A 72089-nucleotide genomic window follows, 5' to 3' on the forward strand; every position below is an offset into this window, starting at 1 on the left:
GATCCTCCGAATCTTCTACCAACATAATGATCTCTTACTGCTGTAAGCAATGAACTTGGCTTTGCTTGCTTAGCAGGTTATTTGGGTGGTCCTTGCTGGAAGTCAGGAGCTGACACTACGTTTTAAACTCCACCAGGGATGACACAGTGCTTGTTATTTATTTTCCTCCCCTCTTCCTCCTGGTGATCCAACATTGATGGATGGGGAGAAAAGGTGTCTTAGGAATCTGAGGGGAGACTAGAGTTGGATCAGTAAGGGATGTATAGTGGTTGCAGGTAAGGAACTCTTGTTGTAGAGGCTGCATCCACAAATTAGAAATCCTGGGGTTGGAACAAACCTCTCCTTTCTCTTGGTTTTATCTACTCACAATCTCCTCTTCACACCTGGTACTCAGATGGTATTGTTTTAAATATAAAACATTCAAGCTCCCTCCAAATCACTTAACTTGAAGCCACTATGTGATCTTTGAAGTGGTCTTTGCCTCACGCTTGAAGATGAGCACAATAATGGGTAAGGGCTGCCAAACGTTTGGTTCTCATCAAGAATCGAATTAAGTCATTGAAAAAATATGCTGACCAGCGTCTCTCATTTCATAAATACCTACATAAATTTCACATCAACACTGGAAAGGCTCCTTGGACTTAATAAGCCATGAAAAATAAGTTTGCTTTTCATCTAAATAGGCACCAATCCACGTTTCCCACTACATGTCCCAGTGTAGCTCTTCCCAAATTCTACGCTTCTGTAAAACTGGCCTGGTCCCAGCGCCTGCAACCAGCCAGGTGCTTTCCTCCTCTCTCTTTGCTCAGTTTCTTCCGCAGGAACACCCTCCCTCTCACCTCCTCGGGTCCTACTGATCCAGCTGAAAGGTCACCTGTGCCGACCTCACTTAGAAGCCTTTCTCCACACCCTCAGGCAGAATTAATGGCCTTCTTAGCACTTGGCCTCTAACGCGTTTGCCTTGTAAATCGGCTGTGGCCTTCTAGCTAATCCGTCTTCAGGTCCGGCTTTCTTGTTTCCGGCCCATCCGGAGGACGGGGACGAAGGCCTTTTCAGCTTGGACTGCCCAGTGCCTTGCATGTAGTAGGTGCGCAGTACACGCTGGGAGTTTTAGCCACTGTGTGTCTAGTGCCAGAGCAAGTAGCCGAGCAGACCAGGCCCGTCTGGCCACCCGCCCGCCGGCCGCCCAGCCCAGCCCAGCCCCCGGAGGCGGCTGAGAGCCCGCGTGCTTCTCCGGCCACCCCCGCGGCGCGCGGGCCCCAGTCACAAGCGTTGGAAATTCCGACGCGTGCAGGCGCGCGGGGCCGGCCGGGGGCGGGGGAACCCGTGGAGTGAGCCTGTGACGTGAGGGGCGTGGCCTGCCGAGGCCGCGCCCCCTCTCCCTCGCCCTCTCTCGCGGGTCGGGGTTACATGGCGGCGACTGCGGCAAAGCGAGAGCCTCGGAGACACCGGTGCCGCCAGCACAGCCGGAGACCTGAGCCGACCCTGGGGGCTGTCCGCGGGTCCCGCACTCCCTCGATGACTCGGAGAAGTCCCGTAAGTGCGTGTGTGGACGTGTGCGGGGCGCGCCGGGGGGCGGCTCGGGAGGGCGCCGCGGCGGGCCCGGCGGCGGCGGCGGAGCCGGCTCGCTCCATTGTGTGTGACCCTCCGGCGGCCGCCGCTCAACAAAGGCGCTTTTGTTCCGTCTCCCGCCCGCCCCCTGCCCGCCCGCCGGCCCGCCAGCTCGGGCCTGGCCGGCGCGTCCCCTCGCGGGCCGGCGGGCGGCGGGCCGGGGTCCCCGCGTGGGGCCGTCAGAGCGGCCGGCGCGCCCCTCCCACCCGGCACGCCCCTCGCCGGCAGCCCGGCCGGGCCGCGCCGCGCCCGCCAGCCCCGGGCCCCCGCACGCCGGCGGCGGCGCTGCTGCGGGCCCCGGGCTTCTCAGGTTCGAAGCCCGGCCGGCAGACGAGGGGCGGCGGCCGGGAGGGGCGGCCCGGGCGGGGAGCGTGAGGTGGCGCGGAGTCTCGCCTTGCTGGCTCGGTGCCTTCCGACATGCTCCCGGCCCTCCTCCCCCATCCCGTTCCGGTGACTCGGCCTCAGCTGACTCCGGCCGGGCAAAGTCTCCAGTGGACTCGGCACGTTGCGTAGCGCGCACCTCCCGCCCGGCTCGTCTCAGAGCCATGCAGTCCTCTGCCCAAGTTGTGAGTCTCCCCGTGAACGAGGTACGGAAAACTGGTCTGAGTGGGGATTGCTCGTTTCCCCCCGCCGCTCGCCTGCAGCCTTTCCTCGGCTGCGTCCGGGACGCTGAGCGGTGGTCGGTGCAAGGACCCGCGGGAAAACTTGTCGCCGAGCGGGGCCTCCTGACTTCGCTGTGCGTCCTGATCGGACGTGGGGTGGTGCGTTGAAAAGTCAAGGTGTTTCGGCCGCCTTGTGTTCCTTGTTTGAGTGAGACTCGTCTGGTGCAGGTGTCACGGGGGAGCTCTGTGAAGCAGGGTCTTTTTGGTTTCGTCTTGCCTCTTATTTTTTCTCTCTCTCGCTTGCTGATTGGAAAAGGTCCAGTGAAGGAAACTGGTGATGTGGAATTAGAAACCTACTGAATTTGCAGCCGAAATGCATGTTCTTTCCTTACGTGCAAAAAAAAAAAAAAAAAAAAAAGTGCCCTTACAAGTCAGTCTCAGTATGTACGTCTTTTACGGATTCTTTTACGGATAAGGTGATTTCGTTGAGAGAGAGAGAGAGAGAAAAAAAAAATTAACGGGACAAAATGGAGCGCAGGCTGCTTCAGAGTAATTTTCTGATTGCTCGATTCTTCTTGTTATGTTTTAAAGGTCTGGTTGGACATAGCGTCTCTGCAACGTTGGGAAACTGAGATGGAAAGAGTAATCTGACTAGATGAATGTAGGGTCCAAAGAGGGCACTGCCTCTAGAGTTTCTCTTAGAAATGCCAGATTTTAACGTTAGAAAAATAATTGGGTGGAGGAAACTTAACGTATCTTTAAGGATTCGTTGTTCAAACATGTTTATGAAGGTCTTGCTATGTGCCAAGGTGTGTAGTCTTTTCATATATGTTACATCACTTAACAAGTATTGCCTTGTGAAACTTGTAAAATTGCTTATTTGGTGTCCTAAATTCAGTAATTGCTGTCATCTAGGAAATGCCAAATTTGACTACAACATGTTTTATCACCTAGATACTGCTATTCAGAAAAAAAACTGGGAAATGGAGAAGTATTTATAAAAACCTTTATAACCGGGGGTGCCAAAAAAATGTATACACATGATTCGCATTCATCTTTTGTTATCAGTGTATATTGAGTGTTACAACTTTAATACAGTTTTTTCCTTTCTTAAAATGTGTATACATTTTTTTGGCACCCTCTGTGTATGACCACATTTTGGAGTTCAGTTATTTGCAAAAGATGAAAAGCAGTGTTTGACTACCTTCTGTGACTAAAGAGTCTAGAGAAGATTGAAGATCAATTCATTTTGCAACAGAGAAAGTACCTGTTCTAATGACAAATGTTAGTACTAAAAGTGTTGCAGCATTTTACATAAGTTCATTTAAGCATCGTGAGAATTCATAACTGCCAAAATGGGAAGGTTTGCTGACTCAGGGTACATTGCTGAAGGGGATAGGGTCGGGTAGGAGGAAGCTTGAAGTGCTGCAAGTTTTGAGTTGGGTGATGACTCATCCTGCCCACACTGCTACGTGGCCTTTTTTTTATACACTGTATTTTTTTAAAATGATAGGCTAAAATATTTCTGGCCGCATTATAATCCACATTCTCTTTCTTTCTCTCTCTCTCTCTCTCCCCTTCCCTCTCCCTCTCTCAGAACCAGTTTCTCTAAAAAAGTAATGGCTTCTTAAATTGCATTTTAGAAGGCTATCATATATCCTACAGGTGGAATTTTGTAGCATTTGTTGAGAGGAAAGGTAAAATTGCTGGTCAGGTCCTACAGTTAAATGTTTCATACTAGCAGTTCTTTGGTTATGATTGAGATTTATTACAGAGTATTTACAAAGGACAGATAGTACTTTTATGTGGGTAGAAATTACCCTTATATCTTTATTGGTAATGTAAAAGTTATTTTTATAATATCTGGAAGTTAGTTTAAATCAGTCTGTAAAGGTGCAGACGTATTTAATCATATATTGCTTTGAGCATGAGCATTTCATTCTGATGGAATTATATACTTAGTGCTTTCTCTTGATCTATATGAGTTTTCGGCTTTAATAAAGACAACTTGAAATAGGTATTGTTATAGGCACTGTTTTCCATCAGTCTTTTTATTTTAAAGATAAGCTGAATGTATAGTTCCAAATTTAGGACATGCACTGATATTTGGTAATTAAAACGATATTTTGGCTGATTCTAAAAAGCCATCATGTAGCATTTTGGCTTAAAATAAGATTTAAAAAAAGGAAGATTGAGAGTAACAGGTTGTTTTAAAAGTGAGAAGAAAAAACTCCCCATTCCCTCATTTTTCTTTGTATACTATTTATCTTCTCAAAGTGACTTATTTGGGGGTGGCTGGTTAGTAGCTCACTTGGTTAGAGCATGGTGCTAATAACACCAAGGTTGCCAGTTAGATCCCTGCATGGGCCACTGTGAGCTGTGCCATCCTTAAAAAAATAAAAACAGATACTCAAAGTGACTTATTTGAAGAGCTTTATGAGCAATGAGTATATTGTTAATGTGAATTAAATCTTGGGAGAGATTTTGGAAGAGTGTTGTCTGATTTATATAAAGGAACTTAAAGTTTAATTCAATCTTTAAAATTAAAGGAAACATAAAATTCAAATATAAAAGTATTATAGATTTTCAAAGCATCCTATCATTTAGAGGTTAAACATGTACTTCCAGTACACTGTGTGTGTGTGTGTGTGTGTGTGCGTGTGTTTGTGTTTAAGAATATAGATAATTAGCTGTCGTGCATTATTCAGAATTTATAAACCAACTGGATATCTTACCCCATCTCTTATGAAATGGTGAGACCAGCTGCTATCCAGTTCCTTGTTCACGTGGCCCACTTGAACCCTGTGTTTCTCTAGGGCCCCTGTTAAAATAGAAAGGAGATGCTTCAAGAGTCAATTCTTTGTGGCATTGTTGGCTGCCTCCCGTCAGCTCCTTCTGCCTGTTTTGTGGGCTGTTACACATTACATCCTGCTAGTGGTATCGGGATTTTGGTCAGTTTTATTGCTCAGCCCTGACTGAGACTTTACAAAAACAACAATAATGTTATTGTCGTTAATGGCTTTTTACAGGGAGCTGTTTTTCATGTGGAGCTGATGCTTTTAAGGTATAGGCTGAGTCTAGCATTGTTTTTTTTCCTCCATGAAATGCATATTTGGAAAATATAGTGTGCTCCTCTGATAGTTTTTAAAAGGTTTGTCTTTCATACATGTTAGCCTTTTAAATCCATTTCTGAAAAGTTCGAATGTTTATTTAGCAAATCTCATTTTTTCCATTGATTTTCATATAAATATTACATGTCTTTTCACAGAAAAAAATAATATCAAAAATTGTTTGTTAGAATCCTAGCATTTGCTTCAAGGAAGAGATTGTGCCTCTGCAGAGTGTGTGAAATCTCTGTGCATTTAATTCTGTACAACCATAAAATTATAAAATGTTAGTGTTTACAGAGGGGTCATGGACATTATCTTGCTCCAGGTACATTATTTGACAGCTAACGAAACTGAGGTCCAGAGAGATCTAAGCTTAACCTTGGTTCTCAACGTGATTTCTGGATCAGTAGTATTAGCATCACATGGGAATTTATTAGAATCTATGTTTTCACAATATTTGCAGGTGATTCAAATGTACATTCATGTCTAGAAGCCCTACTAAGTGATGTATACATTGTTGCTCAGCTGATTAGTGACTGATTTGGAAAACTCAGGTCTTCTAGTTGCTCTTTCCATTGGCCCTCTTGAAAAAAGTCAAAAGGAAAATTGAGGGTCTAATCACTGTCCAGTAGAACTTTCTGTGATGATGAAAGTGTTCTGTGCTGTCCAGTGCGGTAGCCACTAGCCACACTGTTGAGCACTTGGAAGGTGGCTAGTGCACCTGAGGAACTGAATTTTTAATTGTATTTAAATTAGTTTATATTTAAATAGCTGCAAGTACCTAGTGGCTAACATATTGGACAGCACAGATCTAGATGCTCATCGCCCATACTTAATTTAAAATAATCTAAGCTCTAATCCAATAATTGATTAAGCTCAGTTTAATAATTTCCCTTTTCATTTACAAATTGGAGAGATGGTAGGGTTTGTTTGTTTGTTTTGAGATGGTAGATTTTTAACTACCCACTTTTCTGTATGCCCAGATATTATTTTAGTAGTTATTATAAAGCAATGCCAATTTTCTGATTGATACTCCTGTGCTTAGTAAAGTAGATAATCTAAGTTCTAAGACAGTACATTTTCCCTTTTCTCAATAAAGGTATTTTCACTTGGATTTAAAAAAAATCAAAAATAGCTGTTAAATAAGCATTTCTTAATTATCTTGTGGATGGATTGAGGAGGGAACAGTTTTGCCTTTACCCTCGTATCTCCAGGCTTGCTGGCACTTGTTGATAGCTGCCAGATTGATCTGTTGTTTGTTATGTTATTTATTTCCAGGTGCAGAAACATTGAGTGGTTCTTAACCTCCCCATCTTATGCAGTGGGAAAATTCTAACCCTAGAGTAAGTCAGACTGGCCTGTGCCCAAATCTTGACATTTGGTATGTGTGTGATTTCAGTGAAGTTGCTTTACCTCCCTGGGCATCAGTGCTCTTGTTTGTAAAATGAGACTTACAAGGTAGTGGTTCTAAATAACAAATACTTTGTCTCTTAGAAAATGCTTAGCTAGCACTTAACACTCAGTAAATATAAATTACCTTCCTTTCCCCTCCTGCTTAGCTTTTATAGCCTTCTGTAATTTACTTTTATGCTGAAGATTCCAAGGCAGGCTTAAGACATTCTGGTTTTAGGTCTTGTTGGTTCCCACTGGTTAATTTTATGCCTGGCTTCATTCATGGTACATTCCTTATAGACGCCTCCACTTGTGCTCTGGATTCCTTCTCTTCTCAATGACCCATCTCTTGTCTGCATCATGAGTTTTTCCCTTTCTGTTGGGTCATCTTTATTTTATAGATGTGCTCTACATCTATACTGTCCAATGTGGTACCCACATTTCAGTTGTTCAGTAGCCACATGTGGCTATTGGCTATCATACTGCACAGTGGAGATACAGTAAGCTCTTATAAACCCTCTTCTGATTCCACATTCTTCTCCTGATCCTGTTTCAAGCAAATTTTCAAGAGTTGTCTTTGTGTGCTCCCTTCATTTTCCTTTGCTCTTCACCCTGCTTCAGACTGGCTTCTAGAACCATCTCACCACTGAAATTGTTCTAGCCAGGGTTGCCAGTGAGTTACATTTACCAAATCCATATTACAGGATCTTCTTGTAGCAGCATTCAGTATAGTTGACCTCTGTTTTCTGTCTAGTCACTTGCTTCTCTCTTAGCTTATGAGACACGTAGTCTTCTTGTTTTTCTCCTACCTCATACTTTGTTCTATTTTTTTACTGGCTTCTCTCCTCTACCTGCCTCTAAGTTTTGGCATATCCCAGAGTGTAGTCCTGGGCTTTTCCCCCCCTTCTCTTTCTAAATTCTTTCCCTAGGTGGTCTCATTCAACTTATTGTTTAAATACAATCTACATGTGAATAATTCTCAAATTTATGTTTTTGGTTTAGACTTCTTGCTTGAGCTCCAGATGCATTATTCAATTGCCCGCTTGATATTGCCACTCAGTTATCTAAATAGACATTATCTAAATAGATTTAACATTTTTGAAATAGAACTCTTTCTCCCATATCATTCTTCTCCCAGTCTTCTCCATCTCAGTAATTGGCACCTAGGAGTTATTTTTGAATCCTCTTGTTCCCGGATCCCTCATATCTAGTCCATCACCAAGTTTTCTTAGTCTTTAAAATACCACTTGAATCTGTTTCCTATTTGACATCTTAATTTCTACCAGCTTAGTCTTAGCTACCGTAATCTCACATGGCCTACTGAAATAGCTTTTAACTGGTCTCTGCGTTCACTGAACTATCTTCTGTTTGTTCTCCCAGCAGCCAGAACCATCTTTTTAAAATGTAAAAGAAATCATGCCAATTGTCTGCTTAAAACCAACCCTTCATTAGTTTTCCTTATCTCGGAGTTATAAAATTCAGAACTTTGCCTCATGTGTTCCTTTCTACCTATCTAATCTTATCTCTACACCAGCCGTTGCTCCCTTTGATCAAGATGCTGTGGCTATACTGGCATCTTTTCATTTCCTTCAAAATACCAAGTTCTGCCTTGCTTTAGGTTGCATTTGCTGTTTTCTCTGTTTGGAATGCTCTTCTCCCAGCTCTTAGCAACGCTGATAATCTTCTCATTCAGGTTTCAGCTCCTTAGATGGCCATTTCCCAGCCACTCAATCATAGCACTTGGTCAAATCTGAAGTTATGTTATTAGTTTACCTGTTGGTTAGACTTTCCTCACTAAACTCTTTGGTGAGGAACCTTAACTGTCTTATTCTTCACTGTACCATCAAACAGTGCCTGGCACATACCAAGTGCTCAGTAATCTTTTGTGGATCGTACGAAATATTTGTTTGATTCCTTTAAACTTCTAAAGGGAGAACGTATGTTAAATATTGCATTGTAGTTAATGTGATTCTGCATTGGGTCCTTTAGCTTAAGTACATTATCAATACAGTTGCAGAAACTTAAACAGAATATTAGATGGTAGTACTGTACCAGTGTTAATTTCCAGAATTTGGTGATTATATTTGGTTATGCAGAAGAATGCCCTGTCTGCAGGAAATGTACTCTACTCTCAAAGGTGTGTGTGTGTGTGTGTGTGTGTGTGTGTGTGTAAAATGTATTTGTCAATAAAAACATTACATTATTTGAGAGAGATCATGGGCTTTGGTTTATAAACCTGGTTCAAATCCTGGCTCTGTCCCTGATGTGTGATATTGAATGCATTATTTAAATTCTCTAAAATAAAGATACCAAGGCCCATTTTGTAATGTTGGGAGGATTTAGTGTAAGAGTATATGCCCGGCACAATGCTTCACACATAATAGGTTCTTAATGAAGCTTGCTATTTCTAAGATTCTTTAAAAAAATAAATTAAAAAAAAATTTACTCTGATGTTTAGTGCTATGACTTCCTTTGTAATATAAACAAATACTTTTAAAAATTAATTGCTTTTGGGATTTCTGGTCAAGATGGCGGAGTAGGTAAACTGCTTGCCTCCTGTCACGACCACATCAGAATTACAACTAAATTACAGAACAACCATCATTAAAAATAGCCTGAAGTCTAGCTGAACCAGAAGTCCTACAACTAAGAACATACAAAATAAGCCACCTCGAGACTGGTCGGAGGGGCAGAGATGCAGAACGGGATGATTTCACACCCATGTGTGGCTTTTAAAAATTGGGAGGGCTATCTCAGCTGTGGTGGTCCCCGTGTAGGAGCAAGGGGTCCCAGCTCCACACCAGGCTCCCCAGCCCAGGATTCCAGTGCTTGGAAGAGAAGTCCCCACAACTTCTGACTGAAAACCAGCAGAGATTGTGGCGCAGTGAGAAGGAGGGCAGCTGGAGTCCCAGGTGCTCCTCTTAAAGGGCCTGTACATGTACTTATTCGCTCATGGACTCACTCGCTGGGGCAGCAGCTTGTGAGGGACTGCGCAAGGGACATACGGAGAGAAGCTGAATGTGTGACTTTAGAGTGAGAGCTGAAGGGGCAGCCTTCTCCTAGACAGAAGTGCTGGTAGAAGGCATTATTTCTTTGTAGAGCCCCCCACCACCACCCGGTGTGCAGATGCAGGCAGCCGCCATATCTGAGTCTCTGTCAACCTGGCTAATACTGTTTTTCTCACCTTGGTGATTCCCTGAGACCCTGCCCCATACAACTTGTGGTCCCAACCAAGCCACTTCCAGTTCTATACAAACGGCCTGTCTTGGCTCATGCTTCACACTTTCCTAAAATCTCTCAAAGGTTCACAAAACCCAAACAAGCAGCATCTGGCTTTGGCGTGCCCCGTACCTCATGCTGAGTAGCCTGAAGCCCAGCACTAGGTGGCAGCCAGCATTGGTTTGTGGCTTGGCCTCTTTCACGTACCTCCAAGCCCAGCGTGGGTGGCTGCCATCTGTGGATTGCTTTGCGGCGAATGCCAGGTGGCTCAGGGCAGGGCACAGGCTGTGGTTGAACTTGGCCTGTGGCAAGGCCCCTCCCAGAGGCCCCGGGACTGGCACGGCTGCATGCCAGCTTCAAACCTGAGCTAGAGCACCACCCAACTGCCTCTAGGGCGACATATCCAAAGGGCAGACTGGGCAGGCAGCAGGGTACTGTTAAAGCAAATCCTGCTCAATAGGCTCAGCCCCTGCACAACAGTTCCTCCACTGTAGTTAAGGCCAGTCTTTACAACCAGTCAGCTCTAGGGTCAGTCACTCCTTTGATGTATAAACAGCAAACAAAGCTCAGCAACAATAGGAGAGCACACACAACCCACACAGGGGACACACCTGGAGCACCGAGTTCAGGGTGACCAGAAAGACTGTGCCACTGTTACCCCACAGGATACCTACTGCACAAGGCCACTCTGCTAATACTGGAAGACATTCCAGTTCTCCATAATACATAGAAGCAAACACAGGGAGGCAGCCTAAATGGGGAGACAAAGAAACATGTCCCGAGTAAAAGAACAGAACAAAGCTCCAGAAAAAGAACTAAACATTGGAGGCAAACAATCTACCAGACGCAGAGTTTAAAACCATATTCTGTAACATAATTTTTTAATACCTTAAAATTGTATACTTTTAAAACAGAAAGTAGAGCCCCCTTGAAATTATTTCAATTAAATGTTATATTTGTCTTGATATGTTAATATCCATTTCCTTTGGAATTGTCAATGAATCTGTGGTTTGTTAATGTGTTAGTTTGTATTGTTGTTGATGTAAAAGTACACAAAAACTGCTTGGCAAAATAAATCATTGCTTACAATTGGTGATTTATTTAGTTTTCTCTCTTTTTCCTTCTCTTTTCACTTATGGATATATTACTAAGTAAACAGAATGATAAAAAACGGACGTGTTTAAAGATAACCTATGAGCCTTTCATTAGTTATCTATTTTAAATAATACAAACTACTTTGCCAATACTGTAAATCTTATGATTGCGTGATTCAGTTTGTGCTTTTATTATTGTATATTTCTATGTGCACTATAAACACATGATACATTATTTTTTGTCTTAAAACAAATCCTGAGCCTTTCATTAAAATTATAAAATTTTAGAGCTGGAGGAGACTATAGAAATCAGATAGTTTAGCTCCATCATATACCTGATGAGGAACTGAGACTTAGAAATGTGAAGTGCTGTGATTGCCAGCTAATTAGTACGGATCCTGGACTAGACCTCAGATCTCTATCGCTCACATGTTTTGTTTTGTTTTCTTTTAATACGGGCTTAGTGTAATTAGGCAGGAATTTTTCAAAGTGCCAATCTCTAGTGTAAACCTGATAGGAAACTTATACATTTGTATTTTGTTTTTTTTTTTTTAAATCTTGCAAACTTTGTTCAGATTTGGAGAAAATGAGAAACAAAGGAAAAAGGATATTCCAGAAAAGTTATATGCCATTCTGAGTCATGTTTTTAAATCTGGGGATTCTCCAACCAAGCATAGTTGTTCTCTCCATTTGATCAGAGTCCAGAAATGTTTTGTTTGGCTTTGCACAACGTAGCCTTCTTCAGCTCCTCACTAGGGTTAGCTAAAAAAGGAGAGTAGTTATACTGGATATGCAATCTGGCAAGCTGTGGTGACAGATGCCATAGACCCTCCTAGGATGTACTGAAAAATAGTAAAATCAGTAATGTCAAGGTCTTACATAGCTTCATGATACCTGCTTGGTATTACATGAACTAATAGGACTTTATATAGAATCCTGCTTGTCTGGTTATATAGGACACTTATTTCAGTGGCAAAATCCCTCCCAACTTCTCAACAAAACAAAATAGGAGCTATAACAAAACTGAAGTGTTTTTGTTTCTTCAGTCTGAGTGGGTTGAAATCAATTGCTTTCTTAATGTTTTGGCAGACCTGTGTGTTCGCTGTTGGGTGAGCCTCCTGGGGGAATGCCTGGAAAGGAAAGGACCATATCTAGGAGTCATTGCTGGTGTTCCCTCAGGGTAGGTCAGAAAGTGATCAGATTCTAAAATAAACTGAGGGTTGAGTTTGTCTTCTCCAAAACTTTCTACTATTAAGTAGAATATGCTATTTACATTAATTTATTCAGTATAGTTTTCAAGGTGCCTACTAAGTACCAGGTATTATGCTTAGAAACTGTTAGTAAAACTACTTAGTTCCAAACTTTTTATTGTGAAATAGAGCTACAACAAAGGGCAGAGGAATGGTGCCCTTGAAAATAAAGAGTGGAACATCGGAAGAATAGAGATTAAATTAGATTAGATTGGAGAAGATGGCAAAAGACTAAGGAAGGAGAATGCTGTTAGAAAAGAAAGGAGAAAGAAATGCTAATGAGATAAGGAGGAATTACAAGAATGCTCTAGGCATATATGTACTCCATGAGGTTAGATTTTTTAAAAAAAATCTATTTTGACTCCTACTGTATGTTAATGCCTAAAACAATGCCTGATATTGATATATATACACATATATATATATATAGTAAGCACTTAATAAGGTTTTGTTGAGCAAAAAAGTAGTTGACAGGTGGAAGTGTTAAAGTTATTTTATGCAAAACTGTTAAAAACGTCTTGGTCCTCTCTCTGCTTTGGGACAGTGTTGGGTTTGCAGTTACCTACTCCCGTGAAGTAGGTGTGACCAAAGGTTAGAAGTGAAGTGTATCATTTTTAGATGGAAGCTTTAGGTACCAGTGTGATGTTAATATTTCCACTCTCTTTTGCTTTGACACACTGAGTGGCAGTGGTAGAGAAGAAGGTAGCTACGTCCACAGCTTGGAGACAACTATGTGAGACTTGTTACATGAGCAAGACTTAAATTGGGGGGTTATTTGTTACTAACCTGTCCTGACTGCTACTGAAATTGATATTAATTTTCATCTTGTTGGGATCCTTAGATGTCCAAAGTTACTTGAAAAAGGAGCTTGCCTACATGTCTTCTGCTTGTATATTTGCTCCAACATTTCCTTAATGTTAGGAGAGGAGTCAGAAATGAGGGCTTGGGCAGGAGGAAGCTAGGAGAGGGGATGAAGAGTTATTATAATTATTTTTAAATTTCTAGCCATAAGTTTGTAGAAGGCATTGTGTTTAATATTCAGTATACAGCAATTTTAATCACATTTTCCCTATTCTGGGTGTACCACCATAATATCGTGTTTCCCCAAAAATAAGACCTAGCTGGACAGTCAGCTCTAATGCGACTTTTGGAGCAAAAATTAATATAAGACCCGGTCTTATTTTACTATATGACCGGGTCTTATATAAGACCGGGTCTTACATTAATTATTTTCGGGGAAACATGGTAAGTACTTAGGAACAAAACCCAGTGAAGTAAAAGCCTTATACTGTGCTTTTATAGATCATAGACTTTTAGAATTGGAAGGATTTTTAGAGATTCTCTGACTAGTTTATCTGGTCTGTGAAGTTCTGATATTCCAACATGGATACCCTGGAGTAAACAGCAACTAGAGATGAGCATCAAAATAAACATAATGGCATTTATTTTATAGTTTTGAGATCAAAGGCAAGTGGAAGTCCCAGGTGTTAAAATGTATTTAGGAAAAGGTTCGGACAATTTAAGAACAGAAATTGGGAGTAGAAGAGGAGTTTTTAAAAAATTGGATACTTTGTTTGAAGCTATATAATCATCTGCCTTTGACTTGATAGCAGGTAAAGCTTGTTAGGTTTTGGTGTTTTAGTTTTAAGGTCCTCTCTCCCATCCCAGGTTTCTAAGATCATTCACTGACACTAATTTGCACTCTGCCTGCGAGAGGTCCCTGATAACTCTTAGGACCACCCTACATTAGGGACAGGAGCTTTGTCAAGAATGCATATCAGCAAGCAGTTAAGTTGTAGCCTTTGGCTTTCTCTACCCTAGAAACTCAGCAGCTTTGATGAGAACTTGAGACATGATTTTAGGGAAGAGTGAATTTGCTATAACAACACCTCTCTGTGCCAGGGTTAGGAGACCGTCCTAGGTGAATATAAGTAGAGATCAACCTTTCCGTTCTCTCCAAACGCCACTGGGTTTTGGCTGAAAGATGTGAGGCTGGCTAGATTCCAATCAACTCGTTGCTCACTTGACCCTGGAGAAGAGCAAAATAGGCAAGAGCTGTCGAAGAGGGTGGAGGGTAAGAGCTGTCTGTGAGTGTGATGAGGCCAGATGACCCATGTCAGCATTTAACCTGAGGAGCTGCAGAGTGGAAGATGAAAGGAAAAAACCAAAAAAGTAACCTTTATGTTTAAGGCCCTCCTCTCAAACTTGTTTTGCACATTCAGACTCCCTTTCTGACACAGACCAAGTTGTTACTGGATAAGAAGGGAAAGAAAAATCAGTTTCTGTAGAATGGGTATGGGGTGGGCAGAGTGAAATTATTGTACTGTCTTTTATTTCTTTTGCTTTTTACAACTTTATTTCATGCACTTAGGCTTGATTCAGAGTACCTATGTTTCTCTTGGTATCGGGGTAGGCTAAATGAGAGAAAGCAGTAGGTAATTAAGGGAAGAAAGTAGTATTTGAGGAGACAGCTGTGGCTAATGCACTTTCAGGGAACTGTCTTATAAACATAGGAAGCTGGTACCCAGCCTGGGCTACGTAGAGCGCTTTTACTTCCATATCACGGTGGATCACTGAAAGACTACCACAAGTAAAGCATAAAGCCAAATTTACTCTTATAAATCATTTTCTCTACTTCCAAATTGTTAAAAATAAAACAACGTTGACCCAGCTAATTCGAACTAATGATCCCTCTCTAAGCAACACAGCATCAGCACTGAGGTTGGTCAGAATGGGTAATATCTGTAGACAGAGAAATTAGAAGGATGCTGGGAAGAGTCATTTTAAGGTACTGTCCCGCCTTAGTTTTCCTTTTCCTCCTTTGAAGTGTGTGGAATATGGAACCCCAGATCTTTCTTCAGTCTAAGCCTTGAACTTTGCTTTTATGAAGTTAAACATGAAAGACAGTGGAGAAAATGGTATAAATGGGACATTTGTAGAGGTCATTTATGTGGGTGGAGGACGCCCTGACCAGTAATCTGCTGGTCCAGTTGAACTGTAACTCCATACTTTAGTCAGGACAAGAAGCTCCATGATTGATGTGAAAGATGGAGGTGGTTGGAGAGATCAGGCTTTGGAATGTAACTATCATAGTCAGGCTGATAAGGACAGAGTTGTTTTCGTGGTCGCTAAGAGTGAGCATGGGAAGCTCTGCCTTTTTGTGGTTCCCTGAGGCACATGTCTTCACCTCCCTGAATAGGTCAGATCACCCCTGTGTAGGCTGATAGCATCTGGTACCATTTCTTGGTACCATTTGTCCCCTTTGCATCTCCCTTTTTCCTATGTTACTTTATTATTGTTTGTCTCCAACTGTACTGTAAACTCCATGAGGTCAGGGCTCAAGTCTATTTTTATTTACCATTTTTATCCCAGGGCCTAGTATGTATATTGACAGGTACATGATATATAATTAATACTTGTTGAATGGATTGTGACTGAATTGAAAACATTTACTGGATCCACTTTATCATACAGAGGTATAACATTACCTCCAGCTTACTGATGAAGATGGGCTTACTTTCCAAGCCCCTGGATGAAAAGGTGCTGCAATGCTTTAGGTCTAATGGATGCTAATGGAGTCTGAAGAATACCACTCACAGAGCAATGAAGCAGCTCACTGGGCAAGCACTGTTATTGTAAATAAGAGGTGTTTCCCCCTTCCCCCCAATTTTTTATTGGTGCAATCCTCACTGTCTAGTAGAATTACCATTGTTGATGAGTATCACCTTCTCTCTTTAGAATGGTCTCATATTTCTGAAAAGTCTGTTCAAGGCTTTCAATAGAGTCATCATCTGAATCTATAATGAGGACTTGGCAGTTCTCAGACTGGGCATAAGCTCCTACCTTCCTTAAGATGAATTTTACTCTCTGCCCCTTAAGTGCTGATCAGTCACTGAGATTTCTGAAAAGGTATTTTCATCCTTTTACTTAGGGTTTCCAGGTGGGAATTCCCGCCGTTCTCAGGAATGTTTTTCGCTTTTCTGCTCCCGAATCCCGAGATACAAACTTTTCTGTTCTCCACGATGAATTCGTTTACACAAAGTGACAACCAATGCTACCAACCACCTGGGCTCAAGGAGCCAGTTTTCCCGATTTCCTAACCAACTTTTCTCGGAATTCGGGAACGGGAAGGCGGAAAAAATTCCTGAGAATGGGCAGGAATTCCCTCCTGGAAACCCTACTTTTACTTGTTTCTGGTCTGTGATGCTTCTTGGTCTCAAAAATTTGAAGGGGACAGATGTGGATGTGGGGGTCTTGAATAGCGATCTCTCATTCTTATGGCTGCGATTTCTACTGTGCTGCTATTTTGTGAGATAATAGTGGGGTGTTTTTGAAAAAGCATTATTTATGCTTGATTATGATTGCTCTGCTAGTGAATTAGAAGCTTGAAAGTACTTAGAGATTTGGTTCTTATGTCAAGTCTATAGAATTGACTTAAAAATATACATCTATCAAAAACTTAAAACGCAACTGAACTTTAAGGAATTGTCTATGTTAGGGCAAGAAGGTAAGTGTGAACAACCATTCTATTTCAGGTGGAGACTAGAAATGTAAAATTTCAGAAATACTGGAGCCTTTGAAAAATACTGTTTCTAGGATATTTGATAGGGAACAGGAAGTGTCAACATGTAAACAAATAGAAAAAATTGACGGGACACACAGTATTAATTAAAGCCTTTAAAAATGTGAAGTATTTTTTTAACTCAAAAGTTTATTTGCAGACTTTAACTTTTAAATGTTTAACTACAAATAGACTGATAAGCTACAGAATTTTTAGGAGTCTGCTTGTTTGTGTTTTTTTCCCCCCTGATTTCTGAGAAGCAGACAAAAACTTGCAAACAGAAGAAACCACCTCTGTTATAGTAAAACAAAGCTATTTTGCTATTATTGTCCTTTACAATATTAAGCAGATGCAAGCAGCTCTCAGATTTATTAAAAGAATTCAGGGATAGTACATATTAATTTTTGTTAAAGTCGTTGCCATAAGGGGCATTTATTTATTAGTATCATTAGAGTCTCTTTCACACATTACTTTTCATGTTTGTTGATTTCTCAAAATTGAAGATTTGCTCCAATTGAGGCAAGTGCTGTTAACTGTATACTTTTTAGAATCTTGTATTTCCACATATGAAGTATGTATGACTGTGAAGCAGGCAGGAAATAAAGGCAGATTCGCTATTGTATAAGAGCTTTACTAGCATGAAATAGCTGATGTGTTTGAAAGTCCTAATAGTTCTTTTAAGCCATACCTGAAAATGATTGAAAGTTGTCATTCTTCTTGTTCAGAATGGGTTGCTTTATTTCATACACTGAAAAAGTTTCTTGTTGCCTTTAAATGATTAGCCCTTTGAATTAAAGGAATATTATACCTGTCCCACTTCTAATCCCTTCAGACCCATTCAGAAAATAACACTATATACACCTATACCAGCTTTTAGATCAAAAGTCAGCAACAGGAATCCTTTCCATTTAAGGGTTAGGCGGTATTACTTGCATATACATTTAAGTGAACTATTACAGTGGCCTCCTAGTTTCTCAGACTTGAGGCGCACACTCGCTCTCACTGCCAGCCCCTCTGTCTGGAGCAGTTACTCCCACATAGCATCCCTAGAGGCCCACCCGTCCATTACTTCTTCCTTCAGAGCTTTGCTCCAATACCACCTTATCAGAGACGCATTCCCTAACCACCCTCCTTGTCCCCTTGTCTGTTTTATTTTTTTCACACCTCTTAGGCCATCTGACATCTGTGTGTTTGGCTTATTTATTGGCCTATCTTCCCCCACTATAATATGAGCTCTCCATATAAATACCACTCAGCTCCATAAGATTCTAATAATTTGTCATACTGCAGTTTTTAAAAAAGAACACATTAAAGATATAGTTGAAGAATATTGTGTAACCTCATCCTGACCCTAACCCCTTCCCTCGTTCCTTAAGGAAATTATTATCATGAATTTGTTATCAATCTCATGTTTTTTATACTTTTGCTACATAGTATGGCATTATTTTGCATATTTGTGAACCTGATATAACTAGTTTCAGCATGCACATTTCTACCTGCAATTTGCTTTTAAAATGTAGTGTGTATTTCGTGATTTCAACCATCTCTACTCATTTTTACTACTATATATAGTAGTCCACTAAATGAATATAACTCATGTGTTCTCCTATTATTGAAAATTTGGCTGTTTTTAGTATTTACAAAAAAAGTGACATTTGTATATTAATTTTCAAGCATTTCTGAGTATTCCTTGAAGAAAAATTGCCAAGTTCATAATTATGCTATTTATTTATTCTTTTATGTTACTAATGTTTTACCCCTCAAAAAATTTTAAAGAATTCTATAAAAATATTACAAACTTTCCTTCCATCACTCATTCATATTTAAGAAATGATAGAACCTAATGAGCCTAAGTATTATAAAGAATCTAGTGTGGTGGGATCAGGAATCTGAGCCAACACATGTGAATTGCTTACAACATGGACAGCTATTTTTGATTGATGGTAATCTTTCCATTTAGTGACTATTAAGTAAATAAGTTTAGTATACCGGTAGTAGTTTATAGCTGAATGCTCCATTTGTGTCCTTTCACAAAGTTGAAGAAAAGAGCATTTCCTGCAGTGGTGACTCTTTTCTTTTTTTCTCATCCTGCAGGTTGTATCGGATTAAGATGGACGGTAGCTTTGATTGTGATTGTGGTGAGCTGGAGCCACCTGATCACTAACAAAAGACATCTTCTGTTAACTAACAGCTGCCAGGGCTTCCTGTTGAAAAATACAGCAACAAAGGAAGAAAAGAAGCAAAACGGAAATAGTGCTTACCAGCACCTTCGAACAATGCTGCTCAGGACCAGTCCAACACTGAATGTATCTGCACTGTGAGGAGAATGTTCATGGAAGCCTGTTGTGTGCATATTTATTCACATTTTTGTTAAATGTTAAATCGTTTAGCACAGTAAATCTGAGTGCATAGTATGTCATTTCATTCCGTTTGAGTTTCTTGAGTGTTTTCTTTAAATGTCTGCAGAGTTGCTGCCCCTTTCTTGAACTATGAGTACTGCAATCTTTTTAATTCTCAATATGAGGAGAGCTTTTTGAGATTTAAATAAATCTAAGGGGAACTCAACAGGCCTGGTTGGCATATGCAATGAACATCAAGAAACCATCTTGCTGTGGAAGCAAAATTATTTTTCTTCTCCCTTTTTGAAAGATCTTTCCTTTTGATGCCAGTTTTCTTCCTTGTTTACACAAGTTCAACAGTTGGAAAGGAAAAGGCAATAGTAAGGGTTTCAAAATGGCAGAGAAATTTGAAAGTCTCATGAACATTCATGGTTTTGATCTGGGCTCTAGGTATATGGACTTAAAACCATTGGGTTGTGGAGGCAATGGCTTGGTTTTTTCTGCTGTAGACAATGACTGTGACAAAAGAGTAGCCATCAAGAAAATTGTCCTTACTGATCCCCAGAGTGTCAAACATGCTCTACGTGAAATCAAAATTATTAGAAGACTTGACCATGATAACATTGTGAAAGTTTTTGAAATTCTCGGTCCTAGTGGCAGCCAGTTGACAGACGATGTGGGCTCCCTCACGGAGCTGAACAGTGTTTACATTGTTCAGGAGTACATGGAGACGGACTTGGCGAACGTGCTGGAGCAGGGCCCTTTACTGGAAGAGCATGCCCGGCTTTTCATGTATCAGCTGCTACGTGGGCTCAAATACATTCACTCTGCAAACGTACTGCACAGAGACCTCAAACCAGCGAACCTTTTCATTAACACTGAAGACTTGGTGCTGAAGATAGGTGACTTTGGTCTTGCGCGGATCATGGATCCCCATTATTCCCACAAGGTACGTGGAAAGCTGGCGGAGATAGCCCTTCCCTGATGTTCATCATCAGGAATAGGTCCTTGCATTTCCTTTATACGTATATTATGGCAGAATTTTTACTTAATTGTATTAAATTTTACATAGTACCTTTTTTTCCTGATACAGATCTACTTTTTCATTCACAATCTCTCTGTGTTTGAAATGAAGGTTGAGTGGGATCCTATTGAAACACAAATTCCTAAAAGTGTATGGAATAATACACTTATAACAAATTCTCCCTTGTCTAAAAGTGGGATATAGTCTTACATGTTTAGGGCATAAGTATTGTCTTATCTGAAGGTAAGGGAGGAATGCTATTTCAACTTAAGGTCTTCTTTTGTTCCTTTGAGTCAAGGCTATTCTGTTATGCCGTATTTAGGCAAACTTAATTTAGTTTGAAATTTAAATTTGCATAAAGATAAAATAGGCAATACGAATAGCCAAAAGGATTCCTAGTAGCTTTGCATTAGATAACAACTTGCCTTCGGACAAGGCATTACTTTTTTCCGAACCAAACCTTGGTCTTTTAGTTTTCAAATGAAATGGTGTACAGGACCCTAATGTTTAAAATATAGAAGCGGAGCTGCTGTGGTTATGAAGAACCCCTAGGAGCCCTGCTTGTTTGGCTTCCCATAGCACATGTCTAAAATCTTTTCATTCACAAGTATCATTTCACATTAAGTATAATATAACTTAATTAAAAAAAAACTTTTAACATAGAAATCGAGTATTGAAAATGGATGACCACATCCTCTTTATGGGTAACAGGGAATTACTGTGGATAGAATATTGAACTAAGAGTTACACTATCTAAAAATGAATTCCATTTCTGTATCCAATTAAGCTATATGACTTTTAAGCAGATTGCTAAATCTATTTGTTATTGCTCCTGTAAGATGGAGTTAATGGCTATCTGTCTTCACAATCACTCAGGGTTGTTTTGAGGATGAAACAAGGCGATATATGTATAACTGATTTTGTCAAGCGCTTTATAACTGTAAAGTCGTAAGATTGATTAGGAATGGGATATGTAGTAGAGCCAGGTCCGCTGGGTTGTCAGTAAGGACGTTGGCTTTGGTTTATAAGTAGCACCTCTGGTGCTCTTCCTTACCTTTCTCTCATTGGTTTGAAGCATAACTGCTCCTTAATTAACTTAAGACTTGAAGTGAAAAACAATTCCTCTTCTGAAACATGTTTTGATTGTGTAGCCTAGAGCTAGCACTAAATTCTTATGGTATATTTTGGTCAGCAGACTTCAGGTGAACATCTTCTTATAGATGGTATATCCCAGGGAGATACACGCCTCAAAAGTGCAAGAGCTTTGAAAATAGGCGTAGAAATCAATGTTACTAAGATTTCACAATTACAGGTTCTTTTTGTTTTGTTTCTGTAGGCCAAGGAATCTTTAATGAATAAGTTTTATGTACTGTTCTTCAGCTAAAGTAAAAAAAGAACTAAAGTATGTTTTTTGGTTTTTTTTTTTCAGGGTCATCTTTCTGAAGGATTGGTTACTAAATGGTACAGATCTCCACGTCTTTTACTTTCTCCTAATAATTATACTAAAGCCATTGACATGTGGGCTGCAGGCTGTATCTTTGCTGAAATGCTGACTGGTAAAACCCTCTTTGCAGGTTAGAAATTTAAAATTCATAGGGAAAAAAAATCCCAAAGAGAAATAATTTTGCATGTATCTGTGAAGTAAGATTTATATAAGATTTAAAACAATTTATTATAGTTTGGAATATTAACATGTTAAAGAGAAAGTGGTGTTTTTAATATTTAAAAATTGAGAAGTCTTATTCACATATTCACTGAATTGTTTACTTAGTAAATTTAGTCAGAATTATAGTATTCTTTTGTATATATCTTGTTTCTTAAATGTAATTTCGTATTTTAGAGATCCATACGACTTGTTGGTCATCTGTGTTATCTGACACCTCAGTTGCCTCATTCTGTCAATGGCTGTTACTTCCCAGTGAAATTTTTTAGCTGTCATTGAAAAATCCAATAATTCTTTCTTTGCCCGCCCCCCAATCATCCCTGTTGTTGAACTGCCATATCCCTTTGCCTGACTGTTGTGACCTTTTGGAAACAACCAAACAAGTAATTTTTCGCTGAGTTTGGTGTTATGAGGGATTCCAAAGAAGTGTGAGAGAGAAAATTTAGTCAAGATGAGCAGAGGTGAATAATCCATGAAAAAATACCAACTATCATAAAGCAAAGTATGAGTTTGTATAAAATTACTTAGTACAAACTATAAGAGCTGCAAACTTTGAGGGACTATTACATCAGTGATAGCTGAAGGCATAAAGGCATCAAAGGATTTTTCACTGCATAGGAATAGAATTTTGATACGTAAAAAGAGAGGAAAAGTGGTATCTACTTAAGGATATCTAAAAATAAGGGCATGAGCCTGAATGTTCATCAATTAGTGAGAAAAATTTGATGAAAGCAAGGTGTCAAATAATAATATTTATGACTAGTTAAGATGGGGCCAAAATACTTAGAAAGTAGGCAGAGGAGTTTCCATTTGAAAAACTAGGCAGTAGTAGGGTACTGAAGATATTTTGAGAGAAGTGATATGATGGTGATTTACGTCTGTTCTCTCTTTTGACACTTTTATTCCTCTCTAGCAATCTTAGAGGGGCCTCTCCCACCACGCCTAATTTGTGCTAAGAGCAGAAGGAAGGGAATGGAGCAGGGCCTGATTACAAAAGAAGGATTAATAAAAGAAAGGTTAGGGTGCATAGGAGAGCATTGTTGATGAAAGTATGGTATGCGTAAATGCCCTTAATTTTTTTTTAATGCCAATACGTCTTACAGCGCTCAGCTTATGTAACATTAACCAATCCTTTGTAATTTTTTTCTCTAAATTTATCTGAAATTTCTTCCATTATGTGTGATAGTGATTGAATTTGAATTTAGAAGACAGAGAAAAATACTAGTGATTTCTGGATTGAACTTTTTCTGAGGAACAATACTGTAATTGGAGGTTATATTCCTGATACTCAAGGACCTTCCAGCATATATAAAATAATTATTGTGTTATTTGTTGCTATGTGACAACTTGTATCACAGCTTAGTGGCTTATACAATAAACAGGTATTATCTCAGTTTCTGTGAGTCAGGAATTTGGGAGTGGCTTAGGTAGGTGGTTCTAGATCAGATTTGCTTAGGCAAGATGTTGTTTGGGGCTAATCTGAAGGCTTGTATTGGGTAGGAGGATCCACTTCTAGATAGTTTGCTCACATGACTCTTAGCAAGAGGCCTCAGTTCCTCCCCATGGCGTGTCTCCATAGTATTGCTTGCGAGTTCACAATATGGCAGCTGGCTTCCCACAGAAGAATGAATGATACAAAAGAGAGAGCAAGGAGAAAGTTAACATACCTTGTTTTAAAAGTTTTATCAAGATATACTTCACATACCATTACAATTCACCCATTTAAAATGTACAGTGCAATATTTTTAAAATGTATTCATAGGATTGTATAACCATCTAATTTTAGAACATTTTTGTCCCTCCTGAAAGATACCCTATAACCTTTAGCAGTATCTATGTTGTTTAACTGTTTGAAGAAATGCCAGACCATTTTCCAAAACTTTACATCCTTACATTCCCACCAACACTATATGAGAGTTCCAGTTTCTCCCCATTCTCACCAACACTTGTTTAAAGTGTAGTCGGTCTTATTTGTCTGTCTTTTTGGATATTTCATTGTGGTTTTGATTTGCATTTCCCTAATGACTAATGATGTGTCTCATTGGCCATATCTTCTTTGGAGAAATATCTATCCTGATCCATTGCCTATTTTGTAATTGGGTTGTTTTTGTATAATTGAGGTGTAAGAGTTCTTTACATATTCTGGATAGAAATCACTTATCAGATGCATAACTTGCAGTTATTTTCTCCCATTCTGTGGATTATCTTTTTCATTTTCTAGATGATGTCTTTTGAAACACGATTTTAATTTGATGAAGTCTAATTTTAATCTTTTTTCTTTTGTCACTTCTAATTTTGGTGTCATATTTATGAAACCATTGCCTAACCCCTAATGTTAGCTTTTAAATTTAGGTCTGTGATCTGTTTTGAGTTAATTTTTATGTATGGTGTGAGGTAGGGGTCCAACTTCATTCTTTTGCATGTGGATATCCAGTTATCCCCCATTATTTGTGAAAAAGATTATTCTTTCTCCATTGAATTGCCTTTACCCTCTTGTCAAAAATCAGTGACCATAAATGCAAAATATCTTTTTGTGACCTATACTCAGAATTGACGCTATCACTTCAGCTGTATTTTATGTGTTAGAAGCAAGTCACTAAATACACCTCACACTCAAGGGATGTGGAATTGGATTCTACCCTTTGAAGTGAAGAGTATCAAAGCATTTGTGGACATGTTTTAAAGCTGCTACAGTAATGAATATTTTACCAGGAACATAATTTGTTTAATATATGTGCTTCCAAAGCAAGCACCAAAAATTTAATTTGTTTAATTTAAAATCATTAGATCATGCTCCAAGTTGTATGAAATGGGATCAAAATTTACTGCTGTATTGATTATACAAAGGTAATATATTTTTAAAAGTTCACTTGGCATATTCACACATTGTTTACATATAGCAATAAAAAGAATTGGATTAAAAAACCATTTTTAAATAACATAATTTTGATCTTAAACTCATGTGAACTTTAAACATTTAATTAATGGCAATTGTTTATGAAATTATTTGAAAGATCCAGCTATCGTTTTCTTGTCCTACTTTATTGGTAAGTTTTTGAACCATTCAATAAAAGCAGCACAAGCGAGATCTAAGTGTTTATTGGGTATAGGCCTCAAACGCATAGAGCAATAAATGGCAAGGACTGAGCATTCATTGGAAATCTATGTGTTTTTAACTTACAGGAAGTATCCTAGCCATATTTTTTGATACTACTTAATATATCCATTGGATGTCTAATAGCTTCTCAAATTTAACCTATCCAAAACTGAGCTCCTGATATTTCTCCCTCTTACTTTCTCTTTCTGCTGTCTTCCTCATCGTAGTAAACCAGACCCACTTTTTAGTTGTTCAGGCCAAAATCTTGGCGTTGTCCTTCACTTTTGTCAATAGAGATCCTGTGGGCTTTTTCTTAAAAATATATCTGGAATCTAACTGCTTATAATTAGTCTCTATCACTGTTCCCCTCCCCCCAGTTCAGTCAACCCTTATGTCTCTTCTGGTCTAATGCAGGACTTTCTAATTGGGTTTCCTGCTTCAATGTTTGCTATCTGTAGTCCAGTTACCACATAGCAGCCATAGTAGTTCTCTGAAAACATAAATCAGATTATGTCATTTCTCTGCTCAAAAATGGCTTCTCATCCAGTTCAGGATAAAGCAAACTCTTTGTGTCATGGTATCACTCTGACCTCATCTCCTGTTACCTCCCCGCAGCCATCTATTTCAGCTACACTTGCCTAATTGTTGTTTCTTGGACCCGCCTTTGGGTTTTTTCCCATCTTCCTGGAACTCCCTCCATATGAATGTATGGTGTGTTCCCTAATTTACTGAACTTTCCGCTTCTCAGTGAGGCCTTCTTTGGTCATCTTATATATATTAACAACTGTACCCCCAATACTGCTCTCTAGCCCCTTTAGCTTACTCTACTTTTCTTCATAGCATTTGTCACCATTCAACATAAATGTTTACAGTTATTATCTGTCTTCCTCCACTAGATTGTAAGTTCCATGAAGGTAGGGACTTGGTCTGTTTTGTTTCACAGCTGTATGCTGAAGTGCCTTGCTTATAGTAGGCACTAATGTTGAATGAATTTCTAGAAATTAGTGGAAAAGCAAACTGAATTGTTGTTGTTTTTTTAGTAGCGTAAAGTTTCCTCTGTTAATAATGGTCCTGAACTGTCAACTGAGTCTAACATATAACTAAAAAACTTTTTGTTTCACAAATCTAGTACAACCCTCCATTTTATTGATGATGAAATCAAGTCATCACCATGTTAAATATTCCCAAAATTATAGCCAGTTAGTTGTACAGCTAACAGTAGTAGTTAGTTCCAGTGGCACAGTGGAAACAGAGAGCTAAAACTAAATATATCAGTGAGTATAAATTGAAATAGATAGGCTTTTTGAGAAGACTGATGATATTCAAAACAGTGAAACCTGCTGATTGATGATTCAGTTAAAACCACTTCCCCCCAGTGGTCATTACAATATTTAAGTTAGTTGCTTATAGCTTTACAATGTTTATTGCCAAATAAATATTGAGAAATGTGTTGATTTATGTTGTATTTGGTATTTTTTTAATCTCAGGTGCACATGAACTTGAACAGATGCAGCTGATTTTAGAATCTATTCCTGTTGTACATGAGGAAGATCGTCAGGAGCTTCTCAGTGTAATTCCAGTTTACATTAGAAACGACATGACTGAGCCACACAAACCTTTAACTCAGCTGCTTCCGGGAATTAGTCGAGAAGGTATTGTGACTCAAGAATAACCATCATGTAATTTGTGTGTGTGTGTATGTGCGCGCGCGTGTGTGTGCGCGCGTAAGTGTAAGAAAGCAGGATCTGTGTAGGGAAGTTTTAGCTTTTTATCTTTAGATGTGTGGCTTTCTCCCAAATAGTCTTTTAGATATTTAAAATATACTTAAAACTTAAACTCTCACTTTCCCTTTTTTGGCCTGGCACTTAGGCTGGGATCTGTTTCTTTGCTCCTCTGAATAATTTTCCATTCTAAAAAGTGCATCCCTCTCTTCTGGTTCTAACTCCATTTACTTTTCCAGCTTACATCTCTGTAAGCTGGAAGTTATCTACCATAGATGAGCATATTGAATCATTGGCCCTCACTAAGCTGTAATGGAGTCCCATGAGGGTTATGTGATAAGTGTGGGTATAAGTATGAATGTGATTTAGATATGAAAGAGCGAATTGAGTCAGGCAGTGGAGGGAAAGCAAAGGCTTTAGGGCAAGGAGGAGATGGAGGAAAGAGCAAAACTCCATATGAGCAAACACAGCATGTAAGAGTTTGTGGATTAGCGTTAGTATTAAGCGCTAATATGAGAATTTCTGCAAACTTGGAAGTAGTAGGAACTTGGAGAGAATCATAACTTTGTTGACCACTAAAGCAATCATGTCTCAAAATATACAGTGACATATCTTTAGATTTATTGATACAAATAAGATACAAAAGTCTTTAACTCTTGCAGTAGTTATCTGTAATAAGAACATTTTTTAAGGACAAGCATTAGAGTTGAAAATACCTTTTTAAAAAGTTGATTGTGCCTTAGAAGCTGTGGTACATTTATACAATGGAGTATTACTCAGCTATAAAGAAGAATGAAATCTTACCACTTGCAACGATATGGATCGACCTAGAGAACGTTATGCTAAGTGAAATAAGTCAATCGGAGAAAGACAAGTACCATATGATCTCACTTATATGTGGAATTTAAAGAACTGAAAACTAAATAGAAATAGTCTCAGAGATATAGAGGAAAAACTGATGGTTGCTATATGGGAAGGGGTGGGGATGAGGGAGAAGAGAAGGGATTAGACAGCATAAATTGGTAACTACAGTATTGCCACAGGGATATGAAAGACAGTTTGGGGAATATAATCAATAATGTAAAGATTCTGTAGGGTGTCGGATGGCAAATGTCTTCTTAGGGAGACCACTTCATGGACAGTGCAGATGCCTGACCACTACACTGTACACCTGACGCTGAAGCTGAATAATATTATGTATCAACTATAATTTTATATATATATACACACACACACATATATATATGTATATGTATGTATATATATATATATATATATATATAGTCATGGGATATGGAGTACAGCATAGGGAATAGAATCTTTAGAATTGTAATAGATATATATAATGTCAGAGGGGCAATAGATTCAGGGAGAGGGTTTATCACTTTATGAGGGGCGAAATATCTAACTATTACATTGTTTTGTACACCTGAAACTAAATTGTTTTAAAAAAGTTGATTGCGCCTTATATCTTTAACAATTATCATACTGTATTAAAATACATCACTGTCGGGATTTTATAGTTCTCATGAATCAAACAGTTAGTGATATATAGTTTCGTAAACATCTAAACTTTCTGTGAACTATATACATCCATTATTCATGTCACCAACTCCGATCATTAAATGTGGTTCAGGTAAGTTTGTGTCAAAGTGTTTTAAAGTAGCAAATGTTTTGAGAAATAGTTAGGCATTGGATGACAAAATCATGACATTATCTTTTTCTTCCCGTCAGATATGTTTGGAACTCATAGTAAATGCCAGATAAAAAGAAAACAGCTATATTTAATTTCAACAGGTTTTGCGGGCTTCCTTTTCAGTAGTTCTGTATTCTAAGCGGTCTTGGAGTCTGTCTTCACAATCACATTACATGGCTGGCTCTCTTGCTCCTAACCTTGTAGTCACTGTCGTGCCTGCCATCCCTGTTCGTAACTGAAAGCAGTTACATAGCACTTGACTATGCCTCAGTGTTGTCTGTGGGAGCTATTTAAAAATGCAGACTATTAAATCATTCCAGAGGTGAGGTGGGGAGCAGGGCAGGTGTCTGTGTTTTTAAAGCCCTCTACAGGTATGACTCTTCTCAGTCAGGTTGAAAGACACTGCTCAGGGTTAATATGGATCGGCTTTGGAGTGAGTCATTGGCTCTGTTGCTGTGTCTTATCAAAAGAGACACGCTCGAAATACAGGACATTGCTGTTGAAGCATTTTTAATCTACCTAAATTTGAATCTTCTGTTTTCCTTGCCTCATCAGGGTGGGGACCATGTTTTATCTTAGCTATAAACCAACCTGAATGTTTGGCTGATGGCTGGGATTTATTCGTAATGTGTTGATGAATATCTTTGATAATGGATTCATTAAATTAACCGTTGGGCAAAGATCTTTGGTATTCACAAGTGGCAGAACTGCTCACATACAAGTGCAATGTAGGGTGTTTAAATTCCTAAGACTATAAAGATTTACTACATAGATATGCTCCACACCTGTTTCTTCTTGTTTAGAATTGGAGTTTTTCTTTTGGGCAGAGCACATTCTGAGACATTGGGAACTTAGTAAGAATAATAGATGTTTTCTTATACTCTATTCATGATTTTCAGAGGAAAAAAACAAGATTAAGTCCAAATGAATTGACATATTTAGACTACTAGAAACCCTACACTGGTTAATATCTTCAGACGAATACCCTGTTTTTCATTTCCCTCCATACTTACCTCTCATCTTCCCTTTCTCTGTAGTTTACCATAATTTTCTATATCTTAGCACGCTTCAAAACCATTGTTGCAAATAGACTGATTTCCTCCAGAGCAGTGCTGTCCAATAGAACTATGTATCATGATTGAAATGTGCTATATATGCATACACTTGGGGGCTCAGCCTGGCTAGTTTCTTTCACATTTCTTTCTCTCTTCATCCCCTGCCTACAGTTCTCAGATGCTAGGGATTTTAGAGTATACTCTTTTTGTGTAGTTAGATATACCTCCTCCTTCCCTCTAAGAATGGTGATTGTGCTGGGTCAACCATCCATAACTCTGTGCCTTAGAGTTTCTCTTGCCTTCAGACACATGGGCCCTGTGCTAATTAAGACTGATGTTTTTTGCAGGAGAGCCAAGAACCTCCTGATGTATTGTGAATGACTTTCTAGATGAGGGTAATATAATACAGAGGAGTGGGGAAAAGAAGGGGCCCACAGGAAGGAACCTCAGCCCTGGGTCACTGAAGGGCATGAATAGCAGTGAGCCTTTAGGTTTCTTCTCTTTAGTATTTATTGGACTGATTTGAGGATTGACTGAGATCATGTGAATAGGGTCTTTTCTAGAGTAAAGCTCAGTTTTAGAGAGAAGGATTTTCTTTTCCTTTGAGACAGGAAGGTAAGGATAAGAGGATGTGTGGTAGACCGTAGTGAAGAAGTAAGAATTGAGATAAATGAAAGTGGGTTTATCAGTTTTGAATGATAGAGAAGATTGAGAGCATAAAGAAATGGTGTAGAACAGTGCTGAGCAATAGCAAAGGCTAAGTTGAAATTCTACAGTATGAGTTTGTAGTGAGCCAGATATGTAAGTGATTTTGCATAAGCTTTTATCAGTACTCTGACTAGGGAGCAGACAAAGGAGATGGTGGCAGTGATTCAGAGTTGAAGATTCAGTTATAAATCATAAGGCATATGAATGTGTGGTGTTATAAGGGCAACCTTTAGACCTGTGGTAGTGTGATTCAGGCTGGGCAAGGAGCTTAGAAAGGCCTAGCAGACTGAGTTAGTGGGAACAATTGGGTGTATGGTAGCTCCACCAGAGCTCTAAAATGATCAAGTGCATTGTGTGATATGCCGGCGTGAGACTGGTGTGAACAAAGATGAACTAATTAGTACAACAGCTGGTCAGATGAAGGAAGGAAAGGGAAAGGGCTTTTTATTAAGCACTAGGCACTAGGTTTTTGAATTTTTACACTGTATATGTCATATCTGTCTATCTACTTATCTATCCATGCATTTATCCATTTTTACACGTGAAGAAACTGAAGTTCAGCAAGCTTAAGTCACCTAGTAAGTCAGTTAAGTTAGTTGCAGAGCCACATGACATTACTGTTATTTGAACATTGACAAAAATGGAAGTTTCATATGGTTCAAATTAATGGATTCCTTTTCTTTTCTAATTGGACACAAAATGAGATTGGGGTACATTTCAAATTTTTACTATGTTTATTGAATAAATGTTTTTTCTTTTTAATTTATAAATCAGGTAAGCTAGTTTTATTTCTCTGACAAAAGTTAACTTACCTTTCAATTGTATAGTCCCTTTTTTCCCGTTATGGGTTCGTGGACCTAAGGTATTTCATCCCTTTTTTGCAGCACTGGATTTCCTGGAACAAATTTTGACATTTAGCCCCATGGATCGGTTGACAGCAGAAGAAGCGCTTTCCCATCCTTACATGAGCATATATTCTTTTCCAATGGATGAGCCAATATCAAGTCATCCTTTTCATATTGAAGATGAAGTTGATGATATTTTGCTTATGGATGAAACTCATAGTCACATTTATAACTGGGAAAGGTAAATTGATCCTAAATTAGAAAAATATCATTTATTGTGTTTTCAATAAACCATAATGCGTTGAGTTTTACTTTAAAATTATATATAATACAATGTAGAATTCTTAAAAATTTAGTAATGGTGTCTTTCGGTTTCTGCTAAACTTATCAATATCTCTGAGTAGCCTTTATGTAAGTTAAATGCTATTTTGAAACATTTACAAAGCCATTTAGACATGTTTAGTTAATAAAATTACAAGGTCCTTTAAATGTGAGGGTTGAAGGTTGGAAGTGTAAACCATTTTAAACTATTGCTTTTATGACTGTCAAAATTTTTAAAGATGTTGGATGAGAAGTCTCAACTTTATTCAATAAGGTATTTCCATAAATGTCTCAAATTTTTACATAGAATCCATTATGTCTTAGGATATAAATAAATTATTTTTGACTCACGGCAGTATGTATATTCAAATATGTTTTTCTCGTGACAAAATTAATTTTGGAAGGCTTAACACAGGTTCAGTATAAGAAACTTTTCTAGTCTGAACTGGATGAAACATGAAAATGGATAATATTACACATTTAAGTTACAGAATTTCTTCCCTCGGCCTCCTTTTAGGATTTCTAAATTTTTTGTGAAGTTTGGATATAATTCTGCTTCAAAGTCAGGTGATAGCATATAATGATAACAAATCAGTATTCTTTAAAATCTTCAGGTGATTTTATTGTTTAGCCAGGTTTGGGAATCACTAATGACAGTCTTAAAACTTCAAGATTTCATGTATTCTGTTTAAAAGAAAAATGATTGCCAATTAATAATTAAAGAAGTAGTTAATGTTGAAATTTTTTGTTTACTCATTGTATTTTTCCTCTTAAAATGTGGATTGTGAATAAGTTTACACACATCTACCAACCACCTTTTTTTCTCTACATGAGCATTTCTACCACCTACATACAGTTCTTTTCACACATACCCAAATGTCTTCCAATCTCCACATTTTCTATCAGACTTAGTTAAGTCTTTTCTGTTTCCTTCTTCCCATCCCCCAACCATGTGTCTCAATCAGTTTCTGCTTGGACCTGGTGTATTCACCTTGCTGTAAAGTGTCAGTAAGAGGACACTACATTCAGTTGTAGCACATACACATGGAGAGGTGTTTTTTTTTTTCCTATTCGTGGTGATGAGTTCTATCAACCTTGACTCTTTCTAGTCTGCCTATTACCAATAGAGTGAAAATCTGTAAGAGACCTGATTAAGATTAGAGATTTGCATTTTGTGGCCATAAAGTGTTTTTTCTCTGCGTGAAACTGTTAGAATTAAACTGTAGACATGCCAGCCATTTGCATGTTTATTTGCAGTTGTGTTTGAGGTGGATGGAAAATAGAACAGAGAAAAGAGAAAATAAGTGTGAAATGATAATTAGTCTTAAGAATGGAAGACTCAGTTTTATTATAATTTTATATATATATATATATATATATATACACTTCATTAGTAATTACCAAATATTGCCTCATATTGTTTTATATAGTAAAAGGTCTTACCTATCTATTAAGATAATAAGTTCCTGGAGGGCAGGGAAGGCTCCTGTGAGGGGGTAACACTCCTGTTATCCCCTCATAGACCTACCACAGTGCTTTCACATACTGGGCTCTCAGTAAACTTGAAAATAAAATCATACACCTGGACTAACACTAATGTATTGATTGTTTTTTCAGGTACCATGATTGCCAATTTTCAGATCATGATTGGCCGATACATAACAACTTTGATATTGAAGAAGTTCAGCTTGACCCAAGAGCTCTGTCTGATGTCACTGATGAAGAAGAAGTACAAGTTGATCCTCGAAAATATTTGGATGGAGATCGGGAAAAGTATTTGGAGGATCCTGCTTTTGATGCCAATTACTCTACTGAGCCTTGTTGGCAGTACTCAGATCATCATGAAAACAAATATTGTGATCTGGAGTGTAGCCATACTTGTAACTACAAAATGAGGTCATCGTCATATTTAGATAACTTAGTTTGGAGAGAGAGTGAAGTTAACCATTACTATGAACCCAAGCTTATTATAGATCTTTCCAATTGGAAGGAACAAAGCAAAGAAAAATCAGATAAGAAAGGCAAGTCAAAATGTGAAAGGAATGGATTGGTTAAAGCCCAGATAGCTCTAGAGGAAGCATCACAGCAACTGGCTGAAAAAGAAAGGGAAAAGAACCAGGGATTTGACTTTGATTCCTTTATTGCAGGAACTATTCAGCTTAGTTCACAACATGAGCCTACTGATGTTGTTGATAAATTAAATGACTTGAATAGCTCAGTGTCACAGCTAGAATTGAAAACTTTGATATCAAAGTCAGTAAGCCGAGAAAAACAGGAAAAAGGAATGGCAAATTTGGCTCAATTAGAAGCTTTGTATCAGTCTTCTTGGGATAGCCAGTTTGTAAGTGGTGGGGAAGACTGTTTTCTCATAAATCAGTTTTGTTGTGAGGTAAGGAAAGATGAACAAATTGAGAAGGAAATCACTTACACCAGTTACTTGGACAAGTTCTTTAGCAGGAAAGAAGATACTGAGATGCTAGAAACTGAGCCTGTAGAGGATGGGAAGCTTGGGGAGAGAGGAAATGAGGAAGGATTTCTGGATAACAGTGGGGAGTTCCTCTTTAACAAGCAGCTTGAATCCATAGGCATCCCGCAGTTTCACAGTCCAGTGGGGTCACCACTTAAGTCAATACAGGCCACATTAACACCTTCTGCAATGAAATCTTCCCCTCAGATCCCTCATAAAACATACAGCAGCATTCTGAAACATCTGAATTAAAACACTCAGCAGACATTTCTCTTTGTATTCTTCATGAAATGTGTTTGTCTTTTTTATTACTAGTGTTTAAGTCATTTTTTTTTTTTTTACTTGAATCAGATGGTGTCATTTAGAAAGGATTTTATTAGTTTTTGGTTTTAAAAATCCAGACTTTTTTTCTACATGTGAGATGGTTTTCATTTTAACTGGCATGTCGTTTGCACACAAAAATAAAGATAGAGCAAAATAATGCAATGCAGGAGGAGACAAAAGAAATGCACTAAGACAAGAAACATTCTCTCATAGAACAATGATCTGTTTTACAGGAAACAAAAATCTTGCCTTGAAATTTACACAGTGAGACTGTACATAATTGCATGAAAATATCTATTTTTTTTCCTAAAACATTTTTCATTCATGAGTATTTTCAAGTTTTTCATACTGTACACATTTCTTAAAACACATGATACCAGCAGCAACTGCAAATGAATGCCGAATTTGGTACACATGTGTTATCTACCTCAAGGTAACAAAAGTATGTGGCAAAACATATACCACCCGTAGTGCTTCACGATATGCACTTCTATTTAGCCAGCGTAAACTATTCTTAATAAGATTCACTCACCATTTATAAATGTTCTGTTATACATTCTTTATAGTGAAGTGTTACTACATCACATCTTATTTATTTTAGCAAATCAGTATATTTTCTGTATTTAATTATAAAAAGTTAACTTAGTTTTTGAAATTTATTTGCAAATACACTTTTTCCATTTGGCACTGATTTGTTGCCTACTTAGCTGAATATATAATGTCAGCTTATCCTAAGGCTGTCCACGTACTTAATTTACTTAAGTATTCATTTTAAGTAAAGCGCTCACTGTGTATAGGAATTTGTATTTTGGAGGTGCTTGATCTATCTATAAAGAAAAATTAGGAATTACTTTATTATAAAATGCTCCTAGAAGTCTTAATTGTGTTTATTTTTTAAAAAAAAATTGTAATGTTAGACTTGTGTGCATGGAAATAATTAAGGTACATCATTATTGTAGTTTAAAAGTTGTACATGATAAGACATATTTTGTTTTTATTGTATGTTTTTACTGAATGATCTCTTCCCCATCCTGAGGCAAAGCATGAATAAAATTAGGTTAAATGTAGCATGTGGCATTGCAGTCTCTTAGAATTTGTTTCATCTATTTTATTTTATTGAATACTGTCTGTATCTTTGGTTATCATGTTTAAAGAAAAAGGACAAATAAAACATGGCCAGCAAATATGGCTCCTGTTTAACTCTTTAGGTAATGAAAATTACCTGCTGGAATGAAAATTACTAGCAGAATCTTTAGTTCTACTTTTCAGCGTCTTTGAATTGTGGCTGTAGTTTAAACTACGTTAGGCTAAAAGGCTTAGAAGGAAAAGGGTTTTTTTTCTCCACAAAAAAATTTCTTGTTGACTTACCTTATAGCATACGCCAGTTAACGGACAGGGGTGCATTCTGATCAGTGCATCGATAGGTGATTTTGTTGTTGTGCAAACATCACAGCGTGTACTTACACAAACCTAGATGGTACAGCTTACTACACACCTAGGCTACCTGGTATAGCACTGTTTCATACGTCTGTCGTTGACTGAAACATCATTCGGTGCATGACTGTTTTATTTCAAAACTTATGTAAACCATTTTTCCTTTAACCCCACTTTCTGTTTGTCTTCCATCCTTACTTTGTACAGAGCCAGGTCTATTAATATCTGGACTTCTGCCTGCTCAATGACCTATTCATTTATTTCATCTGGATACACAAGCTTTAAAAAATGCAAATATTTTCTGGATGACTGTCACTGTTGCATGTTGTGGATTTAAATATGTACTCAAGTTACCTTAAACAGGCAAGCCTCCGGAGGGGAAGCTTTCTGTTTTTCACCATTGGTATGTTAGCTGCAAATTTTCATATATGGCCTTTATTATGTTGAAGTAATTTCATTCTATTGCTAGCTGTTGAGTGGTTTTTGTTGTTTGTTTTTTAAATCATGAAAAGGTGTTGAATTTTGTCAAATGCTTTTTCTGTATCAATTGAGATAATTGTGGTTTTGTCCTTTCTGGTAATGTGGCATATTAAATTGATTGATTTTTATAAGTTGAATCATTCTTATATTCTAGGATTCCCACTTGGTTGTGACGTATAATCCTTCTAATGTGCTGTTGGATTCAGTTTGCTAGTATTGAGGAGTTTAGTATCAGTATTCATCAGGTGTGTTGGTCTGTAGTTTTCTTACAATATCTTTGTCTGACTTTATTATCAAAATAATGCTGGCCTCACACAATGAGTTTAGAAGTGTTCCCTCCTCTCAGTTTTTTAGAAGAGTTTGAGAAGGATTGGTGTTCTTTAAATGTTTGGGAGACTTCTGCGGTAAAACCATGTGGTCCTGGACTTTGTTGGGAGGTTTTTGATTCATTCTTATTACTAGTTATAGGCCGGTTCAAATTTGTAATATTTTTACAGTTCACTATTGGTAGTTTGCATGTTTCTAGAAATGTATCCATTTTTTTCTAGACTATCCAACTTGTTGGCATATAATTATTCATCATAGCCTCTTATGATCCCTTTTTATTTCTATATCAGTAGTAGTATCTCCTTCATTTTTGATTTATGTTATTTGAGTCTTTTCTCTTTTTTTGCTTAGTATAGCTCAGGGTTTGTTGATCATTTCTATTCTCTCTTTTATCTATGCTCTAATTTTTATTTCCTTAATAGTTGCTCTATCTTTGTTGTGTTCTTATTTTGTTCCTGCATTGTTTTCTTGATATTCTGTAGTTTTATTAGGTTGGTGCAAAAGTAAAAGCAGTCTTTGAAATTATTTTTAACGTTTTAAACCCCCGTTACTTTTGCACCAACTTACTATCTGTCTGTGTTCTCTTGTAGCACATTGAGCTTCTTTAAGATGGTTATTTTGAATTCTGTCAGGTAATTCATAGATCTCCATTTATTTTTGGCCAGTTTATGGAGATTGATTTTGTTTCTTTCATTGGGCAGTTTCCCTGTTTCTTCATGTGCCTTTTGTTTGTTGTGATTTTTTTTGCATTTGGGGAAAAAAAGCCACTTTTGCCTGTCTTTGTATACAGACTGGCTCTGTACTAGGGAAGATATTCACCAGTCATCCCAGCTAGAGATTCTGGGAGCATCTCAAACCTTTTATGGGGATTTGTCATCTCTATATATGAAATCCCCCTGCCCCCTCAACAGATTTGACAGTTTCTTTTTCTGGAGGTTGTAGTCTTTTGCACCTTTTGGTGTGTGTCTCAGGTACTGCAGGTTCTCTTTTATGGGGATTTGTCATCTCTGTGTGTGAAATCCCCCTGCCCCCTCAACAGATTTGACAGTTTCTTTTTCTGGAGGTTGTAGTCTTTTGCACCTTTTGGTGTGCGTCTCAGGTACTGCAGGTTCTCTGGCTCTACAACAACTCAGCTGAGTTTGCTTTTCTTTTCAGTGGCCCCCTGGCATCCAAAGTGGTGCTTTGAGTCAAGTGAGACTGAAATTAGCCTCTTGAGCAGCCCCCAAAAGCTTGGAACATAGGACAGTTGTTCGACTCTTCTCTTTCCCTCCCGAAGGGAAAGTTTTGAGGGGGGCTTTTCCTCCCAATCATGAGCTATGCAGGCTTAGGAGAAGGGCTGACATGGTACAAATGAAACAGCATTTCTTACCCATTTCTATGCACCTGTTCTTGGCTTTGAGGTTTTCTGGACTGCTGTGACTTCCTAATTGGTTTCTGGAGCTCACAAAGGGTTTTTGGCCCATACATAGTTAGGTCAGTGTTTCTGTGGGGCATAGTGAGGTCTGGGTTTCCTGTTCTGCCATCTTGCTTATGTTAAAAAATAATTTACTTTTGAAATGACTCATTCTGACTTAGAGGAATGTTCCAGCTGTTGTGTAGCTTTCAGAGTTTTGGGATGATCTGTGTCAGATTTTATATACCCAAAATTGATGGATCGGCATCACAATTTTTAGTACTATTTTTGAAGCTTGGAATTAGTCTTAATTTGGAGCCTGTACATTACCCACCTCACCCCCCTTTTTGGTTGTTACTTGGTTGCAAGCGTATAGAAAAAGTGTATAAAAATTTTTAAAAATGTATACACCACTTGCTTTGGTGTTTATTATATAGCATATTTATTTAGTGGGCTGGTCCTCACGTCTGTGACTGAATTACCTCCTAATGTCAGCTTTTTCGGTTCCTATTGAATTCAAAACTAGTAGTAGAACCTCTATTAGTTTTGAATTCAACACTAAATGGGTACATAATATTAGTGAATTGTAGTTTTTTACCCTCTGCTTGTTCATATTAGGATTGCTTTGTCAATTCATCTAATGTTGATTTGCATCAGATAAATACCTACGGATACAATTGAATCTATTTAAACCTCCCAGATGCAGGCACTTTTCTGAATAATTCTCATGCATAGTTTTATGCTTTTACTATGTATAATTTAGTAAACATGTAATAGTTTGCATGTTGTAAAATCTCATGGCATATTGTTTGTAGCTTTTTGTACTTTGCATTTTTTGTTCAACATGTCCCTGAAATTGAACTGTTGATAACATGTAGCTCTGATTGCATTTTAATTGCTGTGTTGCAATGTATTTATCTTTTTTAAATGACATTTGCTTTCAAACTTTTGCTCCTATGAACAAGTTTGCAGTGAGAATTCTTGTGAACATACATGAGCGTCTTGAGGGCGTCTATCTAGAAGTAAAATTGCTGGGTGTAGTATCTTATATTAAAACTGGCTAGAGAAGAAAAAGGACAAAGTAGGAACTGGGAGATCTGAGTTCTGGGTCCAGTTTCACTTACTCTCTGTCATTTGGGTGTCACATCTCTATGTACCTTATTAACCAATGGAAGCAAATTACTTGACCGTAACAATACAGTCGACTTGGGACAACTTCTGAACAGGATGGTGCCATGTTGAATTTAACCCACTATAGTGACCATGGTGATTAGACTTTATCAATATACTGCTTATAGATCTTACTTCTCTAATGGCTACATTGGACTGGGTGCAATCTGCCTTTTAAACAGATTGAGAATGAAATTTTGTGTTCAATGCATCCTTACCATTTGACTGGAGGAAGAACAGACAAAAGTATTGCAACCCCAAGATTGTTTACCTTTGAAAGAGTAGTGTGAACTCACCGAGCTCGTTCCTCGTGGTGGCTGGGGCAGTTTCCTTAAATAAGCCGGGTGAAGAGAAGAGTCTGTGAGCTCTACCAATGGTTGGTATGTAACAAGTGTCTGCCTGAAGAGGTATTTGACCACCCATATTGGAGCACTGTCCCCTTTCCAATGCAGACGTCTAACAAGCAGACTCCATTGGATTGGCACGTTTATCTTCCATGCCTTGGTATATTGCAGTGGTGGTGGTACAAATCTAGCTGAACAGAATACTTACCTCCATTACAACTGTCCGCGGCGGCAAGGCCTTGCCTAGCTCCTCGTGCTCCTGCAGTATGGTGAGTGGTGCTGTGCCAGGTCCTGGGCTCCTGGTTCAAACTCCAGTCCTGGCTTGTTTTTTCATGCCCAACGTAAACCACAAACTTGGATTCATATTTGTCTGTGTACTTGGACTCTGCTTCCAACTGTGCTTACCACTCCCACGCCCATCTAATTTGAACCTCAGAGTTCACATTAGCTGCCAATGGAGACACTGAACTTTGCAGTATTGCATAGTCTTGAAGCACACATGCTTCATCAGCAAATCCAAACTAAGCTTACAGCTACATTCTGCTGCTCACCAGCCTGTGTCGGTTATTCAGTCTCTTGATTTTCCTCCCGTGTAAAATAGGGCTATTGACAATTTGTGGGGTGGTTGTCAAGGGCTTAAAGGAGATGTTGTACACAAAGCCTTGTAGCGTAATGCCTGGGATTTCATAAATTATCATTGCTCTTGTCCTGTTTGAATGTTGGCCTTGCCTCCCAAATTGCACTGAAACTCTGACCTTTGCATCCCCTTATCTAAGTATCTTAACTTATGGCCCTGACATACAGATGGCTTTGTGTTCTAGCCATACTGTTCCTCAGCTCTGCCCAACTCCTGGCTCCAGTTTTTGGTCTTCCTCACCAGCCCAGGCCTGTGCCTGACCAACTGCAGCGTAAGCAGCTCTCAGATCCCTGAAGACTAGACTGAGTTTGTGTGCACTTTCTGTGTTTGCTGAGTAGTCTGCATTGCCTCCCCCTCTCCCCGACCCCCTGAATAAGCATCTTCATTTGGAAGCCAAAGCCTTGTAAGTCATCCTGTACTCCTTTCTCCGAAAACCCACATCCCAACCTCCAGGGAATCGTGGCAATGTCGGGATCTGACCACGTCTTACCGTCTCCGCTGCCATGTGATCTAATCCATCATGTGTCTGCCAGAACTGTGGCAATAGCCTCCAAACCGGTCTCTCTGGCCCCATACAGTTTCTTCTCACTACGGCGGCCAGAGTGATCCTTTTAAATAAGTCATGTCACTCCTCAAGTTACTCAAAATCTGAATGACTCCTTTGGGGTGGCTGGTTACTTCAGTCTGTTAGAGCCGGTGCTCTTAACAACAGGGTTGCCAGTTCCATCCCCACATGGGCCACTGAGCGGCGTCCTCCACAACTAGATTGAAACAACTACTTGAACTGGAGCTGATGGGTCCTGGAAAAACAAATACAAGTAAAAAAAGTCTGACTCCTCAGAGGAAACATGCAAGTCTCTACCGAGGCCCACGAGGCCCCTCCACTGCTCACCCCCCCCCCCCACCGCCCACCGCGAGCCCACTGCCTCCAGCTGGTGGGTGTTTCCTAGCTCTTCCACTCTGCCTGGAAAGCCTGTGGCCCAGAGCCCCATTACCGTCAAGCTCCCTTCTTAGAAGTCTGTTCAATTGTCACCTTACCACAGGGTCTGTGCCTGATAGTCTGCGTAGAGGAATATATCCATCACTCCTACACCAGCCCTTCTTGATTTTTCTTTCCAGCACACAACACCGACATGTTACTTTTTTTATTTTTTTATTGTTTCTCTCCTTCACTTAGAATATGAGCTCCTTGAGGCAGGGACTTCATTGGCTTTGTTCACTGCTGCACCCCCAGCCCCTAACACAGTGCTTGGCACATAGTAAACTCAGCATTTGGTAGATGAATGAAGGCATGAAAGAAACTAATAATGAGTGCTATTTTCTAAATTCCTTCTGGATTGATGGAGCAGAGAGGCTCTGATAGTTCTGGGGTTTGCCTATTAGTTTTGAGGTTAAGTTATAATATGCATGGCTCTCCAACTTTCTGTAATTTACAGGGGGACTCTAACTTTGGGGTTCTTTAGGTGTGACTTCAGAACCAGCAAGCTCTAAGTTGCAGTCCTAAGAGCAGTTTGAAAGTCTCAGGAAATAGTCTGGTCTGGCAGGTTTATTATCCTGAATGGCGTTTTTCCAATGTGGGTGCAGTTTAGGTTAATGACTATTACTCCTGACTGAGCTGGTTGTCTCTTTTCCTGTTTGCTTTGTTGGAATGACTGTACCTGTCAGGCTTGCACGATCTGTTCATGACCCAGTTAAGAGTACAAGGCAGTTTGTTTTTTAACTGCCTCTTTACTATTCCTGTTAATCCTAACTCTGCCAAATGTGCCAGGCCTAGATTATATGTTTAGTTAAGGACCTTTGGCAAGAAAAACCATCTCATGCTAGAGGAGATTTATCAGGGTTCAAGGGTGACTCATGCAGCTTAAGAACTGAGCCTTAGAACCAAAACCAGGCTGGAGAGCCCTGGCAGCTCAAGGAAGCTTGGGCTATTTTTCACCTCTTCCTCATTCTTTCTCTACCAACCAGACTTCCTGGTCCAAAGGATGGCTGCTCGTGCTCTTAACTTCAAATGTAACTCCCAGTTATGTACAGTTATTCTGTCTGGCTGTCCACCCCTCTGTCTGTTTCTCCCAGTTTCTCTGGAAGGAAGCCATATTGGCCCACCCGTAGTGCAGGTAACTGTGGCCAGGTGGCAGTGTTATGTTCATGAAACACTGCTGCTGGGAGTCCACCCTTGTTGATGGAGAATGGAAGGCAGGCAGGAGGGTCGTTTTTAGCTGGACATTGTCCCCAAATGTTAACTACAACACGTGGCAATAAGCTATCTCTTTCCTCTTATGTTTTAGTCACCTTTTGACCATTCGGAGGGCACTGCTTCTCCAAGAGGACCCATTGGGGTCCTCCAGTCATTGATGCCACTGGCTTGTCTCGTGTTCATCAGGTCAATCTATAGCTTTATTAATCACAATTCTTTGACTTGTGTATAGTGTTTATGATTTTTAAAGCATACTTTTATTATACTTCATGTGACTTTCACAATAACCTTAGAAGTCAAGTAGCTCAGGTATTATTATCCGCACCTGCAAATTAAGGATACATAAATAGAGAAATTAAGTAACTTGCTCAAGTTGGGCAGTGATGGAATCAAGACTAGAATTCACGCCACCTGATTCTTAGGTGTTTTTTCAGATTTTTTTTTTTAATTAGAATAAAGATTTACCTAAATGTCTGCCAAGTGTCACAACATTCAATATATTTCTTTTCTGTTGGTGGTGTTAAATTTTAAATTACTAATTTAGCAATTGTTCAATATTTAATTTAAAAATGTGTATATTAATTTAAATTGTACATATTTACAATTATAATTCTTAAAATTATTATTAATTATGAGATAATAGAAAAAATACATTGGTCTCTGCCCCGGGTTCTGTCACAAAACTCCTAAAACTCTTGTAATTTCCTAAGTGATAAGAGCACTGGGAGCATCTTTTGTTCTAATATTTGGTCTTTGACCTCAGTTCCTGACCGAGCTCCTAAATAAATCCCTTGGAATTTTCTCAGTGATAGCAGTGTCTTTGGTTCTAATGAGGTGATTCTTGGTGGGCTCCTGGATGGGATCTGGCCACCAGAAAGACCAAGCCATGATTAGAAACTTAAAGTTTCTGCCCCACCCCTCATTCTCTAGAGAGGGGAGAGGGGCTGGAAATGGAGCTAATGACCGATCATACCTATGTGATGAAGCCTCCATAAAAAATCCCAAAAGTATGGGGTTCAGAGAGCGTCTAGGTTGGTGAGCACATCCACATTCTGGTCAGTGGTTCATCCCAACTCCACAGGACAGAAGCTCCTGTGCGTGGGACCCTCCCAGACCTTGCCCTGCGTACCTTTTCATCGGTATCCTTCACCATATCCTTTATTATATAATAAACTGGTAAACATGAATAAGTGTTTCTCTGAGTTCTGTGCGCTGTTCTAGCAAATAATCAAATCAGAGGGGGAGGAGGTCATGGGAACCCCCGATGTGTAGCCAAGCCACATAGAAGTTGTAAGTAATCTGGGACCTACTACTTGCGATTGGCATGTGAAATGGGGGGGCTATCTCGTGGGATCTGAGGCTATCTCCAGGTAGATAACAGCAGAACTGAGTTAAATAGGATGGCCAACTGGTGTTACAGAATTGCTTGGTGTGGGAAAAAACCCCACACACCTGGTGTCAGTGTTGTGAGTGTGGCAGTGGTGTGAGCATAAAGGAGAGAGACAGAAGTGTATGTTTTCTACACATTCATTTAATGTTTTTAGTTACTGAATTTCCTTATATATCACCAGAGTTGTGTAATTCATGATTTACTACCATGTCTACGGTTTATTCTGGAATGCAAGCTCCACAACAGTAGGGATCTTTGTCGGGGTTGTTCGCTAATGTACCTCAACACCTAGAACAGGGCCAGCATGTCATGAACCCTCAAATATTTGTTGAATCTATCTTTAATTGAACACAAATGGATAAATGTAATTTGACACATTTTTAGTGCATTTAATTTCTTTGCTTAGTTCTCCCCAGTTCTCTATCCTGTTTCTCCAACAATAAGACCTAGCTGGACTATCAGCTCTAATGCATCTTTTGGAGCAAAAATTAATATAAGACCCCATCTTATTTAAGATCCGGTCTTTTATTATAGTAAAATAAGACTGGGTCTTATATTAATTTTTGCTCCAAAGGACACATTAGAGCTGATGGTCCGGCTAGGTCTTATTTTCAGGGACACACGGTAGTCCCTCTTCCTCTCAGCCTCACCATACACACCAGGTAATCATATGTATCCATACATAGTGTTCCTATTTTATATACACATATATATATACAGATAATATACATGCACACACATGCATATAGACTTTTTAGAGTTTAAAAAATGATTGTTTTTTAAAAATGCCACATTGTAGGAATAAACTTTCTTGTACATAATGGTTTAAGAAGGAACCTACCTGACTCATGGATTTAGCTATCTTCATGCACAACAGGAGAAAAGACAAAAGAGTACTAAGACTTCTAACAAATTAAAATGTTAATTTATGTACCATCTAGACTCAGAAATTATTTCTGTCGTCCATATGATCAATTAGCGTAATAGAACTTGAGAGGTTCGAGTCCATGTTTCCCAAAATATACATTAAAAATTTGAAGTCCTGATGTCTCAAGGGGACATACTCACGATTACTAAATCTGTGACTTAGGATTTCATTCTTATAAATATTTTCATTCTCGTAGCATTATCTTCTAAATGGCTTCACTGTTTAGAATCTGCCTCCTTTTGCACCCACATCACCAAGCCTTACCTGTCCGGTGGTGAGCAGAAAAGCATGAGGGTGTTATTTCTAACTTTTTTTTTAAAAAAAACAAGTAATAACTCATTGTTGAAAAATTAGGGAATGCAGATAAGCCAATGGGGAAATAATCCCATCTCATAGGTATAATCACTATTAATCACTATTCATATATTTTACCTTCCTTCTCTCCTTCCTTGTTTTCTCTGAAGCTAATTGCATATTTTTCTGTATTTACAATATTGTAAAAATAATTCAAAGATCCATAAAATAATTTCCTTTATTTTCCCTCTGTCTACTCTTTCCCCTCCAAACATTCCAATCCCCACAGGTAACCGCCATTAACAGTTTGTTGTGCATTTATGCAGAATTTTTTTGTATGTATATACAAACATATATACAATTGTTTTTTTCAAATATGGGATCATATTTTACATACCATTCTGCAACTTCCTTTTCTCTAACAATACATTTCAAGCACCTTCTTATGTCAGTAGTTTCTGAGCTATGTTTTTCTTTTTAATGGCTGCCTCGCATCCGATGGTGAGGATGTGTCATTCATATAACCATTTTCCTATGAGTAGACATTAATTGTTTACTATTACAAATATATCTGTAGCAAACATTCTTTGTGTGCCTTTGCAGCACTTCTGAGGATACAATTCTAGAAGTAGACATCCTGGGACAAAAGTCTGCGTACTTTGAATATGCCGATAGATCCCCCCAAGGGCTGAAGCTCAGCCTGTCTGTCTCAGTGTGGCTGGCCAGTTCTCAGCGGTGCTTCTGATTCGGACTGTGCCATACACATCGGAGATGTTTTGCAGGTAACTCCTCGATACCAAAGGACTGCACCAATTAACACTCACTGTGTCTCCACATGGATGCCACATACCCCTCACTCTGCTGTGTACTACTGGGGACTTCATCTTTTTCATAATGATTTCAAAGACCATTCTCTAAATATATTTGTTACATGTGTTGCAAAGGTCAGTCATGATTTACATATACATTTTTAAATTGTATAGCATCTTTTCACATTGAAGATTATTTCAATGTATTCAGTCTGTCAATACTATCCTTTATATATTCTGAGTTTTGTATCATACTTAGCATGGCCTTCGTCATATGAAAATTATTGAACCAGTGTTCTATATTTCCTTTTATTTTTAAGGTTTATTTTACATTAGGGAAGTAATTAATCCACCTCAGATTTATTTGTTTAGCAGCTTCATTTTGATATTATTTACGTACCATACAATTTACCCTTTTAAAAGTGTACAACGAAATGCCTTTTTACTATATTCATAGGTTTGTGCAATCATCACCACACTCTCATTTCAGAACATTTTCACCTCCCGTACAGAAACCCTATATGCTCACTAGTAGTCACTCTCTGACCTTTACCTCCTCTCAATTCCCCCGCAACCACTAATCTATTTTTATTTTTTTTGATGAACAGTGGCTTTAAATTATGAGTTTTATAAAGATTATTATATTCAAGGAATTAGTTTAAGTGGCTTCTATGAACTATATATATATATATATAAATTATAAATTATAAATTATAATATATATATATAAATTATAATTTTAGCAACAGGAAATCAGACAGCTGTGACCTACTTTAAACGTTTATTTATTTATTTATGTATTAGTTTCAGGTGTACAAAACAATGTAATAGATAGACATTTATCATTTATACCCCTCACAAAGTGATAACCCTCCTCCCCCTATGTACAACCCCTCTGACATCGCACACAGCCATTACATTTCCACTGTCTCTATTTCTAATGCTGTACTCCACTTCTTGTAACCATATATATATACATATATACATATATGTAAACTTGTAGTTGACCTTCATTATTCTTCAGCTTCAGCTTCAGGTGTACAGTGCAGTGATCAGGCATCTACATCTTCCCTGAGGTGGACTAATGTACTTTTTGTCTCTCTAGATTTGCCTACTCTGGACGTTTCATATAATGGATTCATATAATATGTGGTCTTTTGTGAATGGCTTCTTTCATTTAGCTTACTGTTTTCAAGTTTCATCCGTGTTGTAGCATGTGTCAGTACTTCATTTGTTTTTGTGCTGAATAGTTAATATTCCATTGTATACATATACCACAATTTGGTTATCCATTCATCACTTGGTAGACACTTGGTTTGTTTTTACTTTTGGCTATTACACATGAAGCTGCTACATATATTAGCATAGGATTTTTGTGTGGAAGTATGATTTCAGTTCCTTTGGATATATACCTGGGAGGGTGATATGGTAACGGTGCTAGGTTGGTGCAAAAGTAATTGCGGTTTTTGCAATTATTTTCAACCTTTCAAACTGCAATTAGTTTTACACCAACCTAATATATTTAACTTTTTGAGGAACTGCCAATTTCTCTTCCACAGGGGCTGTAGCATTTTACATTGCCACCAGCAATGTACGAATGTTCCAGTTTCTCCACATCCTTCCCTATACTTGTTATTGCCTGTTTTACACTCATTCTAGCCATCCTAGTAAGTATGAAATAGTGTTTCATTGTGATTTTGATTTCCATTTCGCTTAGGACTAATGATGTTGAGATATTTTCATGGGTATATTGATTGGTTGTTTGTATGTCTTCATTGGAGAAATGTCTATTCAGATCCTTTGCCCATTTTTAAATTGGCTTGTCTTTTTATTATTGAATTGTAAGAGTTCTTTACATATTCTAAATACAAATCCCTTATCAGATATGTGGTTTGCAAGTATTTTCTCCCATTCTGTGTGTTGTTTTTTTATGGAATGAATTGGGAAATATTCCTTCCTGTTATATTTTTTGGAAGAGTTTGTGAAGGATTAGTATTAGTTTTTGTTTTGTTTTGTTTTAATGTTTGGCAGCATTTATCAGTGAAGTCATCTGAGTCTGGGCTTTTCTTTGAGGGAAGTTTTTAATTAGTTACTAATTACCAGATTTATTTTGGTGATGTTAATGTAAGACCCTAACTTAAATTATAAAAATAAAAAAGATAGCCAATTGTTCTAACACCAGATTATTACTGAATAATCTACTTGTTCCTACTAATTGCAAATGCCACAAAAACTTCTTTAGGCCATTTTGAATCTTGATTGCAACGTTACTCCTGATGAGACACAAAAAGAATTGGCTTTATCAGTGGCAGTGGTGTTGGTGCCTTGAGAAATTCTTTGTCCTGTTGGCATGTAAGGTTGGAAAACAGAAGAGACCAGGAATGGCTCATGACTTGCCTAAATCACCAAGGATTGTCAGTGTGGTCTGGACAGCTCACAGAGCCCACCGTCACCCCTAAACCTTTTCCCTGGTTGGAAGCATACCTTGGATGCTTGCCTGCTTATACTGCAGCAGAGATCCAAGCCAGGCCAGAGGCCACTACCCCATCTGCTGGCCTTGCTCTCGTGGCCTGGATCCTGGCCTTCAGTGACTTCCTGGACTTTGGAGTCAGCTTGCCGTTAGACCTACCCATCTTTCCTGAAACTCCCTGCATTCACATTCTTCTCAGACCTTGGACTTGGTCTTTTAACACACAGCAGAGTGTTTACCATTCCTTCCACACTTGGGAACAGTGAACCCTGGATTCTGCTTTCTTTCAGATCCAGGACACTGCCTATACTAATTAGCAACTCTCTTCTTACTCCAGGTACATGCCTCTGCTCATGCCTGAGCTCCTCATTCTGACCCTGTCTTTCTGGACTCATCTCACCGGTGCTCATGATTCAGCATGAACATTCTATTCTCACTCAGCACTGACACCCGGGAGATGTGACCCTATGCTTGCTCCTGGAAACTCTACTCTCCCGACACTATTGTATATTATAGAAGCATCTGAAGCCATGGGAATAAATGAGGTGGTGGAGAGCGAGGGTGAATGGTGAGAAGGGACCACGACAGGGCCCTATGGAACATAGACATTCAGGGCCAGAGAGGGGAGGAAAAGGGACCAGAGAGGTTGACAGAAAGCCAGCAGAACATGGTGACTGAGAAGTCAAGACATGAGAAAGCTCCAGGATGGTGAGAGAGACTGTCGTGCGGGGGACCCTGCTCGCCGCGCCATTTGCCATGCGGGGTCTCTGCTCCCTCTCCTCACATAAGAACGCAGGACACGGTGAGGCCAAAAAGGAACACCCACAGAGCCATAAGTAGGGGAGTCATATCACTATATTCTCACCGGCGGCATCTGCCTCTCTGCAATCCGCTCTTGCTAGCCCCCATTTCTTCTGCTAGCGTAGCCACAGCAGTTATATTAGTGGCCAATGGCTTACGGGTTACAGCTGACGGCCAACTAGCCACAGCTGATGGCCATCCGATCACAGTTGATCGCCATTTACTACCTGAGCCAGCACCTTTCTATGTGAGGCCGAGAGCCTGGAAACTGCTTTTTGGGGCTTTGTCCCCACAGAGACAATAGTACCAAGTGCAACTGAGAGAATTCACGTAAGATACAGATTGAGAAGTACCCAGTGAATCCGGCAACACAAAGGTTATGGGTGACTTTAACAAACTTCCATGTCAGTGATCAGGTAACGCCACCATTTAAAACCTTCAAGGCTTCCCAGGGCTCTCCAGGTAAAGTGGCCTCACTCTAGCATCACCTCTCCCCACTGCCACCCACTCACCTCAGGCTCCAGCTTAGCCGAGCTGTTTGCATGGACAGATGTCATATTCTCTCTTGTTCCTGTGCTGTACCGTCTCCCTGGAACCTTTTCCTCCTTTCAAACTGCCATATGTTCTTACTGACTAACTTAAGTACCATCTCCTCCAGGAAGCCTTCCCTGACCCCCAGGTTGGGTTGCATGGTTGTCCTCTCTTCCCATTGCATCGTGTGTCGGGATGAATAAGGTACATTTCCCCCCAGGAGCCTGTTGTGTCTGCCTTGCTTCCCCAGTCCTCTGGCCAGGGACTGCCCCACTGTGTTCCCAAGCATGCAGGGAAGCGAGGCTGGTGATGGACGTAGCAGTGCATCCAGCTTCCCTCTGACCAGATGAGGAAACATTTGCAAGCCAAACTGGCCAGTAGCACTGGAGTGGCTGCGTCAGCACCACGAGCCACAGACATCTCTTTGGTCTTTGGTTTCAAATAAGTGAGGTTTGTGGAGACCAGCGCCAGGACTGCAATTCCTGGTAACCTGGTGCTTGGGGTCATTAGGGTGCAAAATCCGCAGCACTGTCCAGGTCAGAGGCTTTTCACAGCACGACCGCATACACCCTGGCCTCTGCCTCTCTTTCCCTCTCTACCTGCCTTCCTCCCTTGGGGCCCTTCCCTCCTTTATGAGTCCATCTTTCAATCATGTGATAATATCCAGCTGGCTGACTCACGTTTACTTCTGCAGTGATTAATCTCTGCCAGATCTTCTCTTGCCCCCATGTCTCCTCCTCCCCACCCAGCATTTACACTGTGAAAAGGTAACTGACTTTGGCCTCTCTGGTTGGGTTAATTCTCCAAGGACAAGCAACATGCTTTTCCTTCTTGTATTTGCTGAGCTCAAGCCTCGTTAAACTGTACTTGCCAATTGATTTAAGGGAAAATGGACTTTTATATTATTACTGACCAAGGAGGCAAGTGTTAGAGTGCTAGAAGCTTTCTTGAGCCACTCTGAGTATGATTCTTATGTGTGGAGGTGGAGTTGTGCAAGATTTATCCTTTACACACTGCTTCCTTAAAATCCTATTCCAGGGGCCAACCTGGTGGCTCAGGTAGTTAGAGCTCCATGCTCCTAACTCTGAAGGCCGCTGGTTCAGTTCCCACATGAGCCCACGGTACCCTCCACAACTAAGATCAAAAGGACAACAACTTGACTTGGAAAAAAGGCCTAGAAGTATGCACTGTTCCCTAATAAAGTCCTGTTCCCCTTCCCCAATAAAATCTTTTTTAAAAAAATCCGATTCCAACTTATGAGGGGATCATTTTGTAAATTATATAAATGCCTAACCACTACGCGGTACACCTGAAACTAATATAAAATAATATTGAATGTCAACTATAATTCAAAAAAATATATAGTCAAAGAGTGTAAAGTACAGCATAGGGAATATAGTCAATGGTATAACAGCTATGAACTGTATCAGAGGGGTAGTAGACTTGGAGTTGTCACTTTGTGAGGTGTGTAAATGTCTAATCAGTATGTTGTTTTGTACACCTGAAACTAATAATAAAGATAAATAAATGAATGAATAAGTAAGTAAATAAAATAAAGGAAAAAAATAAAATGGAGGAAAAAAAATGCGATTCCAAACTCTGGGCTCAGGTGGCTCCTTACTTGAAGGCAAGGCGCCCCCTTGTGGAAGAACACCGTCTCCTCAGACAGGTGAGACACTACACCACCTTTAAACCACACCTCGCGCCTTTTAGAAAGCCCTTCCTGAGCTTAAAGGGTGAAGTAACTCTGCTTTTTAAAACATGTAACATCATATATTGTTTTACTCTTGATAATAAAACTGGGCATACTCATGTTTTAAAGTTCAGCAAATACAGCAAACTATAAAAAAGATAAAATAAAAAATCACCACAATCTCACCTTCCACAGTCACTGTTGTTATTTTGGTGTATTTTTTTCTATGAAAATATATGAGCTATGTAAAGAATCTACATAAGGCTATATATGTAACACAGAATTTAACAGGTGAGGTCATAGATATATTTTTGTACGTAGATGTATTGCACCTCTTGGCCGCAGTGTGGCTCAGCCCTATTCCTTCAAGTCTGAGAGCCCCTTAGCCCTGCAACCTACCCTCACCCCACCCCTCAGCACTTCCAGCTCCCCTATCCTGCTCTCACATTGTTTTCTTCAACACATCACCTTTAACTTATTATACAATTTTCTTATTTCTTGTGTTTATTGTTTATCGTGTGTCTCTCACACTCTCAATGTAAGGTCCAAGAAGACAGGATCTTGTCAGTTTTGTTCAATGATGTGTGTATCCCAAATACCTAGAGCAGTACCAAGTGTATAGTAGGTGCTACGTAACTCTTTGTGGAAGGATGACTTAAGATTACTTAGCTTCCATTTTTCATTACTAAAAACTATTTGTAAACATACATAATAATCAAAACTATAATATTCCATTTTATGATTATATAATGACGTATTTAACCATTTCCCTACTGTATGTTATTTAGGATGATTATAATTTTCCATCATGATACATAATATTTTGATAGACCTGTTTGTACTTAAATCTCTGTTCATATTTCTCTTATTTTCTTAGAGTACATTACTAGAAGGTCAATTTCTGGGTTGTATGGTAGTAATATTTAAAGTTTTCATGATGGCCAATACAAAGTTGATTTCCACAATGCTTGTATGATATAATAGATACCCAGTCTCACCCAAGTTTTGCTTGCATTGAATACACCCTCTTTTTAATCTTGGCTAATTTCCAGGCAAAAAAATTGTTTTTCATTTTAATTTCCATGTGTCTGATTTTTAAAGAAGTTATAAAAATTGTCACAGGTAGTGGCCATTTGTTTTTTTCCTCCTGTGATATGTCAGTTTATATATTTGCTTTATTTTTTAGGGATTTGTTTTCTTATTGAACCATATGAGCTTTTTGTATTTAATATTGATGTTTATATCTTTAGGTATTACCTTTTGCTATATTTGTCACTCATATTTTGCCTGGTTGTTGTTTAACTTTTAATTTAATTATGACTTTACAACTCTAGGAGTTAAAAAGTTCTTTTTGTACTTAGCTCTATTGGCATTTTTTTAAAAATTTGATATACTTTTCATTGATTTTATGCTCAGGAAATTGTTCTAAACACAGAGAAAGGTTTTTGTGTGGTCCTAATATTTATATTTAGTTCTTAAGTTAGTCTTGGTATATAGTGTAAGGTGGATATCTCAGTTGATTTTCTCCCCAGATGATCAAGTTTCCAGTGGTACTTACTAAATAATTGCCTTTCTGGTTGATTTCTGATTATTTTATTATCATTTATAAAGTATTTAAATATATTTGGATTTATTCTTGGGATAGAGATTGATTTGCCAGTTTGTTGCAGCATTAGTACTATATTGTTTTATTATAATGTTCAATTTTAATTTTTGTATTAAAATAATAATTTTAATATTTGTATTTTCAACTTTCTCCTCATCTTCCAAAAAAATTTTTTAGCTACTCACCATTTCCCAAAATTTTAATAAAATTCCAAGGAGATGATTCAGTTCAGTTAATTTAATGCATATTTTTGAACATGTCCAGGTTTAATGACACTTCCCATTTGCACTGCACTTTGCAGATTACAGTTCCCGGCCATTGGCAGTGACTTTATTCTCTCTGTTTTTAAGGAAGCAAAGGTGAAATAATGTCAGGTTCTATTCTAGCTCTAGGAATGTTCCCTTGAGTTTTGGTGACTGGATGGTGGGAGAATATGGCTTTTGAAGCCACGGGTGTGGCTCTGGTTGCAGGAGGGGCCATGAGCCTGGACACACCTCATGGATTTTCCTGAGTCAAATTCTCAATTGGGTCAGGTCCCTGAATTTTCTCTGTTTTTACAGGGAGATTTGAATACAATTCCCAAACATGTTTGCCAAACTTGGAAATCAACTAGAACATTTTACATAGAAATCCAGATTTCCAACTTCTCTTGAAGAAAAATAGTCAGACGATATAGGCATTTCTGGAACCTGGCCAAAGTCAGTGGGAACTGCCACTTTTAGATGAGTTATTGTTCCCTGGCCCATGTCACTTACTTATTTACTTTGCTGGCCTTGTGGGCATCTGAGGGGACAATCCCAGTGGCTTGCGGACCAGGAATGGAGCTCCAGTTCAGTCCCCACTTCAGGGGAGGGGGAGCCACTTCATTGACTCCATCAGTTTGAATAAGGGAAGGAACATGCATCTAGATGAGAAGTGCCCTGTGAGGTTGTCACAGCTCCTGCCTCTGCTTCCCTGGGTGATGTTCTCGTGGCCTTCCCGGCCTTTGCTCTGCTCTCCTCTAGAGAAGTGTATAATGTGTTACTGTTTTCATAAGATGAGGACTAAAACTATAGTATAAAAAAAAACAAAACAAAAAACAAAGAAAGGGTAAACCATAAAATAAAAATAAATTGTTATTTATGGGGAAAGAGAGAAAATAGGGTTGAAGAGACGGAAGCTACAAGTCTGAACAGACTTTATTTATAGAGTTGGCTTTGGAACTGTGAAAATGTTTGTATAATTATAAAGCAAATTAAAAATCCCTAAACAATTAAAAGCAACATGAACTTTGAATCAAGTTATAGTTCTTTATCACTAACTATCTAAAGAAGAACTTTTGCTAGTGACTTTAAAAGAGTGATTTTATTGTATACATCCCTAGGGACAAAAAGAACTGCAAAAATATCCTAAACTGTTCTCAGTAATTATATCATTAGTGATAGCATTGGTATTCTTATCTCAAGACTGCTGGATATATAATGTGGGAAAAGTAAACGAATGATGATAAGAAGTGGGATTTTTACCATGGGAGAAAAAAAGTGGAGGTGAAGAGCAACAAAGTTAAGTAAAAACCTTATAATCCTGTATTGGAAGTGGAAGTATCAATATGAACTCCTAATGTATTTTATTTATCCATAGCTATCAATCTCTATGAATCATCTGTCTCTCTCCATCATCTATCTCTACCAATTTATCTATGCTACTGTGATTTATAATAGGAAATATGTATTTGGTCTTTGCCCCATTTCTGGCACAGAGCTCTTAAAACCCTTGGAATTTCCTAAGTGATGAGAATGATAAAGGTGTCTCGTTGATGAGGTGACTTTTGGACCCACCTCAGGATAGGGGCTTGCTTGCCAGGAAAGCCAACCATGTGATGACAGGATTAGAACTTTCAGTCCCACCCTGTGACCTCTGTGAGGGGAAGAGGGGCTGGCAGTTAAATCAATTGCCAATGGCTAATGTAATGGACTCCATAAAAACTCAAAGGAACAGGGTTTGGAGAGTTTCTGGGTCAGTGAACACATGGAGATTTGGGGAGAATAGCACACCGTAAGAGGGCATGGAAGCTCCATGCCCCTTCCCCATACCTTGCCCTATGTGTCTCTTCCATCTGGCTGTTCTGAAGTCATATCCTTTTATAATAAACTGGTGATCTGGTAAGTAAAATGTTTTTGAGTTCTGTGAGTGGCTTTAGCAAATTAGTTGAACCCAAGGAGGGGGTCATTGGAACCTCCATCTATAGCCAGTTAGTGGGAAGCACAGGTGACAGCTTGGGCTTTTGACTCGCATCTGAAGTGTGTGTATGGGGGGTGGTGATGGCGGCAGTCTTGTGGGACTGAGCCCTTATCATGTGGGATCGGACGTTATCTCCAGGTAGATAGTGTCAGAATTGAGTTAAACTGTAGGACACCCAGCTGGTGTCACAGAGAATTTACTTGGTGGGGGGAAAAGCCTTCATGCATTTGGTGACCAGAAATGTCAGAAGTGAAGGGTTTTGTCTGAGTAGTAAAGGACACACACGGGAAAGAAGGACATAGTAGGGAAGAACTGGATTTTTCCCTACATAGGTGGACAATGGAGGTTTTTCTTTGTACTGTCATCTGTCATCTCTATATGTTGTCTTAGCTCTGAGCAGTGAAAAGGCCTATATCAGAAAAGGGCTAAAAAAAACATAATTTCTCATTCTCTGTGGAGTTTACTTTTTAGCTCTGTTCTCCTGGAAATCTGATAAAGGTGGAATGTCAGCTGCGTTACTAGGCAATATTGCTTGTTGTGATAAATATCACCGCATCTGGACAGTGAGGACAGTGAATAAATTAGAAAGATCTGGGAGGAAGCTCTGGCTTTGGAGTTCCCTGAGAACTACGACTCTTGGAACTGGACATGTCCCTGGAGGGGAGGTGGAAGCAAGCTAGTCCAATAAAACTGCTCCTAGAGATATTGTTTCCTAACTGGGATATGAAGCGTTTATTCATTTTTTGTCTGAAACAAGGAGTTCAATTGGGGCACCCTGTGTTTTATCTGGCAACCCAGTGGTGGTAGGGGCTTCCGAGAGAAATGCCTGTGACCGCCTTGTGCTGCGTTTTCTGTCCTATTTATATCGTCATTCTAAATGAAGTCAAGGCCGAGTGGCTTATTGTAGTTGTGAGTCCAAATGTCTACTAAAGCGTGAAAAGAACACCAAAGCGGGCATTGCAACCTAGAAACAGTGACTAACTCAGGAGAAATAGCGTCCAAGAACCCAGTTAGTGGTCTCTAAATACGATTTCTTATTGAACGGAGATGGCTGATTCCACTGGACCAGCAAAGGTATCGAATGAACCTGGAACACCTTGTCATTCCAGAAAGCAGGACCACTTGAAGACTACTGTGTTCATGTCGAAGAACTTGGGAGCCTGCATGGAGAGCCTGAGACCAGATTATAAGAAGAATTAGGGTGTAGGAAGCGTATAGATGAAACAAGATTGGCTGTTGGTTAAGGCTGGATATGGAGTATGTGAGGATTCATTATGTCATTTCCTTTAAATTTGTATTTTTGAAATTGTCAATAAAAATCTAAAGATAATAAAATAAAAAGTGGCTGTGCCAATTTCTGTTCCCTCTGGTAGGAGTTGTAAAATCATAATTTTAATTTAAAATAGCTACGTGGAACTGAAGTATTATCAATTATTTATATATCCTAATATTATTTAAAATACATTTTAAAGCAAGTTGTTATTTAGACTAGGAGTTGACTTTGAGTCTAAAAAGACCAAGTCATAAAACAATTGCAGGGACCTAATTGTACATAGTGTTAAATGAGTAAGTAATTGAAAAATCTATCTTCAGGAGGTAGAGCTATGGATGAGAGATAAAATCAATTCTATTCAAAAGAAGGTAAGCCAGAGGAACCACACTGGCAATCATGGGGTGCACGCGCCTCTGTGCTCCCTTCTTCTCTTCTCTTGGACCAGAAAGGAGGCAAACCCAGCACCCTAGGTCCCCAGAAGCAATTCTGTGATTCTAGAGAGACAAAGGCAACCTTCCTGCCTCGGCTCGTCCAGGGCTCCGGGGAACAAGTCATGGCTCCACCTCACCACAAGGGGGACCCCTTGAAACAACAGCCTAGTGTGAGTTAACTGACCCCTGATGAAGAGAGGAGCCAGGAGTACTAAGAATTACTGTTTGACAACCTCTTCTCTTCTCTTCAGTGCCCATGCGTAGGTAGTGTTGGGACACCAACGGAGAGCAGGTCTATCTCTGAATGGCCTCCTCAGGGCGGGTAAATGCCTGGCACGCCCCACCCTGTGGCTCAACCTGTACCTGGGCACACAATTGCTCTCAGCCCATAAGGTACCCTCTCCCTCCCTCACTACAATGTCACTTGCTATCTTTTGGCTCCTTCTTTTACCCAGTCCACCCTCCACCTTCCATCTCGTGGTGGAGCAGGCCCTGGGCCTCAGCAGAAGGGTCTCTGTGGTCACAGGCCGCCTAGGAAAATTGCCAACCCTGAGGGCTGCTTACAGTTACTGGAAAGCAGCTTTAAAGATATAAACACTTGCCGTAAAGACTATGGTTAGAGCTGTCAAACCACAGTAAACGCAACTTCTCTCTCCTGAAAACTGATTTCTGAGAAATACTAATCTTCTCCCATTGACTAGCTGGTCTGTCTCCAGTGGGGGAGACGCCAGTTCCTAAAGGTACACAAGATCCTGAGGTGGATGATTGCCCCCCTTAATCTGACCCTGCCTGACTCTTCAGCAGGAAACCAATTTCATTGCCAAAGTGGGCATTTTCTGGATATGCAATTGGTGCTTAATATATGTCTTTTAAATCAAATTTACTCTTGCTTTAGCTGCTTGATTTTTTTGGTGATGGAAACATATAATTACAATCATGCTGAAATGCATTTGTTTCTAGAAAGCTTCAATGTCTTGTTCTTAGAATGAAATGAGCTTTATTTTTTATGCCATTATTTTCTCCCTGTTAAAATGCTGATTCCATCACCTTGGGAACATGGATTATAGGGTAATTATTACTTTGGTTCAAAATATGCAACAGATAAGAAGCAAAAATGGATTTGCCTGTATTTTAGATGAAACTAAGTGTTCCCCTGACAGACCTTTTCCTCTCTTGCTCCTTTAACAAATGCCACCCCTTACTGTTCAAATACTAGAATTCTCTAGGCTTGTGAAGAGAAAATGTGGTTTTGTGTGTGGTGGGGTTTTACACGCTCTTTCATTTCAGCAAAAAGAGGGAGTAAACCAAGAAAGAGAAAAAGGTAGGGGTGCAAAAACAGGAGATCCAACAGGGGAGAAAAGCGAAGGGAATCCCAGGATGATGACACTGAAAGGATATTGGAGGACGACAGCTGTATATCACGCACAGAGGACAACCAGCCCAGATTCAAGCAGGTCAGAAGGCTCTGGGAGACAGTTCTTCAGGAAGATGAAATTTGTAAAGTACTTGATGTGACTAAGTGTCTTGAGAAGAGATTTAAACAACTGGTGGAGAATTCAAGGATAGAATACTGAAAAGTTCACAGAAAGCTAATAAAAACTAATCAGGTGAAAAATTAAGGCAATTATTAACTTGAGGTAAAAATGTACAAGGAAGGAGAAGTAATCATAGTTTGTTACATTACTCAGCTCTGGGTGGTGTATAAAATCATAATGTAAAAAATGATGATTGATTTAAGCAAAATTATGATATACCTATATTGGGTTGGGGAGGGGGACAAATCTGAGTGTGGCAGATGGGGGATGAAAGAAATAAATCTTCACCTATCATGATGTGAAGACAATAGATAATATTCCAAATTGAAAATCAAGAAATAGTAATCCAGGGGCAGCTGGATGGCTCAGGTGGTTAGAGTGCGAGCTCTCAACAACAACGGTGCTGGTTCCATTCCCACATGGGATGGTGGGCTGCGCCCCCTGCAGCTAAGGACTGAAAACAGCGACTGGACTTGGAGCTAAGCCACGCCCGCCACAACTAGATTGAAGGACAACAACTTGGAGCTGATTGGCCCTGGAGAAACACACTGTTCTCCAATGTTCCTCAATAAAAAAAAAAAAGTTTTAAAAAAAGAAAGAAATAGTAATCTAAGCATTCTATTTAAAGATATAGAGGTGAATACTAAAAGAATCAGTTAAAAGAGTTGAAGTTGTCTCTGGGGTTGGGAAATGGGAAGAGAGGGACCAAACCAGGAACTGTTGTTTTTCCTAATAGACCTTATTGAACTACTGGACTCTTTATTAAATTATGGGGTGTATAACTTCAAAAAAAAGTCAGAAAAGGAAAACAAAGTTGACACCTAATTCAAGTGGACATCTTATTTTAATTATCTTCAGTTTAAAGTGAAATCTAAACTGGGTCAATTAACTTGGTTGACCTCAAATGAACAGCATTATCATGAAAGGTTAACTATTAGGTACTCATTTAATGCAGTGGTTCTCAGTCCTGGCTGTACAGCTCTGGTTGTACCTGAGAATCACTTGCGGAACTTTTAGAACCTGTTTAAGCCATGTCCCACTTAAGCCAATCAAATCGAATCTTCAGAGTCAGCAGAGACATCCCTAGATTTAAAAGTACTTCAGGGGCCGGCCTCGTGGCTCAGGCAGTTAGAGCTCCATGCTCCCAACTCTGAAGGCTGCCGGTTCGATTCCCACATGGGCCAGTGGGCTCTCAACCACAAAATTGCGGGTTCAGCTCCTCAAGTCCTGTAAGGGATGGTGGGCTCCGCCCCCTGCAACTAAGATTGAACACAGCGCCTTGAGCTGAGCTGCCTCCCGGATGGCTCAGTTAGTTGGAGTGCGGGCTCTCACACACAAGGTTGCCCGTTCGATTCCTGCAAGGGATGAGGGGTTCCACCCCCTGCAACTAGCAAGGGCAACTGGACCTGGAGCTGAGCTGTGCCCTCCACAACTAAGACTGAAAGGGCAACAACTTGACTTGGAAAAAAATCCTGGAAGTACACATTGCTCCCCAATGAAGTCCAGTTCCCTTTCCCCAATAAAATCTTAAAAAAATAAAAAAGTACTTCAGATGGTTATAGTGTGTATAGTGTGAGAACCATGGTCTAATGACAACCTGAGGAACATATTTTAAAATGCACCCTATTTTCTTTAAATGCAGCTCATAGGATACTTAACCAGTGGCACAGCATCTAATGAAGAGTTTGGCCCCACTTCCAGAAGGAGGAGGCAACGTGGAAGATACAGTGCAGGCTGACATGCATACCAAGCATGGAGGCAGGACCGGACCAGGGTATTAGGTTGTATGGAGAAGTGACGGTCAGTGTCACTACAGTCTTAAGGTCAGGAGAGCAGTGACCTCCATGGTCTCAACACAGCATGAGGATTCCACGGTGCAGACCACAGATTTATTTACTTTATCCTTCCTATTTCCAGTTTCAACTCCTCCTGAAAACAAAATGCTGGAAGATATCCCCTTTATCAGGTGATCAGAGTAAAAGTTAGCCAGTGACCCCTAAAAAGACATTAAGCCTTCAAAATGGTTATTTTTAGCAGAGGATAGGTGTGAACCGCTGGACAAATCTGTACGTCTCTTTGGGCTGACAGACCATCTTTAATTAGTCTTGGAGGCAGGATGCCTTCCTGATTCATCATGTCTGCATCCTATTTTTATTAGGTTGGTGCAAAAGTAATTGCGGTTTAAAAGGTAAAAAATAATTGCAAAAACCATAATTACTTTTGCACCAACCTAAATAAAAACACATTTTATGGACAAGCATTAGGTCAACAGAAACATCCTCCCCAGTTGGCATTCTTCATAAATCAAATGCATACAACACTAGGAGGCAAGAGCATGCCAGGATATCCAGGGCTGTACCAGGAAATCAAGGTCACTACGTATTATTATAATCCAAGTCAAGGGCAATGGCTTCATTGAGTCCCAACTCTTAGGATGTAGTTTCAGCATTTATGGGGTGCCCTTATCTGGTGCATAGGATGGAAAATAGCTGGTAAGCAAATTGGAGAGTCCTACCTCCCTGGAACATAAACTCCCTTACTTCTTCCTAGACATTGCTAGATCTCTCTGCAGCTGGCCCTGGGATCAGGAATGGAGATAAGATAGCAGTGTCCTAAGTGCTTTGTGCATATTAGTATCATCACTCAGGTGTTTGTATGGAGGACTTCAGGTAGTTACAATGAGTCAGAATTCAAAGTGGAAGGCTCATGCCAGGACAGGACTGGGTTAAACATCCACAGGGCAGAAGGGACTCCGGAAAAATGCCAAGAGGGCTACTGGGAGATGGTAGAAGGTGGAGGTAACAGTGGTGGTTTCTCTTTCCTTCTTTATTCAACTCTCCCTTCCCAGCTCATCTCTGCTGCCTCTCATCTTGAAAAAAACATGGGGGCCCGGTGGGGTCTAGAGTGCCCCAGCGTTACCACATAACTCTGGCCTCATGTGCATGACTATCTCAACAAATAGTGGGAGGTAAATGGCTTCCCAGCTGGGGCCGAGGTACTCCGGGCCAGCAGATTGGGAAGAGGTTTGCCCTGTGGTGAGAGCACACCTGTGTGAGGGAGGGGCGGAAAGCGTTGTGATGAGCAGCGCTCTGAGTGGCTGCTTTACCAAGCTGAGGTTCTCAGTGGGAGGTCAGGAAGGACACTAAAGTGCGGCTCTGTGATGTCCGTATCCCAGAGGAAGTCCTGGTCTGGATGTTCGGATTGGAGATGCCTCATTGAACTGGCGCTCAAACTTAGAGAGCTGCCGCCGGTAAGTCATAAGCATATCCTCAAGTGCATGCCCAACCAAATAGGGGCCTACTGCCCTGTCTCAGGGTCTTTATCAACTGTGGTCACCCACATTGTCAATGCCTTTGAATTTCAATTATATTAGAAGAGGTATGGCTGAGAAAGGACACACTTTGTTAGCTCCTTGAGCAGAACTTGTAACAGCAGCTGAATGGCAGACAAATCAGGTGGAGGTCTTGGGGAGAAGTGGCTGAGAGTTGTGGGTTAACAGAAGCATCTTTGCTCCATGTGGGATAAAGGGCGGACGACAGTGACTGACTGCCGACCCTGAGGTTTAAAAGCAGAAGTTGGAACCTCATACGTTGCTGGTGGGAAGGTGAACTAACAACCACTGTTGTAAAGTTTGTAGTTCCTCAAAATGTTAAACATAGAACTACTGTATGACCCAGTAATTCAGCTCCTAGGAATACCGTGTTTCCCTGAAAATAAGACCTACCTGGAAAATAAGTCCTAGCATGATTTTTCAGGATGACATCCCCTGAACATAAGCCCTAATGCGTCTTTTTGGAGCAAAAATTAATATGAGACCCTGTCTTAGCGGAAATATGGTATACTCAATAGAACTGAAAATATGTATTCACACCAACACCTTGTAAAAGAACGTACATGGAAACATTATTCCTAATATCCACAAACCCAAAATGTCCATCAACAAACCAAATGTCCATCAACTGATTAAAGGCTCAACAATGTGTGGTCTATCCATACAGAGGAGTATTAGCTATAAAAAGGAATGAAGTACTATATATTCTACAACATGGATAAACCTTGAAACATTGTGCTACGTGAAAGAAGCCAGACACAAAAAAACACTTGTTTGCTTCCATTTACATGAAATGTCCAGAAAAGAGACAAATTCATAGAGACAGAAAGCAGATTAATGGTTGCTAGGGACTGGGGAAGGGAGAATTGGAAGTCACTGCCTAATGGTTTCTTCTTCAGGTGATGGAAATGTCGGGAATTAGAAAATAGTGATGGTAGCACAACATTTTAAATATGCTAAAAGCCACTGAAATGTATACTTTAAAAATACTTAAAATGGTGGATTTTATCTAAAAATGGCAAAAAAACAGTGGAAGAACAAACCTTCAAAGTTAACCTTTCAAAAAGTTATAGAAGTAATAATACCCAGCAAATTAATTGCAGTAATATTTTTCATTTCCAAGAACTTTTATCACACAAAGATTTTTAATGGCTATAGATCCTTCCAAATATGAGGTATTACTGCCCACTTTAAAGTTTTATTCTAGTTTCTTCTTTGCTGCTGCTTCCTTGGCCTCTGCAGAGTAACTTCTCCCATGCAGTTAGTTTTCTTTCTGTGTTTGGTGGCTCTTGGAGGTTAACAGTTATTAATGAGGGTATAGATCCGTATTTCTTAATTCTGGCTGCCTGATAGAATCACTTGGGAATGCTGTAGCTGGCATGTAGACCAACCACATCAGAATGTCAGGGGAGGTGAGAGGCTCTGGGCTTGGTTCAAAGCTTCCCCAAGTGGAGATATGTGACAGCTTCTAATCTCGATGAACTGATGTGCCGGCTCCAGCCAAGTCTGAGCCCATTTCCTAGTAGGAACTCTTACCTTTGGTGATTGTGGGGCCAAGGAAACCCTACCTAAAGTGACTGTGGGCCCAAGGAACTACCCTAGGTGTTTGTAGGGGCCCAGGAAACTCTAGCTTAGCTGGTGTGGTAGCCCAGGAAAATCTACTTTGTGTGCTTGTGGAGGACCAGGAAACTCTCGCTTAGGTGATTGTGGGGCCCAGGATTCTCCATTTAAGGTGATTTGGGGGCACAGGAAACCCCACCCAAAGAGATTCTGAGGACACATGAATCTTTTTTGGGGGGTGGAATATTGGGGAACAGTTTTTCCAGGACTCATCAGCTCCATGTCAAGTCACTGTTTCCAATCTAGTTGTGGAGGGCGCAGCTCACTGGCCCATGTAGGAATCAAACCGGCAACCTTGGTGTTATGAGCACTGCGCTCTAACCACTGATCCAACTGGCTGCCCCAGGAAACATGAATCTTGACCTTAGGAGATTGTGGGGGCCCTGGAAACTCTACCTTAAGTAATTGTGGTGGCCCAGGATATTCAACTTTAGGTGGTTGTTGGACCCTGGAAACTATATTAGGAGATTGTGGGGGTGCAGGAATCTACTTTAGTTGATTGTGAGGCCAAGGACACTCTAACTTTTGTGATTGTGGGGGCCCAGGAATTCTATCTTAGTTGACTGTTGGAGGACAGGATAGTATACTTTAGGTGATTGTATGGTCAGGGACTCTTATCTTAGGTAATCGTGGGGGCTTAGGGAACCTACCTTAGATGATTGTTTGGGCCAGGATAGTCTACTTTAGGTATTTGTGAGGGCCTAGGGAATTCTAAATTAGGTAGGTGTAAGCCCAGGAAATGCTATGTTAGGTGACTGTGGGCCCAGGAAACTGTACCTTAGATGACTGTTGGGGTCCAGGACCCTCTACCTTGGGAGATATGGAGACCTAGGGTGCTCAACCTTAGGAGACTGTGGGGGCCCATGAATTTTGACTTAGGCAATTGTGGGTCCAGGAAACTCTAGTTGATGTGATCTTTTGGGACCAGGAAACTAGCTTAGGTAATTTGGAGACCCAGGAAAGTCTACCTTGTGTGCTTGTGGGTCCCAGGCACTCCAGATAATTGTAGGGTCCCAGGACATTCTACATAAGGTGGTGGGGGGCCAATGCACTCTACCTAAGGTGATTCTGGTCCCAGAAACCCAACCTGTGATCATTTGGGCCTAAGAAGCTCAACTTTAGTTGACTATTGTTGATTGTGGTCCCAGGAATCTCTACCTTAGGTGACTATGGGCCCAGGAAGGTCTACCTTAGGTGATTGTGGGCCCAGGAAACTCCTTTTTAGGTGACTGTGTACCTGGGAAAGTCTATGTTAGGTGACTATGGGGGGTAGGAGGAACTGTACCAAAGATGATTGTGGGTACAGGAAGCTCTATCTTAGGTGATTGTGGGGTCCCATGAATCTTGACCTCAGGTGATTGGGGGGTCCAGGAAACTGTATTAGGTGATTTTGGGGTGTGAGAAATCTCTCTTATCTAATTGTGGGGGCCAGGAAACTACCATTAGGTGATTTTGATTGTCCAGGAAATTTGACATAGATGATTGTAGGGCCAAGCTACTCTACCTTAGGTGATTATGGGGGCCCTGGAAACTCTACCTTAGGTGAATGTGGGGTGTGGGTGGGGTCCAGGAATCCCTACATTAGATAATTGAGGAGGCCCAAGAAACTCTACCATAGGTTGTTGTAGGGTTTAAGAAGAGTCTAATTTGGTGATTGTGGGGGACTTAGGGATTTCTTTTTTAGGTCTCTGTGGGGGCTAAGGAAACTCTAGCTTAGGGGATTGTGAGGACCCATGAATTGCAACCTTAGGTGATTGGGAGGGGAAGTTTTGACCTTAGGTGATTGTGGGGACCGAGTAAAGTCTTGCTTAGCTGAATTGGTGCCAGGTAAGTCTACCTATATGCTTGGTGGGGGCAAGTGCTTTAGCTTAGGTGATTGTGGGGGCCCAGGAAACTTTACCTAAAGTGATTGTGGGCACAGAACACTTAACTGTATGTGATTTGGGGCCCAGAAGACTCAACCTTAGGTATTTGTGGGTCCAAGAAACTTGCAGGAGCCCAGAAGACTTTACCTTAGATGACTGTGGGGTACCAGGCAACTCTACATTAGGAGATCATTGATGGACAAGAAATTCTACCTTATGTGCTTGTGGAGACACAGGAAACTTGATCATAGGTGATTGTGGGGTCTTAGGAAATAAAACTTAGAAAATTGTGGGTGCCCAGGAAACCCTACCATAGCTGACTGTGGGCTCAAAAAATTGTACATTAGGTGATTGTGGGAATGAAAGAAACTCTACCTTAGGTGATTATGGAACCCAGGCAAAGAACTTAGGCAATTGTTGGGGCACATGAAACTTGACCCTTGGTGACTGTGGGTCTGGGAAACTCTACCTTAGGTGATTATGGGTCTAAGGAAGTCTACCTAAAGTTACTGTGGGCCCATGAAAGTCTGTCTTAGGTGATTGTGAGCCCAGAAAACTCTAAGCTGATTTCTTGTCCCTATCTTAGGTGATTAGGGGGGACAAGAAATATCTATCTTACATGATTGCTGAGGGCCAGCGTATTCGACCTTAGGTGATTGTGGACCCTCGAAAGTCTATCTTAGGTAATTGTGGGCCCGGAAATCTCTACATTGGCAATTTTAGGGGACCAGGAAACTCTACCATTCTATATTACTCAGAGTTCTCTTTACTTTTTATTGGCCAATCCCTATTATTCCAATCCCGTTATAGTTAATACTTCCTATATTAATCTCTTTACTCTATGGCTTCTTTCTCTTAATTGGACACAGACTGTTACAAAATTGGGATCAGCAGTGAAATTTCTGGGGGTCAAGTGGTCTGGAGCTTGTTGAAACATCCCACTCAGGGTGAAAAATGAAGTGCTGCATCTTGTATCACCTACAAGATAAATGAGACATAACGCGTGGTAGGTCATTTTGGATTTTGGAGACAACATACACCACATTTGAGTGGGCAACTTCAACCAATGTACAGGCTGGTGGATTGGGGAGCAGAACAAGAGAAGGCTCTGCAGAACATTCAGGCTATAGTACAAGCTACTCTACCATCTGAGTCTTATGATCCAACAGATTCAATGATACTTGGTCTGGGTTTAGAAGCAAATCTATGTCCTCTTCTACAGATAACTATTCTTTTGAGAATCAGGTTCTGGCTTGCTATGGGGCCTTGGTAGAGGCTGAATGTCTAACCATGGGATATCAGGTGACCATGAAGCTTGAGCTGCCATCATGATATGGATGTTGTCTGACCTATCTAGTCATAAGATTGGGCATGCTCAGTAGTAATTTGTCATCAAGTGGAAATGGTATATGAGACTGAACTCAGGCAGGTCCATTAGGTACAAATTGTGTAAGCAGATGGCTCCAATTCCTGCAACACTATCTCCTGTTGCTTAGCCTCCTCCCTCATTCTATGCCTATGGCCTCCAGGGGGTTGCTTATGACCAGATGATGGAGGGAGAAAACCTCAAGCCTGGATTACAGATGGGTCTGTATGATATGCTAGTACATGAAAGTGGACAGCTATAGCATTACTGCCCCACTCAGGGGTGACTGTGAAAACAGGGTGGAAGAAAAATCCTCCCAGTGGGCAGATATTCAAGCCAGATATGTAACTGTCCACTCTGTCTAGGGCGAGAGATGGCCAGAGTACAGATCTGCATTGATTCACAGGCAGTTGCTGATGGTTTGGCTGGATGGTGAAGGCCTTGAAAGGAATAGGATTGGAAGACTGGTGACAAATAAATCTTGGAAAAAGGTGTGGCTGGACCCCTCTGACTGGGCACAGACTGAACATATTTGTGCTCCATGTGAAGGTGCCCTAAAGGGAAACCACTACAGAGGAGCTCTAAATAATCAAGTAGACAAAACCATGTGCTCTGTGGGGGGTCTGAGGGCCTCTTTACCTAGCCACTGCTGTGCTGCGCTACGGGCCTGTGAACAAAGAGGCCATGGCAGCAGGTAACAATGGAATTCTCTCCAAACTGGCTAACCATACTGCTGAGTGCCTCATCTGTCAACATCAGAGATTCCTTTAAAGTGAGCCAAATGAACGTTGTTGGAAGGGAATATAAATCTCTGCACACCAATTTCCCATTTGAACTGGTTTTGACATCCACGGGTTTCCTCAGTCATTGAGTTAAATAAACACTTCGATATATGTTCACGTTTTGTTTGCAAGAGTGTCATGACTTTACCTTTTTAAACATCATATTTGAGCAGCAGGCACACAGCTTTTTCTTAGAAAAAGCTAAGAAAATAGCTTTGGAGTGAGTGATAGATCCTCTGGCCCTGCCATTGGCAACTGTTAATAATGATCAGTTTTCTCACTTAATAAATGGAGGTAAGAAACTGCATCAGACGGCTGTTACAAGCATCACGTGAGTTGGTGTACGCAAAGTACTCAGCACAGTGCCTGGCACACAATGAAAGCTCTCTACAAAGAAGCTTTTATTATTAGTCTGAACTAACCAGGGTTACCATGCTCACTTGTCACACTTTTAACTGAAAACCAAAATGTGACATTTTGGTGAGCCTTACCTATATGATTTTTTTTTTTAATACTGAAAATAGCTAGAGACTGCCTACTATTTTTTTTATACTGGGTTTATAAAAAATATATAATACCATATATTTAACAGCTTCATTATAATTCACATACCATAAAATTCACCCTTGTAAAGTATATAATTCAGTGGTTTTTAGTGTATTCACAGAGTTGTTTGACAATCACCACTATCTAATTCCACCACCTCAAAGGAAATCTCGTGTCCATTAGCAGTTACTCCCCATTCATTCCAGCCCTAGCCCTAAGTAACCACCAACCTGCTTTCTGTCTCTATGCATTTGCCTATTCTGGACATTTGGTATAAATGGAATCATACAATATGAGGCCCTTTGTGGCTGGCTTCTTTCACTTAGCATAATGTTTTCAAGGTTCGTCTATGTGGTGGCATGAATCGGTACTTCATTCCTTTTTATTGCCAAATAATATTCCATTGTGTGGCTGGACCATGTTTTGTTCGTCCATTCATCAGTTGTTGAACATTTGAGTTGTTCCATTTTGGGCTGCTATGAACATATGTGTTCAAGTTTCTGTGTGGACATATGTTTTCGTTTCTCTTGGGTATAGACCTAAGAGTGGGAGGCTGCCTATTATTGGGGAGCACAGATGGAAACAGTGATTTATGATAAAGTGTTCACCAGCGGGGTATTGGTTAGCTGATCTTGGGTTCAAAGATGGGCATTTCCTGTTGTCATAGTCTTCACATGAATGCTCACACCATACTTATATTTAATTGTTCATATTTATTTAGGTGGTTAAATAATCCAGACCATCATTCCTGATCCCATCTCCTCACTAGAGGGTCTGCATCCATCCTATTTACAATGACACAAACATATTAACTTCTTTCTTTCACCAGAATGGTCGTGAGTCAGCCTGCTGTGGAGATTTCACAAGTCCTGCAGGCCAGCTTAGCTCTAGCCAAGTCCTGTCTAGAGAATGGGGAGGGGTTTCTGTGGTATGCTTTGAAAATTGACCCTATTCTCTCCTACCACAAGTGAGAGGGTGAGCGTTCAGCCTCACATTCTCACAAAGGATCCAGAGACAAGAAGATTCACTGAGAGCTTTCCTCAAGTTGCTTCATCTGAATTCTTGGTCCATCTTGGTCCTTCCCAGTCCAGGGCTCCAGGGGAGGGACCTTAAGGATCTGTATTTTTAACCTGTTGTTCACCCAGCAGCAAGTTTGGGAAATGCAAATCTATAAATTCCTGTTCACTCAGCTCTCCTGGGTTTGGGGAGAAGCCAGTTAGCAACAGTGTGGCCCCAATCCTAGTTAACTTTTTAACCTATCAGACGGGCTTACCCCAGGTTCCCAAGTGTTCTCCTTTGTTAAGATTTTCAGTGGTTCACAGGCTTCAGTTGGTCTCTAGTTTGTACCACTGCCTCTCTGTGCCCCTCCAGGATCTCCTGTGTAGCTCAAAGCACCCTCTGAGGACCTCTCCTTGAGCCCCTCTTTTCTCCTCCCCCACAATTACTCTCTCCCCGTCTTCCCTTAATGGCCTTAAGGGCCTCAGGGCAGCCACACAAAGAGGTGTTTGAAAAGGGCTCATTAACCCGGATCAGCTGTTTTCAAAGTCTGCTCCCCACCCTGAGGGTACCTGGGACCCTATCAGGGGTCCTCCAAGGTCAAAACTATTTTCATGATAATACTGACTTTTGTGTTTGTGTGTGACTTTTTAAACTCTCATTCTCTCAGGTAGATTTACAATTTTTCTTTTAATTTCTAATATGATAATATTGATAGTTATAATCCACATAAACAAAAAGCTCTTTGGGATCCACAACAAATTTGAAGAGTGTAGAGGGATGATGGTAAGACCAGAAACTTTGAGAACCACTGGCCAATTACCTAACTGATGATAGTTACTAATTTGGCACATGAATGGGGATGGGGAATAGGGAAGAAGTGGGAGGGATGGAGGGGGGAAGAGAAGAGAAAGAGGGAGAAGAGGAGGAGGTGACGAAAGCCTGGAAGGAGAAAGGTGGAAGAAGAAGAGAGGAGGGAGGAGATGGGAGAGGATGGGGAGAAAGAGAAGAGAGAGGAAGGGAACAGGAAAGGGAGCAGGGGACGGGAGGATGGGTGGACAGAGGGAAGAAGCAGGGAACTAAGGCTTGTTGACGATGTGCCAAAGGCCTCATTCACAGACCAGGAAGCTGAGGCGGAAACTTGGATATTATCCCACATCCCGTAAAAGTGGTAGAGCTGGGTCTGAACCTAGGTGCACATCCTTTGTCACCATGCTGTCCCCCTCTAAGGTACACAGGAGTCCTAGTGTCAGTGGTGCCACCTTCCAGCCACGCAGAGGCTTTATGATCTTGTGCTGCCGTCAAGCCACTTAGATGTCAGTGGGGTGTGGAGGTCAGGCGGGGAGAGGAAGTGGGTATGGAGGGCCTGCCTCTGGCCTCTGGCTCATTCCAGGACAGGGCCGCAGCTGGGCCCACCTCGGAGAGGCTGGCTGCCCTCCCCTAAGCAGCTGCCTTGATTTCAGTTCACAGGTATTTCCCATAAATACCCATCACTGCCCACCTCCTTACCTGACTCCCTTCCTGCCTACCCCTTCTCTTCTTTGGCTGGCGAGAGGGTGTCCAAGGCTACACACACCTAGGGAAACATCCATTTAGCCCCCTCACCGCAAGTCCTCTAAAAAAGGGAAAACTCCATTCAGCATTATTATTCAAAAATTCCATTCAGCATTATTACCAATATGCAAAATACAGCTTTTTCCTTGGTTCCCAACCTAGTAATTCATCAATGAATACTAACCCACAGCCACTGTAAGAGGAAATACTTACAGGGAAGGTGGCTTACTGCCCACCAGGGAATACTTCCACAGGGCCCCTAAAGTTGCTTATCTGACTGGAAAGTTATGAGCTATTTTGCATCTTGTTGTGCAGGGTGGCCTGCGGGGTCTCTGCCCCCGGCTCCCCACATAAGAACGCAGGATGTGGCCTGGCCAAAAAGGAACACCCACGGAGCCATAGGTAGGGGAGTCACACCACTATAGTCTCACTGGAGGCTGGATTCACACGACGTGCCACCTGCTGTCCGCTTTCCTGCCAACCTACCGACTCCACTCGACTCACCAACCAGCGCAGCCGTGGCCCTTATATCAGTGGCCAATTGGCTAACCGGCTACAGCTGACGGCCAACTAGCCACAGCCCACGGCCATCTACTACCCAAGCCAGCACCTTTCCACGTGAGGCCGAGAGCCTGGAAACTGCCCTCTGGGGCTCTGTCCCCACACATCTATACTGAAGAGGCTCCCGTCTCTCCAAACGTATAAGCCTGAATTTGTTCCCCCTCAGTCTAGGTGACTTTTTCTTTGCCCTGTCTTCCTTCCCTTCTGGGAGGCCCTAGTCCGAGTGCAGAGACACAATAGGGTCTGTGGGAGAGAAGGAAGGGCATGCCATAACTAGAAGACCAGGAGCAAACTGGAATGTGCTGGGAGCAGAGCTCAGGAATTCCATGGGGCACACTGTGGGGCCTGTCACCTTCAGCAGCTAGCAGGAGCTGGGGAGACCTTGTGCCCATTTCCCCCAGCCCCTGCCCAGATGAATCCACTGGAGGAAGAGGAAAACAGTGACTGAAAAATGGTCCTTTTGGACCATGCTTCTTTCTTTCCTCTGGGCTCTTCGGAGGCAGAGCCCCTTTCTCTCTCTACTCCAGGGCCTGCTGTGCAGTAAAAGTCTCAGTATATATTTGGTTGGCAAATGACTGAATATAACCATTTAGTTTATTTAAAGAGAACTGATGGCTGATTTTTGACTGACTGGTCCATTATGATACCTGACCAAGGTTTTGAGGGTGGTCCTGGTACACTCCCTTAGGTTGACAGGAGCACCAGGTCTAGGCCTGTTTGATGGCTGTGCTGGCTCCCGCTCCACAACGGTGTTTCTAAGCAGCAAGGGCCTGGGGCTGGGCCTGCAAAGCCAGAATTGTCACTAGGAGAAGGGCCAGGCTGGAGCAGAGCTAAGAGAGGAGACCTGATGACCCAGGGGACTCAGAATACACAGCCCTCCCTCAGGTACCACAGAACCTGGCCCCTCAGACCCCGGGCCACCCACAGGGCAAGCCCCACCCTGGAATGATTTTTAGTGTCTGAGGTGACTTTTTATTTCCCTAAGTAATGCATGCCTTCTTTATGAATGAGGAATTTTCTAAAACAAAGAATAAGCCTCTACACTTTTAAAAACAAACAGAGGGGGGAAAAAAAGGAAAAGAAGGGATCCTATAACAAAAACATTTGGTATTTTTCCAGAAGGAACTGCAGAATTTCAAATAAAGACATCTTTTATGCTATTTCTTCCTCAGTATAAGAGAAACAAAGACATCATTTGAGACATAGCAATTAATTTGTATAATTATACAATAATGCAATAAATATGAGTATAATGGATATGGACAAAGACCCACTTTAGGCTGAGTAGATACTACTAACCCTAATGTGTCTAATACTAGTAATAGATTTTTATATGTTTACTGTCTTGTGTTCCCATACAGAAAGGTTTGGGTTGTTCTGAAAAGCATTTTTGTCACAAACAGCATTTA

At 40.3% G+C, this 72089-nt stretch overlaps 2 protein-coding genes across 3 annotated transcripts in view; one reads left to right on the forward strand and one right to left on the reverse strand.

Annotated features, from left to right (window-relative positions):
- Positions 1 to 1388: 1388 nt before the first annotated feature.
- On the forward strand, positions 1389 to 35283 carry MAPK6 (mitogen-activated protein kinase 6). 2 transcript variants are annotated; one of them, XM_081050154.1, is made up of 6 exons: positions 1389 to 1536; positions 18934 to 20127; positions 21632 to 21776; positions 26450 to 26614; positions 31027 to 31228; positions 32926 to 35283. In XM_081050154.1, exons 2-6 carry the CDS (start codon positions 19573 to 19575, stop codon positions 34025 to 34027), a joined length of 2169 nt encoding a protein of 722 aa, XP_080906280.1. In that variant the 5' UTR covers positions 1389 to 1536; positions 18934 to 19572; the 3' UTR covers positions 34028 to 35283. The 2 variants fall into 2 exon arrangements, with proteins under 2 accessions (XP_080906280.1, XP_080906281.1); XM_081050155.1 differs by lacking the exon at positions 1389 to 1536 and adding an exon at positions 1887 to 2198.
- A 36591-nt stretch (positions 35284 to 71874) lies between these two features.
- GNB5 (G protein subunit beta 5) overlaps positions 71875 to 72089 on the reverse strand; it is a 33100-nt gene continuing 32885 nt past the window's right edge. Inside the window, exon 11 of the mRNA XM_081048869.1 lies at positions 71875 to 72089. This exon is cut by the window's right edge and continues 739 nt beyond it. The gene's annotated coding sequence lies outside the window, so the exon portion shown is untranslated.

Source organism: Rhinolophus hipposideros (genome assembly GCF_964194185.1).
Source record: "Rhinolophus hipposideros genome assembly, chromosome: 5".
Lineage (NCBI taxonomy): Eukaryota > Metazoa > Chordata > Mammalia > Chiroptera > Rhinolophidae > Rhinolophus > Rhinolophus hipposideros.

Coding starts and splice junctions, on each gene's coding strand:
- MAPK6 (XM_081050154.1), top strand. CDS start 19,573: ATGGCAGAGAAATTTGAAAGTCTCATGAACATTCATGGTTTTGATCTG. Junction 21,777..26,449: donor TGGTAAAACCCTCTTTGCAG/GTTAGAAATTTA, acceptor TTTTAATCTCAG/GTGCACATGAACTTGAACAG. Junction 31,229..32,925: donor CACATTTATAACTGGGAAAG/GTAAATTGATCC, acceptor TTGTTTTTTCAG/GTACCATGATTGCCAATTTT.